Here is a 71523-nt window from a genome sequence, read left to right on the forward strand (position 1 = left end):
CCCATTACTGCCTGTGAATTGACCTGGGCTACTCACTGGAGAAGGGAAGGAGAGTTGGAGTGGGAAGTAGCTGTTTGGGAGTGTGAATGATGCAAGGATAATTCCAAATAATGTGAGCACAAAGGCATTTGCAAATGGGTCTTCCATTTAAAAAAAAAAAAAATTTATTTATTTGGTTGTGCCAGGTCTTAGTTGCGGCAGGTGGGCTCCTTAGTTGCAGCTCATGGGCTCCTTAGTTGTGGCATATGAACTCTTAGTTGCGGCATGCATGTGGGATTTAGTTCCCTGACCAGGGATGGAACCCAGGCCCCCTGCATTGGGAGCACAGTGCCTTAACCACTGTGCCACCAGAGACGTCCCGGGTCTTCCATTTTTTTATGTTAGCTGAACAGACCAGCTAGCTCATAACGTACAAGTAGCAGAAAGAAGCAGATTAACAAAACCAGTGTCTCTGTTCCCCTTATTGGGCTAGCATGTGTCTTCTTGGGGGTTGTTTGAACTTGTTGGTCTGTCTCCCCTTAATAGAAAGTAAGCTCCATGAGGGCAGGGAATTGTCTGTTTCATTCTCTGATGTATCCACAACCCCTAAATTAGCATCTGGCCCACAATAAATATTTATTGAATGAATGAATGAATGAATATTCACATTGTGCTTTGGCTGTTATTCTCAGCCACCTGCTCTCAACCCTGCAGCAATATCCCTCCCACTCTAGAACTTAATCATCACCTGCTCCATCATGATGCTGGCTAGGTACAACTTCTTGTGATTCTGGACTCCATAGGGAGCAGATTTTGACTAACTGCTTTCTTGAATTGCCCTTGGTAGTATCACAGTCCTGAGCACATAAGAAAGAATGAATTAAATGTTGACTTTATTCATTCAAAAAATATTGGCTGAGCAGAGCTGGTTCCAGGTGCTGCGCCAGGCCCTATTGATAACACGTTAAACAAGATCCAGTTCTTCACCTCACGAGTTTACCAGAGAGGAGACAGACCTAGAGGCAAATAATAACCAAACCAGTGAGAAGTTCTACAGTGGGGTCTGATGATGGGGCACTTCCCTCTGCCTGGGGGCCAGGGTGTGGGTGGTTGGAAGGTGCATCAGGGAAGGCTCCTCAGAGGAGGTTCCGCTTGAGTTGGGAGATGGGAGGACATGTGGGGTGGCAGGCATGTCTGAGTCAGGAAATGGGGGAGGATGGAAGCGGTGTGAGGAGAAGCGTACTAGGCAGAGAGCAGAGTGTAGACCATAAAAACAAGGAGACATGAGAAAGCGGGGGTGTGTTCAGGGCTGGGAACGTCTGTCATGACATGGAAAATAAATCAATGATTGATTATAATCAGAACCTGGGACTCAAACTTAACTATGGCACCTTAAGGTGGAGAGAGTAGAGTTCTTTCTGCTCCTGGATGGAGGGAAGCCCGTCCCAGTGCACAGATCCCACTAAATAAGATCTCCACGCTGAAGCGTGGGCTCTGCTTTCTCTGTTCTTTGTAATTAATTACTGTGGTTGATAAGATCTCACCTTTTTCCACTCTAAATCCTGCGTTTTGTGTCTGATACTGATCTATGTGATTACACCCTTCTCTTAATATTGACCTGGTTTTATGGCATAAGATACACTTTCAAATGATAAAACTTATTTTCTTTGAGATAAAAAAGGGTTGGAAAAGAAATTGACTATAGTGTCTGTAGAATGAGAAAGAAAATAAACATTTTGGGATAAACATGGACATTTTAAGCCCCAAACTGTGATCTATTAGGAACATTTATATCCAAAGGCAACCCTGTAGACAGCAAATGTTTGGCCTGCAAATACTAACTGCTTCAAGGAAAACACTCCTCTTTTAAAATAATCAAATACAATGGAAAGAGAATTGAAACTAAATCCCACCCCTAATTTGTGTCAAAATCCATGTAGTCAAAATGTATGATTTATAAATGAAATTATCCTTGGCCTCTTGAACTGACGTGATTGGCTTCCTCCATGAAACGAAAAAAGAGAAGCAAGAATTTCCTCTCTGAGTGGGGCTCCTATTTAATTGGTTTGGGTCTGATTTTTCTGTGAGTAGGAATGGAGAAGAGGTTGCAGGGTAGACCAGTCAAGGCACAGCCCCCAGACTCCTGTGTCTTCAAACAGAAGAGACAAAGTAGAAAGTATTTTGACATTTTGTTTTTATTTTTCTGACTTGGCTCAAGTCGCTTACCTTTCTTCAGGATGCTGTTTACACCAGAGAAACACATAGTCTGTAATTCTTGTCAGGGACAAAAAGATAAAAAATTCTCCAACTGCTTGACAATGCAGTGGGCTGGAAGTATGCAGACATATGTGGTATGAATTGAATGGCTCCATGAAACTTCCTCTATAACCATAATACAAGTAGTTTCCATTATTCTACCACTGTGCGTAGAATTCCTATTTGATTCATTCCTTTAGGGGAAGATATGTCAATATTTCAGATTACTGTCATCAAATGGTGATACCCAACTAGACTGTTAGCTGTTGGATGGCTGTTGATTGAAGCTGTTGATGCTTCCTTAGTATGCCCGCTTGGTTCAAGTACAATCTATACACATGGTAGGTGTTCAATAAATACATGTGAGGGCCCCAACGTATGACTATGCTAGGCCATAGTCAACCCTTAGCACCATATGGTGCATTTATAAAATAATTCTCCAACTAAGAACACTGAAACCTGTGCTTATCGAGAAGAAGAAAAGTTAGATTGGTTTGGGTACTTTAGAAGATCAGGAGTAAGACAAGGTGCAGTGAGATGCTCAGGGCCCAGGGCACTAGATCTGTATTAGAAATATGTGAATCACATAAGTAATTAAAAAATTTCTAGGGCTTCCCTGGTGGCACAGTGGTTAAGAATCCCCTGCCAATGCAGGGGGCATGGGTTCGAGCCCTGGGCCGGGAAGATCCCACATGCCTTGGAGCACCTAAGCCAGTGTGCCACAACTACTGAGCCTGCTCTCTAGAGCCCGTGAACCACAACTACTGAGCCCACGGGCCACAACTACTGAAGCCTGCATGCCTAGAGACTGTGCTCCGCAACAAGAGAAGCCACCACAATGAGAAGCCCATGCACCACAACGAAGAGTAGCCCCCGCTCGCCGCAACTAGAGAAAGCCCTCGCGCAGCAATGAAGACCCAACACAGCCAAAAATAAATAAATTACAAAAAAATTTTCTAGTAGCCACATTGAAAAAGGTAGAGGAAACAGATGAAATTAATTTGAATATATTATATCTAACCAATACATCAAAAATATTATTTCAATATATAATCAAAATAATTAGTGACATATTTTACATATTTTTTCATGCTGTCTTCAAAATCCAGCATGTATTTTAATCTTATCACAAATCTCAATTCAGAGGAGCCACACTTCAAGTGTCTAGTAGCCACATGTGGTTACCATATTGGACAGTACAGATCTGTGCCTGTTGTCACAGAGGGAGGCAAAGAGGAAGGGGAGGGAAACAGGGAGGAGGTACCACATTTGGCGGAGCCTTGGGGAGCCAGGAGCCAGTAGAAAGTGGCCAGAAACAGGAGAATGGGGAGGAGAGTTGGAAAGCAGGAAAGCATAAGACAAAATATGCTTTGAAAGTTTGCTGGGGCATCTTTGGTACAATGGCTGGAGCAGTACTATTCAGGCATGTTTGCCTCAGCCTGGGCCAAAAAGATTCTCAGAGGTTCTTGTAAGTGGGGTTCCTTCAAGTGAAAGATGTGTGATTCCTTTGGTGTCTTTGAAGTGAATTAATGCAACCCAAAGTCTCTTAGTTTAATAATTCTAACAACTTAATAAGACACCTAAAATGATCAGTTACTTTCTTCTAGAGAAAATTACCATCTTCTAGAGGAACATAATCAAATGTCCATCTTCTAGCACAGGTATCCCTGCCTGGCCAAATTCTATCTCCATCACTCTATATTTAGCATCCTGAAGATCATAATAAAGGCTGTGAGAAAGAGGATAGACAGGAAAACTTTCGGTTTCACCTTTTTCAGAATGCCATCCAGTTTATCCAGGGCACTTTTCCATAATCTATGAACTTAAACTATGAACCTATGAACTTAAACTCAGTTGGGAGACAACTTTCATAAAGAGGTTACTTATGGCACTCGTTTAACATACTTGGGGTGGGTGGGCAGGTGGAAGGGAAATCCACATGAAAATGCCACTGCCTTCATTAGAGACTGGACGTTCCTTTCTTGCCAAGTTCAGAAATTTATAGCAGTGACAGCCCCAGTCACCAAACCTAATTCAAGGTCTATTTCTCTCCCATGAAGCAAATTAAAATTTAGAAACTTTAGGATTGTTTTTCTATTTCTATTTCTAGATTTTTCTCTTGAGGGTACCTCATACTGAGAGCTAAGAAATCAAAGATTTCTGGATCTTTCCAGCATCCATTGTTCACAAAGAGGTTTTCCATCTTCATCTCATGAGTGGGATAATCCAACCTAAGGGGTGTAGTTCCATTAAACCAATATGTAACCTGAGGTCTGCACCTGATCTTCCTTTGTCTTGCTTGCCTTCTTTTTAAAAGGTCTCATTTTTCACTGTGCTTTTCTTTGTGTGAATTCCATGGATTTCTTGGGCATTTCTTTCAGGTCATAGGTATTATCTGCATCTTCACTTATGATAACAGTTCCACCTTGAAACTAACCCAGTATTTCTTCTGAATATTTTAGATGGATCCTCCCTTCTCAAATCTAAGATTTCTGTAACCACTGCTGCCGCAGTCCCCTGCATGTGGTTTCTGATTGCTCTCATTATGGACTCTCTTCCTGTAGCTGTAAGGGCATGCCTCTCTCAACGGTTTCCTAAACTTGGGATCCCTTTGCAGGTGGGGATGGGGGAGGGGTCGTTCTGGCTGGCTCTGTTAGATTTCATCACTTTTCTTCCTAATCTTCTCTTTATGAATAGTTGGAGCTGGGTATGTTTCCTGATCCCCTTTATATCCATCTACCTTGTCTCTAAAACCCTAAACCTTCTAAGGAAATCTTTCTCTTCCTCCTGTTTAATCAGCCCATCTGCTTTTATTTGTCTTTCATTCTCTCCCTGCTCCTATTGAGATAATAAGGCAGAAGTACATTTTGACAGCCAATCCAGTTCCTCCCTGAGTTTCTGAGCAAACCTGCTTCCAGATACGCTGTTTTAGGCTCAGGCCTCCTAAATTGCCTTCTTAGCTTTGGGGCTGATAATAATTTCACTGAGCTTTTTTAGGGGGAGGGGTTGTTTTGTTTTCCCAAGAAGATGGGATATTCTTTATAAAAACAGTGGCTCCTGTTCCTTCTTTGATGTATTCATTAGTGAAATCTACCATCTTTTGGGAGTGTCAGTGCCCCTGGGATGTAAAGCTAGGGCCAGAATTTACATAATGAACAAACTCAGGATAAACTTGAGGTCTGGTGGTTGGGGGTGACTTGAGTCTGTGGATCATCCCCCTACTTCCACACTTCTCTTCCTTGTCCCTGAATGCAGTTCCTAACAATGCAGAAAGGAACAGAACATTGAGTAGTTGATCTAGATTAAGGTCTGGCATGAAGCTCACACTGGTGCTCTGCAGCCAGGAAGAACTTAGCTGCCTCTGTAGTTTAAACACCTGGCCTCTAGAAATGTTGGAAAGACATAATCCAAGTAGAAAAAAATTTCCCAAATCCAATGCATAAAAAGCACATATGCTACTGCCAATTTTAGGATTAGTTTTAACTAGGTCTAAAACGTTCTATTTTTCCTAGAATGAAATTTATGTCACAGCCGTGCCTGCTCAGGCATGAAGGGCTCCTGCAAGGCCAGATCAAGTTCAGCCTCAAAGGCCATCACAGCCATTGTTTACGAGTAGGAAGAATGAGAAGATTCTCCACCCCCAGTTCCTGCCCCCTGGCAGAGTGCATCCTCTGTGGGAAGGAAGATCAGAATCAGAGATTCCAGCAGTGGCTGATCCCAAACACTCAACTCCTTCTCCTAGACTCACCAATTAGACACAGATCCTCTCCAAAGGGTAGGGAAAATAATCAGGAGGGTCACTCAGATCAAGTTCCTTCACCTGAAAACCCAAATGCAGGACAGCGTTCTCAGCTTGATCACCTGAAGGGCATGCTGAAACACAGATCACTGGGTCACCCCCAGAATCTGAGGAGGTCTGGGGATTTGCCTGAGAGTCTGCACTTCTACCGAGTTCCTAGGTGACGTTGATGCTGCTGGCCCAGGAACCTCACTGAGAACCTCTGATCTATGAGAATGTAGGTCTCCTCCAAGAGGTAGAGCAGTCATTCTTTGCCTGGATGAGCAAACTGCTTGTGGTTTGAGTGACGTGGAGATGTGTGAGTGACAGAACGGGGAATGCAGTCCCAATGGCTTTGTTTTCACAACAGACCAGGGAGAGAAGAGGTGACTGACAAAAAGGATTTTTACCACTCTGACACTCAGTCCTTCTTTACAAGGGGCATTGGATTGATCTGTTAATATTACTGGGTTGGCCAAAAAGTTTGTTCGGGTTTTTCCATAACATCTTACAGAAAAACCCGAACAAACTTTTTGGTCAACCCAATATTACAGAACCATGGTGAGAGGTATTTTTTCATTACATCAAACTAAAAAACCCATTATTTCATTAAACTAAAAACATTCATTTGAAAAAAAAATTGATTTGCTGGTCCCTTAGAAACAGCCTGAAATTGGTGGAAAGCAAAACCTAAACTAAGATTGGTAAACCTTGGGTTGTTTTCCTTCACTCTCAAACAAAAACCCAGCATTTGGAAATCTTTGGGACACATTTTCAATAATTCAATTTCTTTTTATTTTTCATGGTCATCGATCAACATCAGCATTGTCAGAGAGCAGTTATTAAACACGATAATTATACTGGACCCAATGCTAGGAGCTGTACAGAGCAAGATACAGCTCTGTACACTGTATGGGCACTAACCTTTATCAAACTTGGACCATCAGAGGTTGGACTAAATGGTCTGGCTTCTTGGTACTCAAAGTACGGCCATGGACCAGCTGCAATGATTAGAACTGCGGAATCTCGGCTCCACCCCAGGCCTCCTGCAAATAAGAATTTGCATTTTCGCAAGATCACCAGGTGATCAGACTCACTGAAACATTCCAGAAGCACTGAGCTAGTTATGCCCCCTCCTCCCCATCCTTTATGTGGCTCCCAGAATGCTCTTTGAAGATCTAAGTCTAAACACTCTTTGCTTAAAATTCTTCAATGAGGGCTTCCCTGGTGGTGCAGTGGTTGAGAGTCTGCCTGCCAATGCAGGGGACACGGGTTCGAGCCCTGGTCTGGGAGGATCCCACGTGTCGCGGAGCAACTAGGCCCGTGCGCCACAACTGCTGAGCCTGCGCGTCTGGAGCCTGTGCTCCGCAACAAGAGACGCCGCGATGGTGAGTGGCCCGCGCACCGCGATGAAGAGTGGCCCCCGCTTGCCGCAACTAGAGAAAGCCCTAGCACAGAGACGAAGACCCAACACAGCCAAAAATAAATATAAATATAAATAAATAAAATAAATAAATAAAAATGCAATAAAATTTAAAACAAAATTCTTCAATGATATCCATTCATCTAAAGAATTAAATTTAAATATCATAGCTTTTGGGGAGACAAGGGGTAAATAATAAACATGATTCCAATAGAGGAGTTGTAGGTAGGTAGGAAGGGTTAGTAGCTAGATAGTTTTACGGGTTGAATGGTGTTTTTCTGGCTTTCCATCATTCAGAGAGGCATCAGAGAAGCCCAGCTCAGCCTAACCTTTCACACCTACCCACCCCCAAAAGCAATGCTTTGAAAAGGGCAAAACCTTGTGTGCCTATGACACTGCCCTTTTCCGTAATGGTGGGTTTATACGTCTGAGATCTTTGTGAGACAGGAAGATGTAACCCCTGTGATTGGCAAATCTAGACATACCAACAAGGGGAGAAATTCTGTTTCTACGTGTTAGTAGTTAGGCAGTGGAAGGGGGAGTGTGTGTTGAATTTGAAGGGGTTCGTGGAGCAGTAGAAAACCACCAAGGGGCTCCCGGATGAAAACCCTCATTTATTGAGTGCTCCCTGTGCCATACAATGTGCTAAGAGTTTTACTGATACTCTTTCATTTAATTTCCACAACAGCCATTGAAGTAAGTATTAATAATATCCACAGTTAACAGAGAAAAAAAGTAAGAATTGGAAAGGTTAAGCAACTAACCCATGTTACTTAGCTAATAGGAGGTGAAAGTAGGATTAAAATTCAGATCTGATTCTAAAGTCAGTGCTGTCAGTTTGTGTACTACGTGGTCTGCCCGTTACAAGGGCGGTCACCGTCCATCCCTGCCTTTTCATTTAAATCCATATTCCTCGGACATGAATCTCAGGAAATTGTTGACTGCCCTTTCCCACAATGCTTCCAGAAAGCGTTTCCTTGCAAGTGATGAAGTGGAAATGGCACCAATGAGTAAGAATGAATGGATGGATGCGGAGTTCCAGATGGAGGTGGCAAATGAAACAATGGGTCGTGTCCATAAATCAGCAGATGTGGCATGGTTCTTGGTGACAGACACCCATTTTCCCCGCAGCCAAACTGTCTGCTTTGGCTTCTCTGAGCTGCAGTGGAAGCCGAATTGTCTACCACTGAATCAGTGACCCAACAAAAGGGGCTGAAATTATGAAAAAATGAAGCCAAATAAAAATCCACCCCCATTCATTGCTGCAGTGGAAGAAGAGATGTCACGTGTGTGTTTCTGAATATTTCAGAGATTATCGTTGCCTGGGAATGGAATTCCAATGACTGGAAAGGCAGAGGGGTGATTGCCTTAATGCATTGTCGGTAAAGCCTTTTTGTCTCCTTGCCTAGAAATGAATGAAGCTAGGTCAGAAGGAATTGTTGGATGACCTAATGTCTACCATTTAAGCTAAAAATAAAGCAGAAGAGGAAGGTCCCCAAAGTCATAAAGGATAATAGGTTAAGCTACAGAGGGAAATCTAAGTCAGGTTGTCGTAAACTTTGATTTTCAACACTGTTACTGATGCAGGTGGGCCTGTGGATATTTTGAAATTTATTGCTTTTTCATGCAAGTTTGAACCAAGCAAATTTGAAATCATGTAATATGAAAATAATAATAAAGCCTCCCTTTAGGTACAACATTTGAGATAATATAAATCCCCTTGGTTTGCCATGGTCCCAGCAGCAAATAGATGGCACACTTAAACTGGATTAAAGAGCTATTGACAAAGGCATGGGCAGGGTGTAGGGAAACTGCAAGGAACAGTACAAATCTTCCCTCCTGACCTGAAGGCACGAGGGGAATAAGCAATTACTGAACCCCTTTCCGGGGGTAGCTGGGTGGAGAGGGTCACCTGACAGGAGCTGGGGGCTTTGGTAAAGGGACACAGCTGATCTTCTGTGGCCTGGCAGAGGGTTCTGGGAATAGATACCCTAACCTCTCTCCTCCATCACCCTGATTTCAGTGGGTGCTGCCCACTGGTGGGACCTGCCTGGAAGCCAGAGGGCAAGGAGACTCATTGCTGTAGTCCATACAGATTGACTTCCTGGGGGGAACAGGATGGAGAAACATCTGGAGGGCCACCAAACTAAACCAAAAAATGAGCCAAGAATGATATAATTTCAAACCAGCAGAGAAACAAATTGTAAACAGTGTTTCTGCTGTTGCCACATGGCCATGCCATTTCAGCTGGTAAATAGCACTCACGCCCCCCGAGTCCTCCAAACGATCTATTCGTGGTCAGGATTGCTTTTGAATTGTGTGGACTTTGAATTATGAGATGCTTTAGGAAACACGCCTTCCATCAACTCCCGAATTCGTCTTCTTCCCCAAAATAGTACTTTGGTTTGAAGTCTCTTGTAGGAGATTTTAAGCTGCAAATTAATTACCAGGCTATAGAAAGAATTCTGGCTTACCTCCCTTTATGCAGTTTCTGTTTCTTGGAATACCACAAAATTAAGATTTTTCTAAATACAATCCTATTTTTATTTTGAGGCATGGGATACTTCCAGTGCTGTGCAGACTTCTTTTCTCTTACTTTAGAATTGACTGATGCTCTTAAGAAGTTAATTTTGAATACAATGAACAGCTGTGTTTTCACAGTCACAGTGGCTGTAGGAACTCTGGCTGCCCGACTATAAGCTCCCTGAGAACAGGGGCTGTGTCTCATTCAATAACTTATCTTCAGCTTCCAGCATAATGCCTGGTTCTTAGAAAGTGCTCAGTAAATACTTCTTGAATGAATGAACAAAGGTTTCAAAATGATGCATAGATCCATAACTGAATCATACCAACTTCCAACCATATTCCCTAAACATGTGTTATTATGAGCTTTCAGAATCACTATAAATGATATTGTGAAGGTTGACTGGTTTCCTCCCTTCACTGGAATGCTGGGAACCTACAAACTAAGAATCAGCTTCCAAGATTAGTCTTTCTGTTGTGGTTCAATCATTTTGAGAATTCTCCAAAGTGCAATCATTGCCAATTAGAAACTTTGCCAACCAAGACCCAAAGAAAGTCATTTATCCTTTCAGATTCCCTGTGAATGCAGAAAACCTGGAATCTCAACCAAACCAAGTGTAAGAGTTGTCATAGGGTCCATTCTGTTTAGTCATCTGCTTTCCTTAAAAGACGACAAGCCTGCATCTTACAGCCATCAATGTTCAGCACCAAGTAAGTTGGAAGGAGCCTTGGATCCTCTCTAGGATGGTGGGATTTACCTGCTATCACCTGCTACAAGACAAGGATGAAGTGGGAGGGGCTGGACGGATCTAGAAAAGCTTTGCCCTGCGATACTGTGCTTTGCTTAGAAGGCCTGCATTCTGGCATCTCTTGACGATGGCTTCATTTGGGGTATTTTTAATCCAGGAGATTAAATCAAGCCATCATTAAGAAGGTAATCCATGCATTTGATTTCCATTAAGAGAGGAACGGATTGTGTTCCTGTCTCTTCTTTGTGTCCTAATTTTCCCTGTACTCAAACCCCCTCTCCTCTGCTTGGTGATGCCATGGTAGCTTTTAGTCTCTGGTGGGGCTGTGGGTGTGCAGCTCCCTCTGCAGCCATCGCTGATTCATCTCGTTGACTCATCTGCTGGGGCCTCCGGGCTGGGAGACAGTGATGTCACTGTCCCTCCACCCCCACCCATCCTCCGCTTTAATCCTCTGCGCGTTCGCGACAGGCACGTTCAGCTGAGGCTGCCCTGGAGTCTGGGAACTCAGTGAGCTCCCCAAATGCCGATGACCCTGGGAAGGGAGCCCCGGGGTGCTCATCGATGCAGGTCTGAACTCCTTCACCCTGCTCACCACGAGGCCATTTATAGATGCAAATAGCTAGGAGGTGACCAAACCGACACATCCAAGGCAGCCAGACATTCAGGAGTCAAGTTCCCCTGCTCGGTCTCTCTGTTTTGAGGTCAATGATTATAAACTATCATTTTGTAGGAATGCTCTTAATTCAGCTGTGTGTAAACCACAGGTCTGTTTCTCGGCAGTTATAATTCAGAGCCTTCAGACTACAGTCATCGCTGGTTTGATCTTTTCCCCCCGTTTCCATTTCTTTCTTTCTCTCTCTACTTCAACTGCTCCTCCACCTCGCTCCTAACTTAACGGTTTCCAGCTGTGTATCACTTGGCTCTGTTTCCACCCCAGTTTTTTTCTATCATATGCAGCTGGACCCCTTCCAGGTCCCAGATGTGCTATTTATTTACGCCGAAGCATCTGGGCCTCGACACAGTCCTGTCACTGCAACGTGGCAAACTTGCGAAAACTCCGACTGGCAGCCAGCCCCTTAGGCTGCAGCATCCCGACAAGTCAGGGCGGCGTTTCCACGGAGCGTGAGAAGGCCGAGGGAAGGGATGTGGGGGGCAGTGGGGACCCAGGGGGAGCCAGAAGCTCACACTCCCATGCCGTGGCTTTTAGAGGAACCTAGTAACACTAGAAGAATAAGGTTTGGTTCCTTTTGAAGCAGGGGCTTTGCTGCAAAATCCAAATAACTCATTCTCCTCCATCAGTGAATTGGAAGTGAGGTTACCCAGTTAAAGCAAATGGTCATCGCCCCTAAGTGACAGGGCTGTGAGCATCAAAGATGCGCGCCCAGGATTTGAGGAATTTAGGGCTGCCTGGGAGCGACAATGGATTGGGAGCCAAAAATCCTGGTTCTGGTTCTGACTTTCCACTGGTTCTCTCTCTGACCTTGGACAAGCCTTTTTTTTTGTTTGTTTAAAGTTCTAGTTTCTTTTTTTTTTTTTTATTCATTTATTTTATTTATGGCTGTGTTGGGTCTTCGTTTCTGTGCAAGGGCTTTCTCTAGTTGCGGCAAGTGGGGACCACTCTTCATCGCGATGCGCGGGCCTCTCACTGTCGCGGCCTCTCTTGTTGCGGAGCACAGGCTCCAGACGCGCAGGCTCAGTAGTTGTGGCTCACGGGCCTAGTTGCTCCCCGGCATGTGGGATCTTCCCAGACCAGGGCTCGAACCCGTGTCCCCTGCATTGGCAGGCAGATTCTCAACCACTGCGCCACCAGGGAAGCCCCTTGGACAAGCCTTTTAATCTGAGTTCCTATTTCCTTTCCCATGAAGTGAGAAGACTGCATTAAATTGTGGGGTTTTTAAGCTTTTGTTTTAAAAATTCAAACTAAATCTTAAGTGGAAGCCTTTTCTGTGTGTGCGCTCAGTACTACCATGAGATGAAGTGGTCCTAACAGCGTTTTGCTAAGTGGCCTCACTGACAGCCATCCCCGGGCGTGCTGGACCCCACGGAGTTCCGAGGGAGGCGGGGCATCGAGGTGCACCATCCAGCATGCGCCCTTCTGTGCCTTGAGAGCCGTGGGCTCGGCCACCGGGCCACCCTCCTCAGCGGCATGGGGAGCAAACCTTCCCTTTTGACACTCCCTTCCTTGTGCCTCCCCTGGCCCTGTCTCCTTAATGTCCTCCACCGCACCCTCCCCGCTATCACCCTCTTCTCCTGAGCTTCCCGCAGGGATGGTCAGCCGTTCAGTCCCAGCCTCTCTGAATGGGCCACGCGGAGCAGGGGATGGGGCAGAACATTTATAACCTTGGGTGAAACAAATACTGGGCAGACGAATCTTCCAGACTACTAAGATGGAGCCTCGCTTCGCAGATTTTCTGTGAGTTGTTGTATCAAAAGGAACTCTTCTCTCTCTCCATCCACCTCGAGTCTCATTATGAAAGCCACATTTTTTATCCCAGCCCTAGTCTGTGTGGCAAGCCCCAGGAATGAGGGCAAGGACATGTCTGGGTGTGTGTCCCTCTGTCTGGCCATTTCTGAGACAATTTTATCGAACCTCAAGGGCTCCTTGGAGCACAGTTTGAGAGCCACTGCACAAGAAGCAACCATCACTCCTAATCCTTGGGTCCTAAGAACTGTCCTCAGAGAAGAGTATTCTTCTCCACCTGGATTAGAATCCTAGGAAGTCTTTGGACTAGAGAGGACCTTTGGAGACCCGCACTCTTTCTCACCTGATACTTTGAGGGAGGCCTGCATCATCTAGATTCCACCAGTTGGGAGAAAGTTCCCTTGGAGAACAGTTCATAACTCCTAGTACCACACAGCCATCCTCAGGTGGCACAATTCTCTCTCTAATGGTGGAGCATTAGGCACTTTGGGCTGATGGATGAAGGAAAATTTCGGTATCTGAGAATTTCCCTCCGTACAGGTGACTTCTCACATAGACCCAGCAGTCCAGCTGGCTGAGAGACCAGCGCTGTGCCACCAAGGGAGGTCCCACGTCATCTTGACTGTGGATAAACTATTACTTTTCCTCTCATCTTCAATGAGTGGGACATCACCATACTTAAAGCTGTTATAGACTGTATAATTCTTTCCAAATATTTGCTGCACTACTTGGCAATAGATTAAACCTCCTGGTTACATGGATGTTCGGCTGAGCCATTGATTTGCTTTAGCCAATGAAATGTGAGCCGAAGTGATTATGTCACCTCAAGATAACACTCTAAAAGCCTATGGGAGGTTCTACCATCTCTCTCTTTCCTCTCTTCTAACCAAGGGCAATATCCGGGAAGGGTAATATCCCAGATCCGGCTGCTTTTTCATCTTGGGTCTCAGAATGATGAAGATGTGAAGATGCAGCAGACCCAAGACAGACCTGTAATGGGTATGGAGCATGAGAAAGAAATACACCTTTCAGACTTCCCTGGTGGTGCAGTGGTTAAAAATCTGCCTGCCAGTGCAGGGGACACGGGTTCGAGCCCCGGTCGGGGAAGATCCCACACGTCGTGGAGCAACTAAGCCAGTGCGCCACAACTACTGAGTCTGCGCTCTAGAGCCCGCAAGCCACAACTACTGAGCCCGTGTGCCACAACTACAAAAGCCTGCATGCCTATAGCCCATGCTCCAGAATAAGAGAAGCCACTGCAATGTGAAGCCCGCACACCACAACAAAGAGTAGCTCCCGCTCACCGCACCTAGAGAAACCCCGCGTGCAGCAAGAGAGACCTAACGCAGCCATAAATAAATAAATAAATCTTACAGGAAAAAAAAATACACCTTTCTGTTACAAGCCTCAATCTAGTTGAGCTGTTTCTTATGGGTTAGGAGCCAGACAGACCTCGCCTTGAAGTTCAGCTGTTTAATCTTAGACAAATTACTTAATCACTCTAAACCTCAATTTTATCATCCATGAAATGGGGATGATAATGGCACTTATCTCACTGGGCTGTTGTGAGGAGTAAATATGAAAATGAAAGTTCCTTAGCACAGTACCTGGTACTTAGAAAACAATAAATGTTACCTGTTATTATTATTATTATTATAAACTAGATTTAGGACACAGAAATAAAATGATGGGTGTATATGACAGGGATGAACAATTATAAAGCAGGACAAATGATCGTAAGTCTTCCAACACTTAACTTTTAAAAACAATACTCAATACTTATGGCCCTATGTTAGGAAGCATAATGGCCCCCAAAGATGTCCAAATCCTAACCTTCAGAACCTGTCAATATGTTAGCTAACACGGCAAAAGGGACTTTGCAAATATGATTAAGTTAAGGATTCTGATATGGGAATTTATCCTGGGTAAGTCAGGTAGGGCTGTTGTAATCAGGAGGGGCCTTATAAGTGAAAGAGGGAGGCTGGCGGGATGGAGATGTGAGGACAGAGGCAGAGGTAGGAGTGATACAACTGCTGTCTGGAAGAGCCACGGAACACAGACAGCCTCTAGAAGATGGAGAAACATCAGAATGGATTCTCCTCTAGAACCTCTGTCAGGACCACAATCCTGCCAACACCTGGATTTCAGGCCAATTGTGGCCATTTTGAATTTTTGACCTCCAGAACTGGAAAATAATTTATGTTGCATGAAGCCACTAAATTTGTGGTAATTTGTTACAGAAGCAATAGGAAATGAATTCAGGCCTCTTTCTCTTATTTCAGCATTGCTGCTTCTTGTCAACAGGTAGCCTCATTTATCTGAGTTCAAAATCATAAAGATCTGGGTAGGATTTCTTTAGACCCTAACACATGTTGAGTCATAAGTGAGCTACTGCCTGTGGCCGCCCTTTCCTGCCAACTCCCTCCCCCATCCCATGTGACCCCATCCTATCCCATCCCATGTACACAATCTCAAAATCATAAAAGGAGTTTTCTATTTTAATCTTTAAATGACATGTTTCTTTGTTAACTGTGTGTAGTTTTAGGGGGTGGTTTGGAATATTTTCCAGTCGTGACTGAATGATAAAATTTAGGCCAGAGGCCAGGCCCTTAGATACACCTGACTTATGCCAGCATGATTCTTTTTTTTTTTTTAGGAAAGTGAGCTGTACTGTTTTATTTTTAAAATGAGATGCCATAAATGACACACACTTTACAGCAGGCATTCTGTGTACTAACCTCTCCCCTGGTTTCATTTATTTTTTCTACCCTTATTTGCCCTTTGCCCCAATTTCCTTAACTCTTTTTTTTTAATCCTGTATTGCATTTTTTTTTAACATCTTTATTGGAGTAGAATTGCTTTACAATGGTGTGTTAGTTTCTGCTTTATAACAAAGTGAATCAGTTATACATATACATATGTTCCCATATCTCTTCCCTTTTGCGTCTCCCTCCCTCCCACCCTCCCATCCCACCCCTCTAGGTGGTCACAAAGCACCCAGCTGATCTCCCTGTGCTATGCGACTGCTTCCCACTAGCTATTTTACATTTGGTAGTGTATATATGTCCATGCCACTCTCTCACCCTGTCACATATTACCCTTCCCCCTCCCCATATCCCCAAGTCCATTCTCTAGTAGGTCTATGTCTTTATTCCCGTCTTGCCACTAGGTTCTTCATGACTTTTTTTTTTTCTTCTTAGATTCCGTATATATGTGTTAGCATACTGTATTTGTTCTTCTCTTTCTGGCTTACTTCACTCTGTATGACAGACTCTAACTCCATCCACCTCACTACAAATACCTCCATTTCGTTTCTTTTTATGGCTGAGTAATATTCCATTGTATACATGTGCCACATCTTCTTTATCCATTCATCTGATGATGGACACTTAGGTTGCTTCCATGTCCTGCCTATTGTAAGTAGAGTTGCAATGAACATTTTGGTACATGACTCTTTTTGAATTATGGTTTTCTCAGGGTATGTGCCCAGTAGTGGGATTGCTGGGTCATATGGTAGTTCTACTTTTAGTTTTTTAAGGAACCTCCATATTGTTCTCCATAGTGGCTGTATCAATTTACATTCCCACCAGCAGTGCAAGAGTGTTCCCTTTTCTCCACACCCTCTCCAGCATTTATTGTTTCTAGATTTTTTGATGATGGCCATTCTGACCAGTGTGAGATGATATCTCATTGTAATTTTGATTTGCATTTCTCTAATGATTGATTAATGATGTTGAGCATTCTTTCAAGTGTTTGTTGGCAATCTGTATATCTTCTTTGGAGAAATGTCTATTTAGGTCTTCTGCCCGTTTTTGGATTGGGTTGTTTGTTTTTTTGTTATTGAGCTGCATGAGCTGCTTGTAAATCTTGGAGATTAATCCTTTGTCAGTTGCTTCATTTGCAAATATTTTCTCCCATTCTGAGGGTTGTCTTTTGGTCTTGTTTATGGTTTCCTTTGCTGTGCAAAAGCTTTTAAGCTTCATTAGGTCCCATTTGTTTATTTTTGTTTTTATTTCCATTTCTCTAGGAGCTGGGTCATAAAGAATCTTGCCAGCATGATTCTTAACATGACTTTTTCCAGAGTTTTGTTCTAGGAAATAAATTCTTTCATCATCAAGAGAATGTCATATAAACTCTCTTGATGATGAAAGAATTCATTTACTAGAGTAACACATGAGGCATATGGTAGAAAAATTTTTTTTAACAACATTGGTTGCTGAAATCCTGTTTGATTATAAACTGGGAGAATTGATTGCTGTTGTTTGCCTCTTTTTAGGTACTTTTATTCTACTTTTTAATTGGTTTGAGTGATGGAAGACAAGAGGACAAGAGGAATATTTGTCATCTCCTTCCCAGAGGCACTTTTGTCTTGTTTCAGTAGTGGGTGGGCTGCCCAGGTACTTCAGGGGTCTCTCTTATGCTTGCAAACCTTCTGCAAGAAGTCTGCTGGTGCACAATATCGTTTCCAGGACTAACCCTGCTGTGGTGGTTCTTGCTTCCTCCACTGCTCCTGCTTGGGGGTTGGGGGTTGGAGTTAGGAGAACATATCACGTAGGGAAGCATAAATCTCCTGGCCAATAGGTCATATGTTTAGCCTATGTTTAGTAAATATATTTAGTAAATTTTCTCTTTCTGTTCTAAATAAAATAATAATTCTATGTTCAAACTGCTACTTGTTTTGCTTCCCATTGGCTCCCGATTCACAGATTCCATGATGCTGAGAATGGCTGACTTTCCAGAAATCTCAGCTATGACATGCTGTTTAGCTTGTTACTTTCTCTTATTAAAAGAGGGTTGCAGTGTGGGAGCGGTTCCTTCCATAAATCCTGATGCCAGAAAATAGGTCTTTTATCTTTCCTTACACTTGGCCTTGCATTTCTAAGTCCTCCCCCCCTGCTCCATCATTTTAGAGCTCACAGCTGTGAGAATCCCCCAGTCTCCGAACTCCTCCTCTCTGACCCTCGGTCCTAGAGTAGGAGAGTCTACCTACTCTCCAGTGACCAGCAGCTCTCTCTCAGAGTGTAAGATCTTAGTCTACACTGTATACTCACTCTTCTTGAGTTAGAGTTTCACTATCACATTAGATTTTTACTATCACATTTCAGTCTGGATTCTGCAGGGGGAAACTTACTGGCATACAATTCACTTTTAGGCGATATTTTTTCTAAGTGTGGCTGTACTCCTTTTTAGCTAGATATTACATGAATTCGTACTGAATCATACCCACGAGCAGGTGGAGTTGGCTTTTTCTGAGGAAGACAAAGAGTTAGGTTTTCTTGTCTTAGTTATGAAGAATGCCAGCTTGAGCAATGACCTGGCTGCTGTCCTAATTGTCTTAATGTGGGAATCACAGGGGCCATATGGCCTACCTGATCAATTATACGGGTATTGATTAAGAAGGGGAGGAAAAAAACAACAGAGAGGCAGCGTTAGTTACTCAAATCTACCACTTGTGTCAGAACTGCATTAGTTGTTCAGTACAGCTGTCCAGACGTGGTTGCTGGGTGCAGAGAGCAGTATGGATGTGTCTCTGAGCTGATCTTGCAAAGCCTTCATATTGTAGCGAGACGAAAACAGTTTTGGAGTCTAAGTTACACATGTTAAGAAATCAGAGGTAGCACAGATTCTTAACGTCTGAAAAAATAAAACCAATTAAAAATAATGATCATCATCTTTGCAGTTTAAAATGAAAAAGGATAAAAATCTTGACAAAAATATAATCCCTTACTTGGGCTCACCTTGAGTAAAGCTGGCTCCCAGTTGCCATCAATTCCTCACTTGCCCTAACCACGTAAGGTGGAGTCCAGCTTGATCATATTACCTCTCTTTACGTTCATAGGCTTTTCTCGAGTGACAACCACAAAAACTGCTCTCCTTTGGAGGAATTCAAATAATTTCCAGACATTCCTTCATGATTTCACTTAAAAACTGAGTTTAAAAAAAAAAAACAAACCAAGGATGTAGAACAGGGGTAGCAAATTAGAGCCTACAAGCAGAATTGTCTTGTTTGGCTCTCACAGGATTTTTTTTTTTTTCTTTCTCACAGGATTTTTAAAGTGAGAAATTTCACATAAAAATAGATTTCTCCATGGCTACAATCAGCTGGAGTGGAGTGGCAATTGCCAGCCTGAGATGGGGCATAGCTCCCTCTTTAGTTCCCTAAAGGCTTGTACTGGGCCTGCTTCACTCACCTATGCCACGTGCCTGGTCCTGTACCTGAACCCTGACCCCAACTGACACCTCTGACACTGTGGAGACACTGAGGTACAAAGTCACTCTGAGAGGGAAACATGGCTTCATTTCTCAGGGACCTGGCTTAGTCTGCATGTGGATGGGGGACAACCTGGATCAGGAAATAAGTCTTTGAAGCAGCTGGAATGGTTTCTCTAAACACATCAGTGTACGGGGGAAGGAAAGAAAAGAAAGAGAGGGGAGACAGGAAAAAAGATGAAGGAATGGGAGAGGAGGGCACGGCTCTCAGGAAAGGTCTGGGCCCATGTGGTAGCAAGAAGCAGAATGAAATTCACCAGCCCACTCTTCATGTGATGCCTACCAGGCCGTATCCAGGCTCCAGGCACACTGTCAGCCGAGGAGGCCGGACTGCAGAGGCTGACTTCAAGACACACATCCAGCTTCTCCTCCAAATTCTACACACTGTCTCCTTGGATTAAGCCTTCCAGCTCTGGACCTGAACCACCATGGAACTGCATTTACAACATGGCTCTTTGTCTGGTTGCTCACCAGCCTATAAGGCGGTGCTATAGGTACCACGGTGCTGGACTCAGTGTCAGGATACTACTGGGACTTTGAATCCTGATATTCCTCTCTGGATTCAGCATTGAGAATCAGTGTATTTTCTCTGAGAACCTGTTTTGTTGTTGTTTGTTTTTTAATATTACAAACATTACGAACGTTACACCACATCTGATTTCTCTCTTTGCGCTGGTAGATAAAAGGTCAGAATCAAATCTGTGCCCAGCTTCTAGCAAGTGTAGGAAACACGACGGATTGGGACACATTTGGGGACAGTTGACCCCCCATTATGTGCAGGTTCTGCATCTGTGGATTCAACCAACCTCAGATGGAAAGTATTAAAAAAAATTCCAGAAAGTTTCAAAAGCAAACTTGAATTTGTTGCACACCAGCAACTATTTACATAGCATTTACTTGTATTAGATATTATAAGTAATCTGGAGATGATTTAAAGTATATGGGAGGACATGCCTAGGTTATATGCAAATACTACACCATTTTATGTAAGGGACCCAAGCTTCTTTGGATTTTCTTGTCTAAGGTGAGATCACGAAATCAATCCCCCATGATACTGAGGGGTGACTGTATTTCACTCTGTTTTCTTTTCTTAATTTTTGAGTTCTTTATTTTCTTTTACTCTTTTTCTTGACTATTAATTTTGAGTGCTTTTTAAAATATCTTACTGCTGTTAGATATTACACAAACACAGACCGAATAACCGAAGCAGGCATTCCAGAAGACAAGGAGTATCTTCAGTTAAATTAGTCCAGGTAAAAGGAAATGGAACAATGAAACCTCATGCTTATGGGTGCTAGTTGGTTGCAACATACAATTGAACATTTTAACTGCAGAATGTTTGCCTATTAATTTAAAATTCAATTTAATATTCTTTGTTCATTTTCCCCATGTCTTTGATGAAAATTCCTAGCTTCACGAAAACTGATGGCTTGTTTGATAAGGGGAGGGGGGTCTTCTCACCCCTATAGCTACCTGGCTGGTGTGTGAGATGTGCTGGGTGATATAAGAGGATTCACTTCCCCACCCCCATCCTACTTTTTATGGTGAAAATGTTGTAGGGTAAAAAGAAAATGCCAGGAAGGAAGAATACACCTGTCAATATTTTAAAATATTTTACAGCTACTTATATGACGTGAACTGAATAACTTAGGTGCTGTAAAATTTTGGTCTTTGGCGGCGAGTGGGAACTGGGAAGAAGCTAGGCACATTATTCAAAATGTTAAGTTCAAATAGTTTTTGAAATTTACCATTAAGAGGCAGATTTTTCTCTCCCTCCTTGGCTTTGAAAAATATTCCCTATGTCACTCCTTTTCTATGATCCTCCAAATCTGGGAGGGTTAGTTGGCAAAAGGTCTTATAGTAAGCAATACTCACTGTTTGATCTAACAGACTCAAACTATCTCCTTGGGGGAAGAGAAAACCTTTGTGGCTAAAAAATGTCATCTGGGATCTTAAAGCCCTTTGGCAGGGAGACGGTGGGGAATGTTGTTCTCTTGGCTGCGCCGTAGGTTGGATGACTGGAATGTCTTTTCCCAGCCTGTTAATTTCTATGATTGGAGGAAATCAGACCTTAAAAGGAATGGAGGAAGTACAATTTTCAGAGAACAAAAGTGATGACTAGTTATTCTAATATTTTGAAAAGCGTTTTTATGAGTTTTTAATAAATATTTGCTAATGATCAACTATCTAAAAGAATCAATTAAATGCTTATATTACTGTGGATTTAATGCCTAATTTTTGGGAAAAGGTCAAAATGCTTCCAGATTTCTGAGTTCATGAGAGTAAATATGTACTTCCTTCATAATAGTCATAGAATGCTTATGACAAATGCAGTGCAAATGAAGATGCTTTATTCTCAACCTGGACTGTTGAAATGAAACTCACTTCTGTTTAGTATCATCATGCCACATATACACCCCATAGAAAATGATTCATGACTAATTGATATATATAGGTATTAGTTTATCTATATATGAATGTGTATGTACATGTATGTGTACATATAATTATATTAAATATATATATACATATAATTTTTGAAAATTGAAAGGTATTTTTACCCACTAGAGAGAGTTTGATATTTCAATCTATCAAACCATAATTTTACATCATGGAATAGTGGTTAAGAGCGTGGGTGCAGGAGTTCGATTGCCTGGCTAAAACCATTTGTTAGCTGTGTGACCTTGGGCAAGGTACAGAACCTTTTTGTACAGCAGTAACCTCATGTCTAAGATGGGAGAAATAACTGCACCTGTCCCATGGCACGGTTGTAGGGATTCAGTGAATTAGAACATGGTACAGTATAAAGTACAAAATAAATTGTGAACTTTTGTTATAGTTACTAGTATGTGCAAGGGCCATGCTAGGTGCTTTGAGGCATAAAAGAAAGAGACACGGTCCCTACCCTTATACAGTTTACTATCTAACTGGGAACCCAAGATATAGTCTCATATAAATTAAATATCAATACCTCGGAAGAAAACCAACAGTTCAGTTCAGTAGCACAGGCCAGCTTCTCAAGGAGAAGAGGAGTATCTTTATATAAGGTGCTAGTCTCACATTTGTTTCCCTTTACCTGATGCTTATCTCTTTGACATGATGGAAACAGGCTCAAGGAGATTGTACAATAAACACTGTTTGCAGCGGCCAGCCTACGTTAATCCTGCAGTGGTTTAGTCATGGGTGAGCGTTACATGACGCAGATGCTGATGCTGGATTAAGGCTCTTGACAACAGAGGTTGGTCCAACTGTTAATGCTCTGAGAAGTGGGCCAATCTATCAATTTCTGCAGTTTACAGAGGGGTAGTGGCTGCTTCAGCTAATTTTTTTCCCCCTGAGATTACAGAGAATTCCAGACTGTGGTTATCTGGTTTAAGAGGTAATTCTGTACAAGGACTGGCACAAAAACTGCATGTGTGATTGCTAAATGAATATATTACAGTTAACAACTTCTCCGTAAGATCAAGGACAGGGCTGCTTACCATGGTCTGGAGTGATCATGGAAGGCCTTGGGAAGAAGTGATTATGAAAGGGCCCTCAACAAGAGTTTAAGGTAACCCTTGGCTTAATCCCTTTTAAGTCAAATATGAATTCCCCTAATTTAATTTTTAAATGTGTCACTATGTATTTTTTACCTAAGATTGTCCCTGAATGGTGCTCATATCAAAAGATGCTTTTTTAGCTAAATTATGAGGTTAATAGGTTTCCAGACAATCAATTATGGAGTGCTTTTCATGTATCAGACACTGTTGTAGTCACAAGTGAACAAAACAAAGATCCCTGCCCTCACGGAGCTGACATTCTAGCGAGGAGCGACAGTTAAATAATAAACATAATAAATAATTGGTAGTGTGTTAGAAGGTGACAAGTGCTAAGGAATAAAAAAAAGTAGTGCAGAGTTAGAAGGATGGAGCTGGGTGGCAATTTTAAATAGGATGGTCATTGAGAAGGTTACATTTGAGCAAAGTGTGAAGGGAGCCAGCCAAGGTGGTAAACCATATCTGGGGGAAGAGCATTTAAGGCAGAAGGAAGAGCCAGTGCAAAGACCCTGAGGCGGGAGCCTCCCCAGTATTTTGAAGAACAGTAAGTAGGCCAGTGTAGTTGGAAGGGGGTGGGAGAGACAAGAGGATGAGGTCAGAGAGGTAAGTTGGGCAGTGGCAGGGAGGGAACTTGGCAGATCACGGAGAGCCTTGCAAGCTATTGTAGAGCCTTTGGGAAAGTCAGAAGAGTCGTTTGTATCGGGCTGGTTTAAAGTAAGGCCCAACTGTATCAAACAATCCCTCTTTTTCCTTGTCTCCTATACTTCAATTTTTTTTTTAAATAATTTTAATATTCTCTCTACAGCTTTAGTGTGTGTGTGTGTGTGTGTGTTTAATTCTTTTTTTCTTTTTAATTTTTATTTATTTATTTATTTTTGGCTGTGTTGGGTCTTCGTTTCTGTGCGAGGGCTTTCTCTAGCTGCGGCGAGCGGGGGCCACTCTTCATCACGGTGCGCGGGCCTCTCACTGTCGTGGCCTCTCTTGTTGTGGAGCACAAGCTCCAGACGCGCAGGCTCAGTAGTTGTGGCTCACGGGCCTAGATGCTCCACGGCATGTGGGATCTTCCCAGACCAGGGTTCGAACCCGTGTCCCCTGCACTGGCAAGCAGACTCTCAACCACTGCGCCACCAGGGAAGCCCTATACTTCAATTTTAATGCGGATACAAACCAACTGAGATCTTGTTAAAAGTCAAATTCTGATTTAGCTGGTCTGGGGTAGGGCCTGAAATTCTTCATTTTTAACAAGCTTCTAGGTGATGCCAGGCTGCCAGTCTACAACCACACGAGAGTAATAAGTGTGAAGAGGTATTGAGAACCCAGAGATGCTGGGGCTTACCTCTCCATTAGCTGGTTGCAAGGGCCTTCTTGTTCCCTTTGAACTTAAAGAGACAACCTGAAAACTTTCATACTGGTCATAACCTCGTCACTGGCTTCACTATTTCATGGTCCTTTCACCTGGCTAGTAAAAGCATGGTCCAGGGCTCTCTTGTGAACACGAAATAGGTTGTCTGGCTGTTTCTCTGCAGTCTCTAAGAAGTTTCTAGGGCCTCCTCACTGCCACTATGGAGGGTCTGCTTCTGAACTTTAACCTGGGAAGCCCTGCTCCACTCCTTGAATGATAATTAAATAATTCTCTGACCACATTCCCGTCTTACTCCAGTTATAGGAATTGTGACTTGTATCCTTCACTCCTGGCCCTATACCTTGAGTGATAGCCCAGCTCTGTAAATTAGGCCTGAGGCAGCTAGAGGACTCAGGTCATGGTCCCAGGATGAAGAGGTGCCCGGCTGATGCTGGTTTAACAGGCAAGGCTGGCCTTCTTAAGCGCTAACGTAGTCATTTACAGCTGAGCAGGTCTGGAAGGATTAGACACTTGTGAATATAAAATAAAGGTTATGAGTCAGAATTGGGTTAGAATTGTGCTTCCATGCCTTATTGCGTTATCTCAGGAATGTTCCTCGGCATCTCTGAGCCACAGTTTTCTCATCTGGAAAATGAGAATGATAATACCTCCTTCACATATTGAGAAAATGCATATAAAGCACATGGTAAAGTGCCTGACACATAATGATACTCATAAAATAGTAGTTGCTATTTTTTTGTTGTTAAGTAGTTACTACTAACAACCCACCACGTATCACATCGCTTTGTGGCCTGGCATTACGGTACCTACCTTGAAAGTCCCTGGAGTTAAGGTACCCGGGCAAATCCCTCAGCAAAGGCTTTCAAAGATGAGACATAGAGACCAGGAGCAGTTTCATCATGATAGATGTCACAGAAGCTAATTGAAGGAACTTTAGATATTTAGTTTAGAAAGTATATGATAGGGGAACTGACATGATGGCTGTCTTGAGGGTGTCTTATATAAGAGGACCCCGAGGGCACAACTGAGGCCAACGGTTAGAAACTAAACGAAAGCACAGCCCTCTCTAACAGTGAAAGCGAGTTGGGGTGAGATGGGGGTGGGGGCGTCTGTGAGGGTCGGCTGGTGCGCAGCTGCGGCAGTGGAGCCAATCAGCGGGCGCATCCAGTCCTCGCGCTACGGTACAGTCGCGCAGTCGTGACGTCGGCGGTTGCCAAGGAGAGGCCCTCTCGGTAGGGACAGCGAGCTGGCGCCAGGGGCCGCAGGGCCGGAGCGTGCCTTTGAAGTTGAGTCCGTTACCATCATGAGCGGCCGAGGTAGGGGTAGAAAGTCCTCCCGCGCCAAAAGCCGTGGCAAAGGCCGCGCCAAAGGCCGAGTCCGCGCTACTCCTGGCGACGCCCCACGCGACCCGGACCCTCCACAGTGCCAGAGGCTCGGGGAGGAGACCAAGGCGGCACAGGTGCAGGCTGGCGCGGGTTGGGGTGGCCTGGAAACCGCTGCGCCTGCGCCGCCCCGCCGGCCCGGGGAAGAGGGTGCCTGCCGGCTCCCCCTGGACTGTGGCCTCGCGCTCCGGGCCCGGGCTGCGGGGGATCTCGGGCAGGCCGCAACCAGGCCCGGCCCGGGGAAGGCCACAACACTCTCGGAGCGCCTGGCGACAGACACTGTCTTCGTGGGAACCGCGGGGACCGTGGGAAGGCCGAAAAATGTCCCCCGCGTTGGAAATCGGCGCTGCCCCGCTGGGAAGAAGGCCCCTGTTACCTGTAGCGCAGTGGGGAGGGGGTCTCCGGCCGTCGCTGTTGGGAAACCGAAGAAAGGGACCACTGGGGAGTCTGCCTCCGTTCCAGTGGTAGAGGAAAAGAAGGTGGAGAAGGATGCAGGGTCAGGGCCCCCGGCAACAGATGGCAGCATGGATACACTGGAGAACGTCCAGCTGAAGCTGGAGACCATGAACGCCCAGGCGGACAGGGCCTACCTGCGGCTCTCCCGCAAGTTTGGGCAGTTGCGACTGCACCACTTAGAGCGCAGGAACCTCCTTATCCAGAATATCCCGGGCTTCTGGGGGCAGGCTTTTCAGAACCACCCCCAGCTCTCATCCTTTCTGAACAACCAAGATAAAGAGGTACTCAGCTACTTGAACAGCCTGGAGGTGGAAGAGCTTGGTCTCGCCAGATTGGGCTACAAGATCAAGTTCTACTTTGGGCGCAACCCCTATTTCCAAAATAAGGTGCTCATCAAGGAATATGGGTGTGGTCCTTCCGGTCAGGTGGTGTCTCGTTCTACTCCAATCCAGTGGCTCCCAGGGCACGATCTTCAGTCCCTAAGCCAGGGGAACCCAGACAACACCCGGAGCTTCTTTGGGTGGTTTTCAAACCACAGCTCCATTGAGTCTGACAAGATTGTGGAGATAATCAACGAGGAGTTGTGGCCCAATCCCCTGCAGTACTACCTTATGAGTGAAGGGGCCCGAGCAGAGAAAGGAAAGGAGGGCAGGCCATGTCCAGCAAGGCAGCCAGTGGAGACCCCAGAGCCTGGGGTAAACAAGTCCAACTGATTCTGCACAAGTCTCCCTACTACCTCCTGCTGGACCCGTGCCTGGCTGGCTGACCACATGTGTTTGGCTGTCAGCCTTCTCTTCATGTTGACCTCTGTGCACTGTATTCCCTTTGGACTTCAGTTACACGAATATGGTGTTTATGATCATGTTCTTTTGCCTCCCCATGGCATTCTTGCTTTTTTACGTTAGTGTCACATGTTACGTGATCTCACCCCTACTGTTTATATGTTAAACACACATGATTCAGATGTGTGCTGCCTTTATCTACATTGCCTGGACCCTGTTCTTGGCTCCGGCCTTTCCCACCTGTCTTTAACGTGGACACTCATGAGTCATCCAACAAGAGGACCAGTGCATCCTTAAGCTCTGCTACTTCAGGGTCCATGACTTGCTGGGCTGGTTCATGTGACCATGCATGCCATCTATGGCAAGCTTTTCTGTTGCCACTGCAAAATGAAGCTTGTGCACATGGTATTGGCCATCAGCCAAAACTGATTGTTCCGTGGCTCTGGGGTCACCAGCCAAGGTGCCATCTACAAGATCTCTGACTTCGGCCAGGGGCCCATGCTGAACTCCTGGACAGAGATGAGGTTAAGGGTGAGAAGCAGTATGCCGTGTGCTCTGTACCATCATGCGTCTCTTCCTGCCTCTGGGCCTTTCTCCTGGTGAACCTTCGTCAGGGTCTGCACCATGCCCCATCACTATTAGGCCATTGAGTTTTGTCCAGGTTGCTATTGGCCCCAGTTGGCTTCCTGGTCAACAAGGACCTCAAGATCTGCTTGTGGACCCAGGCCCCCTGCCGGTGCATGAGACACACACCTACCCTCCCCAGCCTTCCAGGAACCCTCCTGGCTGCCAGACTGATGGGCGGGCTGGTATGTATGGACATGTGCTCACTGTCATCTAGCTGTGGCTCCAGGTGAGGGTGGGGACTGGACTCGCCGATAATCTAGGTATCTTTATCAGCTCCCCTCATCCCTTCCTCGCACATGACCAGAGTGCTATAGTGGGGTTGCTGGGGAAGAGCTATTAGTAGCCTGTGGCTACTTCATCTCACACCTCCACGCCTCCTTCCTCTCTCCTTCCCTCCCTCTCTTCCTCCTTTCCCTCTCTCCCTTCCCTCTCTCCCTGTCCTGTCTCCCACTCCTCCCCCCCCTTCCTTTTTTTTTGTTTCAGTAGTACCACATCTCAGAAAGAGAAAACAAAACAATTGTAAAACCAGGGTTTTCTACATACAGGTAGCGAGATAGCTGGGGACTTGCTATACACACGCACACACTGGGCTGGAAGAGGAAGCCAGAAGGCCAAGTGGGTCTGGGTTCAGACCCTGCTCCCGACTCCTGGGTTCACGCTATAATTCTGATGTTGAAAATTCTTTTCATGGCTGTGCATCTGCTAGAATGATAACCCCCCAGGCAGCAGTGTTGTGAACCAGGGTTACTCCTGTTACGACCTTTTCCTCTGTCCCTTAAGACCCAGTTGCCTCCTGCTGTTTCCTCCTCTGTGGTAGCCTCTCGCCCTCTGGAACCTCATTCCCCAGCTTTCCCACCCTTAGCAGTCCTTTGCTCTCTTGGCTTCTACCCTCAAATACCCGTAGAAGTAGGCTTTAGTTTCCAGTATGGGGGATCCCAAGGCTCTCTCCTGGGGCATGGGGACAGGGGTGGGCAGAACCTGTTCTGAATCTCCAAGGCTCATTTCCTGTGGGTGTAAAAGCTGATCTGGGCCCTCCCTGCCCAGGCTTACCTGTGCCCTCTTTCCCCCTTAACCCTGAGGGTAGGAAAGTAGGACTGTGTCTACACTTGCCCTCCACCCACTAACTTCCCTTTCCTTATGGAAGACCTTGTTCTGAATTCCCCAAGGGCTAGGGAGGTCTTGACTCAGAGCTGTCGAGAGGGTGTTTTGGACAGGGGAGTTGGGGCAAAAGCACAGAGTGGGAATGAATCTGGTGTGGAGCGGGCCTGGAAGAGCAGATAGAAATGGCTAGAGGAGCCTCAGGGAGAACACGCCTGACTCTCAGTGTTGGAGCGGATGGGGAGGGACCTTCCCCACGGTGGGGACGGGAGAAGTAAAGGGCCGTGGGCAAATGCGATGCCTAGGTGAGGGTATGCCCAAAGTTTTGTCCAATCTGTCTCTCATCATTAGTGGATTTTATAAATCATAGAAACAAACAAACAGAATAATGTTACTTTGGATGCTTTCTCTTTTGTTCTAGGTGTGGCCTTGCGTATGTGGAAGATAAATGTATATGCTGCTTATTTTGTCTCTAAGTAAATCTAACCACTTTCCTCATTTTTTGCCTGATGGGAAAAATAGAGCTGTACAGGTCTGCTTTTTTTTTTTTTTTTTTTTTTTTTAAGCTTTTTCCTCTTTATTATGGACATTTTCAGACATGCACAGACGTGGAGAGGATGATCTCTGGACCCCGTGTGCCCATCACCTAGCTACATCAGTTATCAATTATGATCAACCTGGTTTCATCTGTGTCTCCCTTTGCCTGCCTGTATTGTTTATCAAAAGTCCAAGAGCCTGTGCCAGTTCAACCAGGACTGCTTTGGGAGATTGGGACCCTCTGTTGGTGGTGATAGTGGTGGGGTGCACTATCATTATCACATCAGGTCTGTTTTTTGCTTTTCGTGTTAACTAATGAAGTTCCAGTGGTGGGCCTTAGAATGAAAGTCTTCGGAATTAACAAGAAGTCTCAAAAAGAGATGAAGGGGATGCTGCCATTTCCCTGCATCCACAAAAGGAAAGAGAGACTGTTTGTTGATAAAGACTTACCAGTCTTCGATAAGGTGCTTACTTGAGATCTTTCACCAGAACATCAGTCTTTTTTCCTGTGTAAGATGGAGACTTGCGTGACTATTAGAATTATCAGCTTGTCCTGGTCTCATAATATAACTCTGGGCTTGAAAGTATAATTTGGAAATTGTTGCTGTGTTCTGTGATAATAACCTCCCAAAAGTAATCAGTAACTGGTTGTCTTACTTGGTAATTGACACCCTGGTAATAATGCAATTATTTCTTTGTTCCGAAACAGTATAAATAGTTGTAAGCTTGCATGCATGATGGAAAAAATAAAAGCCTGTATCTCTGTTATATTTTTTTAATCTTTAAAAAAGAATTGGAAGGTTAAGCAGAGGCTGGGTAGTTGAGGGGATGTATACTGTGGCATACATGAGTGATTCCTAAGCCTCAGGCCCTTGTGTGACTAGCTACGTAACAATATCTAAAATTCTGATTCCCAAGCCCATGCCAGAGATTGCGATTCTGTGTTTCTGGGAAGAAGCCAGGCAGTCTTGTTCTTAACAAGCTTTCCAGGTAATTCTAGTGGAAATCCAGTGCTTCTCAAATTTTAGAGTACCTCTGAATTTTGTGGGGAATCCTGTTAAAATTTGAATTTTGATGCAGTAGTCCAGGGTGGAACCTGAGATTCTGCGATTCTAACAAACTTCCAGGTGATGCCGGTGCTGGCAGTTTGCGAACTGTACTCTGAGTAGCAAAGGAGGTGACCTTCAAGGACCTTTCAAACTAGAATAACAATGCTCAGTCTTGGTTGCATATCAGAATTATCTGGGAAGCTTAAAGAAATATACACGTACTGGCAGAGCTCCTCACAAATACCAACTAAGTCAGAGTGGAGGGAGGGATTGATCCAGGTGTAGGTATTTTAAAAACGTCCCAGATGATTCTGGTGTCTAGCCGGAGTTGAGAACTAGGATTTCTGATACTGTTCATAACAGATTCGTAAAAAAGACCATTTTCCATTAATCAGGAGAACCAGCAGCAGACAACCAAATGCCATATGAAGCTGCCCAGCAGAATATGGTTGGGAAAAATCGGAAGTGGCTTGTTAAATGACAAGAAAATAAAATTGGTTTATAAGATACTGGGCTTGAATCAATAAATGTGCAGTGTTCAGGGCATAGTAGGTGCTCAAATGTTGAATGAAAGAATGAATTTAAAACATAGTGTATTTTCAAATGCCTTAGGGCTAGGCTGCTAATTAAATTTGTGAAGCGGCCCATATTTGTTTCATAAGGATGTATGTATTAATTCATTCGGGCTTCCATAACAAAATACCACAGACTGGATGACTTAACAGAAATTTATTTCCGGTTCTGGAGGCTAGAAGTCTGAGATCAAGGTGTCGGCAGGGTTAGTTTCTTCGGAAGGCCTCTCACCTGGGCTTATAGGTGGTTGTCTTCTCTGTGTTTTCACGGCCTTACCTGCGTGTGTGTCTGGGAGCAGTGGGAAGAGGTGGGTATTGTGTGTAAATCGGGGCAGCTGTTCTGCAGTGCCAGATCGTTTACCTGGGGGCCCGCAGGCCTAGTGTCGCTCCATCTTCAAAAAGGCATGGGGGGAATCAGAATATGTAGAATCTCCCAATTTTGAATGTTTTCAACTAAAACATTCAACACCCAGAGCCTCGCTATTAGTCATGGGTGGGGTGCAAAAGGGTATGGAGGGCAGCCTGTCCTTCAGGCGTGAGCGTCCTCTTGAGACCCGTGCAGAGTCCTCTGGGGCTACAAACTGGAGGGGCTCTGCCCGGTTCCTCTCACACACTTGCTTCTTCACAGGTGTGGAGCCTCCACTTCCCAGGCCCCTTTCACACCCCTCCCTTCACTACCTTGCAGAGCCCATCCGATCTGGGGCTGCTCACCGCCCCAGGGGCCCATTCATTCATCATCTCTGTTGTAGACATTAGAGATACAGTGATGGACAAATACAGCTTTGAACTCTGCCCCCGTTCTGGGTTTCAGCTTCCTCTCAGCTTTTGCTTGGAATTGTCAGTCAATCTTTTTTTTTTTTCCCTTTTCCTGCATGGGGCTGGCGAGTGTTTTAGATCCGTATGGGGGGGATCATCCTCTGGCCTCTAGGTCAGATTTCACAAGGCAGTTTAGACTTTTAATAACCTGGAGAGTAAGGGCTTCTTGGAGTAATTCTTGTTAAGAGTCCCTTACCCCTTTCTCACCTGGTTTTATTGCAAAAGGCCTTCTGATTTCTTAACTTGTTACTTGCTGGGCTTTTTTGGAATGTAGTGAGTTTGTGCTATCCCATAGGGGAGGGGGGAGAGAAAAATAAATGGTCTTGCTACCTGTAGCTTACTGAAAGTCTGTCTACTTCTGACTGTCTCTCCTTACACTTTGGGCTTCCCCTTCTGGTCTTACTGCACTGATTTGCTCCAAGGGAAGGAGGCACACTGCCCTGGGGTGGCTTCACCTAGGGAGGGGACTTCACCCCGCTTTGCCCCTCTGAAGATTTTGGAAACCCCTTCTACCTTCTTACCCCTTGAGGTCCTCAGCCTTGGGGAGCGACTGTTAACCGCTGGGTGGGGACATATCCCTCCGGTGCCGAAGCAGTAAAAAAAAAATTTAAAAAAAAGCAGAGATCCCATCTCCAGTCTGTGGTTTCTATCTCTTTGTCCTTAGCATCTTCACTTCTGCTTTTGGCATCTTCTCCAACTATATTTCACCATTTAGGCTCACAACTCACTTTTGCTGATTCACCTTCACCTGAAACTCTGACCTTGTGTTAGTCCTGCTTCTTTACCCCAGATCAGCACCCTCTGGTGAGGTGTCCAAGGCTGGAACCTTGAATTCCTTCCTGCTCTCCCTACCTCCTATCAACCTGGTCCTCAGTTGAGGTTTGACAAATATAAGATGAAATAACTCCCACACATGGCACTTCATGGTTTACAAAGCACATTCACTTTCATTATCTCAGTGATAACAATTATCCCATAAGATGGCTCCAGGAGGTTAAGTGACTTGACCAAAATCACAAAGCCAGTAAGCAATAGAGCCAGGGCTCAAACTCAGGTCTTCTGCTTCCAAACTCCTTCCATACATGCGATGATAAACATGAGACCAGGGCAGGTATCTGGCACAGGAATCTAGGCACTTCTTTGCACAGGACCTGTATTTCACCCTTCACACGGTGCATCAGAACCCTCCGCATAGCACATTAGTCACTGCCAATCAATCAGAGGTGACGTGTGAATGTGAACCTTCCTGACCATCCCCTACTGCAGCTGCTGTTGGAGCTCAACTAGGGGCAGTGACTTGATGGCCTGGGTGACCTAGACTGTGGCCGAGGCTTCCTTTAACTGCTCTGTCCCAGGGTCAGGATTGGTTCTAGACACACATGGCTGCAGATGGAGGCTGAGTGAGGAGGTTTGGGGCTGTAAGTATCAATACTTAAATATGAGTGATTTGAAAAAAAGATAACAAGAAGTTCTCCCATAACAAGAAGTCGGGTGATAGGAAGTTGCAGGCCTGCTTCAGTAGCACAGGAATATTAGGGCTCTGGGTCCCCCTCTCTGCTTCTCTTCTCTTGGGTTTCCCCTCATGGTTCCCTAGCTCCAAGCACCACATCCTCATCCAGCTGCACTTAGAGGCAGAAAGGAGGGGAAGGGGGTCCTCTCTGTCTTTATCAGGGAAGAAAATCTTTGCTGGAAGTCCCTGGTGGATTTCAGGGGACCTGAGTCAGGTCCCTTGGGCCAGAAATGGGTCACACTCCCACACTCTGCTTCAAGGAAATCTAGCACTTTTCAGCATCTCTCCTGGGAGTGGGGTTCCGCCATCAAGGAATAAGAGATCAGAAGTCTAGAATTGCTGGGAGATCTTAGTGACTTGTAGGTTCATCCTTTTTGGGGTGGTGTGGCTGTGCCGCTGACCTGGAACACCACTCAATACCTGGAGGCGCGTGCATCTGCGCTTTCCCCAGCTCTCCCCGTCACCTCTTCTGACAAGGAAGCTCTACCCGCGCTCCGTGTTTTGTGTCTCACCTCTGTTTATGGTAAATGCTTTTCTGGCCAGCAATGCCTTTTTGGTGCTCCTATCTCCCACAGCACCTAGCTCAGGGTTCACTCAACGCTTGGTGTAGGTGGTCAGTAAATGCTAGTTGAGTGAATGCATTAAGCCAATAATTTTTCTAAGGTGTAAATTTGATCCTGTCAATCACCTGTTCAAAGCCTTCAGGAGTAAGGTCCAAAATCCTAACAAGCTCATGACTGGCCCTTCATTATCTGACCCTACATTTTTTTCTTTCGAACTTCTTTATTATGAAAATTCACATAAAAGTTGATAGAAAAGTACAGTGATCACCTATATACCTACCATTTAAGTTCAGTAATTTTTAACTTTTTGCCATATTTGTTTATTCATGTGTCTGTATGTTTATATTTTGCTGAGCCACTTGAAAATAATTTGATGTTTCACCCCTTTTGAGCATGTATCTCAAAAAAAATAAGGATACTCTCCTACACAATCACAAAACCGTGAACAGACTGCAGAAAGTTACCGTTCCCGAATAACGTCTAGTATCCAGTCTGTATTTAGAATTTTCCATTGCTCCCAAGATTATCTTATAGTATTAGTTTTAAAAGCAAGATCTAATAATGTTCAGGCATTGCATTTTGCTGTTTTTCATTCTTTTTAAAACAAGAATAATCCACTCAGTTTTTTTCTCCCATGACATTGAACTTCTAAACAAGTTAGGCCAGTTGTCTTATAGGCTGTTCCACATTCTGGATTTCTCTGATTGCTTCTTCTTGGTGTAATTTAACTGTTTTCTCTGTCTCCTGTACTTCTTGAAAACTGAGGATTTGGATGAAACACCTTTGGCAAGAATACTGCGTAAATGAGGTGTGTACTTAATAAGGCGTCACTTCAGAAGATACATGACAGGTTGTCCCGCTATCATGCTGTTAGTTTGATCTCTTAGTTAAGATGGTGATCACTAGATCTTTCCTTTGTAAAGATAGGTTTTCCCCTTCTAATCAGCAGGTAATCTCTGAGATAGTACTTGGTCACTGTGAGAATATCCTGTTCTCTTAAATTTTCATCCCAAGGTTTTAGCAGCCATTGATGATTTTTGCCCAAATCAGATATTCCTCTGTGGGTTACAAAATAGTGATTTTCTAAATTTGGCACTTCATTTGCATATCTTAGCTGGTATTCTATAAGGAAGACCTTACCCTCATCATCTGGCGATGAACTCTACTTCCTTCTGAAAAGGCAGTATAAATGCTTAACTTGTTCCCTTTAGTTATCAGTTTTCAGAATCAGAAGTTGGCATATAATAATCACCTCTAATGCTTTCAAATAAGGACATGTTTGTCTTTATTTTCTCTTTCCTGTCACTGTGGACTTGTGGAATTTTATTTATTTAATATCTTACAGTCAATTACAGTCATCTTTCACTTGGCTACATAATTGACCCGCATTTTGCTCCAAACTCACTTTCAGCACACCCCTCTCATCTTTGTCCCTGATTTTCTCCCATTGCCCCGTGTGCTGTGCACCAGCCAGCGTGAACCACTGTGGGTTCTCTGGACACCATGGTGCTGCTTCACGCCCTGCACATTTGCACACACCATTTGCTAGGGGGAACACCCTCGTGGACCCTCTCGGGTGCTTAGATACGGCTCAGATATTTTTGTCTGGGCTGTAGTTTTTAATCTTTCGAGGCTGAATTAGTCCCTCCCTTCTCTTTATTTCCACAATATTTTGCTCATACTTTGATTCATAGTACCTAATGGAGTGACTTGTTCTTGTCTGTTTCCCTGTCTGCTCCCACCAGAGACTATGAGATCCTTGAGACCACAGAGTAGTAATTAACAGTGTGTCTTAATCATTTTTGCATTCCCATAGGTCAAGGGCTTACACATAGTAGGTGCTCATGAAGTACTGAACAAGTGAGCAAATGAATGGTCCTTAATGATTCATGAAGGCATTGGTGACAAATTACAGAGAGGTTGGAAGTGCCCAGGAGCAGAGACTGGGAATAATTTCAAGTGAAGGAGAAGCATGAACCTAATACAAATGGACTAAAGGATAGTGGGGGAAGGAAGCTATTACCTGCACAAAGCCTCAGGCAAAAAGTGCACTAAATTACTCTCACAACATACTGGAAATAAAGTAGGAAAATGGAAGTGAGCTGGAAAGCAAGTGAAGAATGTTAGAAATGTACTAGGTATGCTCTGCTTTAGTAATATTCCACAGCACACAGGTCTATAATAGAAAACAAAAAGCCAAGCCGATGTTATTCTGGTAATGACTTTCCTGGGATCTTTCTCTCTCTTTATACATGAATGTGTATAATAGTCTGAGATCTCCTAAGAGGTCCCTTGAATTCAAATGACTTCAAAAAATTGGGTTAGAACAAAGTCAGTCTCTAAAAGAATGATGTCACTGAGAAGAAGCTGGACAAGAGAGTGACCTGCAGAATGGAATCCAAGGGGCGGATCTAGGGGAGGGGTGCCGTGAGCTTCAGTGTTAAGTAGCCTAAATTCTAAGATTCTAGGACACATATGATCATCAAAGCCCGCTCCTGCATTGCCTAAGTCATATCATAGTGCCTGCTATGGCACCGGATACCTTATGAGAACATTCAGAACATGTAGGGGGAGAGAGGAGCGAGACCGGGCTGACTGTCGCTCAGGAAGTGAGGTTGTAGGGCCTGAGTGTGTCATCATGAGAGCTCTTCATCTTCTGCCCTGAGAACTCATCTTACTATCAGAGCCACCTCTGGGGTAGGGGGCGTTTACTCATCCAACCAGCATTGGAGGGACACTGAGCTCCTCCATGGCCACGTGTCATTCTCTCAGCAGGAGGTCTTATCTGACTTCCTGATGAAATGGTACCCCCACCCCCACGGCTCACTGTGTTCCTTCTTTTCCCTCATAGTACTTACCACAATTCAAGGCTATGAGTTTGTCTTTGAGTTTGTTTCTTCCTTTGGACTGTAAGCTTTCAAGGATCTTTGTTCACTGTTGAATCCCAAGTGCGTACACGTAGGAGGTGTTTGACAAGTAGTTTGGGCTGGTGGACGTGTTAGTCTGGTGAGCTCTGGCCTGTTAAGGTGGCAGGTTGGATGGGCTGTACCTTGGAGTGGTCCTCTGGTGGAAGGAGCTTTCTCTTCCTAAGTATGCTTTGGGACTTAGTCTATTTTGCTGAGCACATGCCACATGCCAAACACAACGCTAGGACATTTAAACACGTCATCACAACAATTCTATTATTATCTGCATTTTCCAGATGAGATAAAAGAGCCCAAGAAAGTTTGGATAACTGGTTCAATGTCACGTAAGTTGTAATTCCTGGAGCTGGGGGTAGAGCCCCTTAACCACCATTCTGCCCTGCCTCTCAGGCTGGGGTTTGCAGGTGAGTTGGTGAGTTAGACTAACATTGCCTCCCAACTTCAGGAGGGAGGGAAGAGGGTGTGTGGTCCCAGATAGGCTTCCAGCCCTCCAGAGGGTGACTGTCACTGTGCCTACTCCCCAGGGTTGGGGAGTGGGTGTGTGTTGGTGTGTACGTGTGTGGGGGGCCATATCTGGGTGTGTGTCCAGGGAGGGCATGTGTCCTGGGTGTGTCCAGGTGTGTGTCCGAAGTCGGCTTTGGAACACGGCCTGCAGACTGCCTGCTGCTTGTCTGCAGGCCCGTGGCACTCCGAGGCTGCCAGGCACGCACGCTCACTCAGGATCACTGCCAAGCGAGCAGTGGAGTCCACACTTCAGAGGCTCCCAGCTGTGGGCAGTTTGGGGAACAGTCTCTCCTGGCCTGAAGCCGCTCAGAAGAGGGGCCCTCTATTGAGGCCTTGAGCAGATGTTTTACAGGGAAGCTGAGTCGCAGGAGGCACCAGACTCAACAAAAGGGTGTTGCAGCTACGAAATTTGGGGATTTGTTTGTGTGCGGGCAGCATAGATCGGCCTGCTTGTCATAAGCTGTTCTTTGAGCTGCAGCCTCTCTCCCACACAGACAGCCGTCCCTATCCCTGCTCTTGTCTTCAAATGAGAAAGACAGTGAGAAATCATTCCTTCTTGACATTTCCATAGGGGTGTGCTTCCCTCTGTACACAAACTTCACTGAATCTTCTACTCCACACAGGGATCACATGGAGGGAAAGGAAGCAAGGCAGTTAGCATTTATTGAGCACCTACTGCGTGCCAGACTGAGTAACTTATGTGCAAATTATTTTTTACTTTCTATAATAGTAAGCTTATGAAATCTGCATTACTATCTGCATTTTACAGTTAATGATGCAACTGAAACTCTGAAAGTTAAAAAACTTGCTCAGGGTTACTCAGCTGGAATTCTGACTGACAAATTGGAATTCTGACAAATTGGAATTCTCAAACTGGAATTCTGACAAAGCCAAAATGGTCTTTGGCTCCAAAACAGAGGTTCTCTCCATTATATCATACGGCCCTTCCTGGAAGAAGAGAGGAGACATAATTACTTCTAATTTTCATGAGAGTAATATGAATCAGATAGAATGCTTTCAGGTGCAAGTAACAGCGACTCTGACCAAAGAGGTCCAAGAGTAAGGGCAGTTTCTGTTTTTATAATAAGGAATGTGGAGGCAAGTGATCCCACGCTTGGCTTAGCTGCTCAGTTATTTTATCAAGTCCCCAGACTCTTTCCATCCTCCTAACATCCTTGGCATAGACTCAGCAAGGACTTTTTGTCTTCAAACTTGTCTCATGGTCTCAAGATGGCTGCTTCAGTTCCAAACATCATATTCTCAAAGACAGTGTCTAAAATAGAAAAGTAACCAAGGGGGCAAACAGGGGCTTCCCCTGTAGAACCGTCTCTTTTACAGGGGAGGAAAATCTATCCTAAAATCTCTAGTGCACTTTCCCTTAACACCTCATTCATCTCATTGGCCCGACATAAGTCTCATATACATATATATCCCCTCTTAGACCAATTCCTAGGCAAGAGGAATGTTACTGCCATGACTGGCTTAGACCAAGCAGGATTAGTTCCCAGGCGCTAGGCACACAGCCTGCAGGGAAGAAGGGAGTATGGCTGTTGGGTGTGCACTTGCCACGTGATACTAAAGGCAAGGGCTCATCAGGCTCTGTGATTGGCATAGCCAGAATGGAATAATTGAGAGGACTGAGGACATTCACTATTTATTCATAGATTTGGACAGCATGCTCGTTTAGTACCCTCTCTGATCTCAGGCATGAGCGAGGCACCCTGGTGTGTTGAAAGAACCGTAGGATATAGACCTGCAACATGCTTTATAATCTAAACGAGGGAGGAGTTAAGTATCAGTGAACAGTTAAATAAAAGCATGAAACAAATATTTAGCAAAAGCCAACATAGGATCAAATGGTCTCTGGGTCAGAGGGCAATTCAGCATATTGTTCTTGAAAGTATTTTGTGATTTCTTTGTCTTACTCATTACTGGATGGAAGCACTTTATTTTAATTTTATTTTATTTTCAACATCTTTATTGGAGTATAATTGCTTTACAATGTTGTGTTAGTTTCTGCTGTATAATAAAGTGAATCAGCTATATGTATACATATATCCCCATATCCCCTCCCTCTTGCATCTCCACTCACCCTCCCTATCCCACCCCTCTAGGTGGTCACAAAGCACCGAGCTGGTCTCCCTGTGCTATGCGGCTGCTTCCCACTAACTATCTCTTTCACATTTGGTCGTGTATATATGTCACTGCCACACTATCACTTAGTCCCAGCTTACCCTTTCCCCTCCCCGTGTCCTCAAGTCCATTCTCTACATCTGCGTCTTTATTCCTGTCCTGCCCTTAGGTTCTTCAGAACCATATTTTTTCTTTAGATTCCATATATATGTGTTAGCATACAGTATTTGTTTTTCTTTCTGACTTACTTCACTCTGTATGACAGACTCCAGGTCCATCCACCTCACTACAAGTAACTCAATTTCGTTTCTTTTTATGGCTGAGTAATATTCCATTGTACATATGTGCCGCATCTTCTTTATCCATTCATCTGTGGATGGACACTTAGGTTGCTTCCATGTCCTAGCTATTGTAAATAGAGCTGCAATGAACATTGTGGTACATGACTCTTTTTGAATTATGGTTTTCTCAGGGTAGATGCCCAGTAGTGGGATTGCTGGGTTGTATGGTAGTTCTATTTTTAGTTTTTTAAGGAACCTCCATACTGTTCTCCATACTGGCTGTATCAATTTACATTCCCACCAACAGTGCAAGAGGGTTCCCTATTCTCCACACCCTCTCCAGTATTTATTGTTTGTAGATTTTTTGATGATGGCCATTCTGACCAATGTGAGTTGATACCTCATTGTAGTTTTTTTTTTTTATTTATTTAATTTTAGTTCACTTTAATTTTATTTTTTTTAATTTTATTTATTTATTTATGGCTGTGTTGGGTCTTCGTTTCTGTGCGAGGGCTTTCTCTAGTTGTGGCGAGCGGGGGCCACTCTTCATCACGGTGCACGGGCCTCTCACTATCACGGCCTCTCTTGTTGCGGAGTACAGGCTCCAGACGCGCAGGCTCAGTAGTTGTGGCTCATGGACATAGTTGCTCCGCGGCATGTGGGATCTTCCCAGACCAGGGCTCGAACCCGTATCCCCTGCATTGGCAGGCAGATTCTCAACCACTGCGCCACCAGGGAAGCCCCCTCATTGTAGTTTTGATTTGCAGTTCTCTGATGATTAGTGATGTTGAGCATCCTTTCATGTGTTTGTTGGCAATCTGTATATCTTCTTTGGAGAAATGTCTATTTAGATCTTCTGCCCATTTTTGGATTGGGTTGTTTGTTTTTCTGATATTGAGCTGCATGAGCTGCTTGTAAATTTTGGAGATGAATCCTTTGTCAGTTGCTTCATTTGCAAATATTTTCTCCCATCTGGGAGTTGTCTTTTCATCTTGTTTATGGTTTCCTTTGCTGTGCAAAAGCTTTTAAGTTTCATTAGGTCCCATTTGTTTATTTTTGTTTTTATTTCTGTTTCTCTAGGTGGTGGGTCAAAACGGATCTTGCTGTGATTTATGTCATAGACTGTTCTGCCTATGTTTTCCTCTAAGAGTTTAATAGTGTCTGGCCTTACATTTAGGTCTTTAATCCATTTTGAGTTTATTTTTGTGTATGGTGTTACAGAGTGTTCTAATTTCATTCTTTTACATGTAGCTGTCCAGTTTTCCCAGCACCACTTATTGAAGAAGATGACTTGTCTCCATTGTATATTCTTACCTCCTTTATCAAAGATAAGGTGACCATATGTATGTGGGTTTATCTCTGGGCTTTCTATCCTGTTCCGTTGACATATATTTCTGCTTTTGTGTCAGTAGCATACTGTCTTGATTACTGTAGCTTTGTAGTATAGTCTGAAGTCAGGGAGCCTGATTCCTCCAGCTCTGTTTTTCTTTCTCAAGATTGCTTTGGCTATTCGGGGTCTTTTGTGTTTCCATACAAATTGTGAAATTTTTTGTTCTAGTTCTGTGAAAAATGCCATTGGAAGTTTGATAGGGATTGCATTGAATCTGTAGATTGCTTTGGGTAGTATAGTCATTTTCACAATGTTGATTCTTCCGGTCCAAGAACATGGTATATCTCTCCATCTGTTTATATCATCTTTAATTTCTTTCATCAGTGTCTTATAGTTTTCTGCATACAGGTCTTTTGTCTCCTTAGGTAGGTTTATCCCTAGGTATTTTGTTGTTTTTGTTGCAATGGTAAATGGGAGTGTTTCCTTAATTTCTCTTTCAGATTTTTCATCATTAGTGTATAGGAATGCAAGAGATTTCTGTGCATTAATTTTGTATCCTGCTACTTTACCAAATTCATGGATTAGCTCTAGTAGTTTTCTGGTAGCATCTTTAGGATTCTCTATGGATAGTATCATGTCATCTGCAAACAGTGACAGCTTTACTTCTTCTTTTCCGATTTGGATTCATTTTATTTCTTTTTCTTCTCTGATTGCTGTGGCTAAAACTTCCAAAACTATGTTGAATAATAGTGGTGAGAGTGGACAACCTTGTCTTGTTCCTGATCTTAGAGGAAATGGTTTCAGTTTTTCACCATTGAGAACGATGTTTTCTGTGGGTTTGTCATATATGGCCTTTATTATGTTGGGGTAAGTTTCCTCTATGCCTACTTTCTAGAGGGCTTTTTGTAAATGGGTGTTGAAATTTGTAGAAAGCTCTTTCTGCATCTACTGAGATTATCATATGGTTTTTATCCTTCAATTTGTTATTATGATGTATCACATTGATTGATTTGCATATATTGAAGGATCCTTGCATTCCTGGGATAAACCCCACTTGATCATGGTGTATGATACTTTTAATGTGCTATTGGATTCTGTTTGCTAGTATTTTGTTGAGGATTTTTGCATCTATGTTCATCAGTGATATTGGTCTATAATTTTCTTTTTTTGTGATATCTTTTTCTGGTCTTGGTATCAGGGTTATGGTGGCTTCGTAGAATGAATTTGGGAGTGTTTCTCCTCTACAATTTTTCGGAAGAGTTTGAGAAGGATAGGTGTTAGCTCTTCTCTAAATAGAGATAGATAGAATTTAATAGCTGTCAAATATCTCCAAACAAATACCGTTTGATAGAATTCGCCTGTGAAGTCATCTGGTCCTGGACTTTTGTTTGTTTGAAGATTTTTATTTACGGTTTCAATTTCATTACTTGTGATAGGTCTGTTTATATTTTCTAATTCTTCCTGGTTCAGTCTCAGAAGGTTGTGCTTTTCTAAGAATTTGTCCATTTCTTCCAGGTTGTCCATTTTATTGGCTTATAGTTGCTTGCAGTAATCTCTCATGATTCTTTGTATTTCTGCAGTGTCCGTTATTACTTCTCCTTTTTCATTTCTAATTCTGTTGATTTGAGTCTTCCCTTTTTTTCTTGATGAGTCTGGCTAATGGTTTATCAATTTTGTTTATCTTCTCAAAGAACCAGCTTTTAGTTTTATTGATCTTTGCTATTGTTTCCTTCATTTATTTTTCATTTATTTCTGATCTGGTCTTTATGATTTCTTGCCTTCTGCTAACTTTGGGTTTTTTTTGTTCTTCTTTCTCTAATTGCTTCAGGTGTAAGGTTAGGTTGTTTATTTGAAATGTTTCTTGTTTCTTGAGGTAGGATTGTATTGCTATAAACTTCCATCTTAGAACTGCTTTTGCTGCATCCCATAGGTTTTGGGTCATCATGTTTTCATTGTCCTTTGTTTCTAGGTATTTTTTGATTTCCTTTTTGATTTCTTCTGTGATCTCTTGGTTATTTAGTAGTGTATTGTTTAGCCTCCATGCATTTGTATTTTTTACAGTTTTTTTTTTCCTGTAATTGATATCTAGTCTCATAGCATTGTGTTCGGAAAAGATACTTGATACGATTTCAATTTTCTTAAATTTATCAAGGCTTGATTTGTGACCCAAGATATGATCTATCCTAGGGCATGTTCCATGAGGACTTGAGAAGAAAGTGTATTCTGTTGTTTTGGGGTGGAATGGTGTATAGATATCAATTAAGTCCATCTTGTTTAATGCGTCATTTAAAGCTTGCATTTCCTTATTTATTTTCATTTTGGATGATCTGTCCATTGGTGAAAATGGGGTGTTAAAATCCCCTACTATGATTGTGTTATTGTCAATTTCCCCTTTTATGGTTGTTAGCATTTGCCTTATGTACTGAGGTGCTCCTATGTTGGGTGCATAAATATTTACAATTGTTATATCTTCCTCTTGGATTGATCCCTTGATCATTATGTAGTGTCCTTCTTTGGCTCTTGTAATAGTCTTTATTTTAGGGTCTATTTTTTCTGATATGAGAATTGCTACTCCAGCTTTCTTTTGATTTCCATTTGCATGGAATATCTTTTTCCATCCCCTCACTTTCAGTCCATATGTGTCCCTGAAGTGGGTTTCTTGTAGACGGCATATATATGGGTCTTGTTTATGTATCCATTCAGCCAGTCTATGTCTTTTGGTTGAAGCATAATCCATTTACATTTAAGGTAATTATCGATACGTATGTTCCTATTACCCTTTTCTTAATTATTTTGGGTTTGTTATTGTAGGTCTTTTCCTTCTCTTGTGTTTCCTGCCTAGAGAAGTTCCTTTAGCATTTGTTGTAAAGCTGGTTTGGTGGTGCTGAATTCTCTTAGCTTTTGCTTGTCTCTAAAGGTTTTAATTTCTACGTCAAATCTGAATGAGATCTTTGCTGGGTAGAGTCATCTTGGTTGTAGGTTTTTCCCTTTCATCACTTTAAATATGTCCTGCCACTGCCTTTTGGCTTGCAGTGTTTCTGCTGAAGATCAGCTGTTAACCTTATGGGGATTCCTTTGTATGTTATTTGTTGTTTTTCCCTTTCTGCTTTTAATATTTTTTCTGTGTATTTAATTTTTAATAGTTTGATTAATATGTGTCTTGGCGTGTTTCTCCTTGGATTTATCCTGTATGGGACTCTTTGCACTTCCAGGACTTGATTGACTATTTCCTTTACCGTATTAGGGAAGTTTTCAACTATAATCTCTTCAAATATTTTCTCAGTCCCTTTCTTTTTCTCTTCTTCTTCTGGGACCCCTATAATTCGAATGTTGGTGCATTTAATGTTGTCTGAGAGGTCTCTGAGACTGTCCTCAATTATTTTCATTCTTTTTTCTTTATCCTGCTCTGCAGTAGTTATTTCCAGTATTTTATCTTCCAAGTCACTTATCCGTTCTTCTGCCTCAGTTATTCTGCTATTGATTCCTTCCAGAGAATTTTTAATCACACTTATTGTGTTGTTCATCATTGTTTGTTTGCTCTTTAGTTCTTCTAGGTCCTTGTTAAACATTTCTTGTATTTTCTCCATTCTATTTCCAAGATTTTGGATCATCTTTAGTATTATTACTCTGAATTCTTTTTCAGGTAGACTGCCTGTTTCCTCTTCATTTGTTTGGTCTGGTGAGTTTTTACTTTGCTCCTTCATCTGCTGTGTATTTCTTTGTCTTCTCATTTTGCTTAATTTACTATGTTTGGGGTCTCCTTTTTGAAGGCTGCAGGTTCGTAGTTCTCATTTTTTTTTTGGTCTGTGCCCCCAGTGGGTAAGGTTGGTTCAGTGGCTTGTGTAGGCTTCCTGGTGGAGGGTCTGGTTCCTGTGTTCTGGTGGATGAGGCTGGATCTTCTCTTTCTGGTGGTCAGGACCATGTCCGGTGGTGTGTTTTGGGGTCTCTGTGAACTTACGATTTTAGGCAGCCTCTCCACTAATGGGTGGGATTGTGTTCCTGTCTTGCTAGTTGTTTGGCAAGGGGTGTCCAGCATTGGATCTTGCTGGTCATTGAGTGGAGCTGCGTCTTAGTGTTGAGACGGAGATCTCTGGGAGAGCTCTCACTGATTAATACGTGGAGCTGGGAGGTCTCTGGTGGTCCAATGTCCTGAACTCGGAGGCTCAGAGTTCTCCCACCTCAGAGGCTCAGGCCTGACATCCAGCCGGAGCACCAAGACACTGTCAGACACATGGCTCAGAAAAAAAGGGAGAAAAAGAAGAAAGAGAGAAAAAATAAAGTAAAATAAAATAACATGTTATTAAAATAAAAACATATTCAAATAAAAAAATTTTAAAAGTAATAAAAAAAAAGAAGAGAGCAACCAAACCAATAAACAAACCTCCAGTGATAACAAGTGCTATAAACTATACTAAGATAAACATAAAAATCAGAAACTAGTCAGTCGCATACAGCACACCCGAAGGCTACAGTTGCTCCCAAAGTCCACCGCCTCAATTTTGGGATGATTCATGTCTCTTCATGTATTCCACAAATGCAGGGTACATCAAGTTGATTGTGGAGATTTAATCCACTGCTCCTGAGGCTGCTGGGAGAGATTTCCCTTTCTCTTCTTTGTTTGCACAGCTCCTGGGATTCAGCTTTGGATTTGGCCCCATCTCTGCATGTAGGTTGTCCTCTGGCGTCTGTTCCCCACCCAGACAGGACGGGGTTAAAAGTTTGGCTAATTAGGGGGCTCTGGCTCACTCAGGCCAGGGAGAGGGAGGGGTACGGAATGTGGGGTGAGCCTGCAGTGGCAGAGGCCGGCATGATATTGCAACAGCCTGAGGTGCGCCGTGTGTTCTCTCTGGGAAGTTGTCCCTGGATCATGGGACCCTGGCAGTGGCGGGCTGCACAGGCTCCCGGGAGGGGAGGTGTGGATAGTGACCTGTGCTCGCACACAGGTTTCTTGGTGGCGGCAGCAGCAGCCTTAGCATCTCAAGCCTGTCTCTGGTGTCCGCACTGATAGCTGCGGCTCACGCCCATCTCTGGAGCTCACTTAGGCGGTGCTCTGAATCCCCTCTCCTCGCGCACCCCGAAACAGTGGTCTCTTGCCTCTTTGGCAGGTCCAGACTTTTTCCTGGACTCCCTCCCGGCCAGCTGTGGGGCACTAGCCCCCTTTCAGGCTGTGTTCACGCAGCCAACTCCAGTCCTCTCCCTGGGATCTGACCTCCGAAGCCCGAGCCTCAGCTCCCAGCCCTTGCCTGCCCTGGCGAGTGAGCAGACAAGCCTCTCAGGCAGGTGAGTGCTGGTTGGCAGTGATCCTCTGTGCGAGAATCTCTCCGCTTTGCCCTCTGCCTCCCTGTTGCTGCACTCTCCTCCGTGGCTCCAAAGCTTCCCCCCACCCAGCCACCCTGACTCCACCAGTGAAGGGGCTTCCTAGTATGTGGAAACTTTTCCTCCTTCACAGCTCCCTGCCAGATGTACAGGTCCCATCCCTATTCTTTTGTCTCTGTTATTTCTTTTTTCTTTTGCCCTACCCAGGTACGTGGGGAGTTTCTTGCCTTTTGGGAAGTCTGAGGTCTTCTGCCAGCGTTCAGTAGGTGTTCTGTAGGAGTTGTTCCACATGTAGATGTATTTCTGATGTATCTGTGGAGAGAAAGGCGATCTCCACGGCTTACTCCTCTGCCATCTTGAAGGTCCTCCTGGAAGCACTTTAAAAACTATTTTCAATTGGCCCGATTCATTTTTATATCCTCTGCCGGGTTTTTGTTATTTCCATCCAAAGAAAATGCATAAATTTTTCAATGATTTAAGGATATTTGGGCCAAGGAAATTATTTTTAGGTGTTAAACACAATATTGCTGGCTTCCCAGAAAAAATATTTGGTGCTTCAGCAGGAGATCTGAACCACTCTTAAATTTAAGCATCAGCCCTGGTAGCTTTACTGTGTAAGCCTGACATTTTATGATTTTTTTTTTCTTTTTGGGGGTTCCCTGTGGATCTAAGCAGTATTCAAATTAAGCATGAACATTCATATCAACAGTTACGTTAGAGGCATTTGAATAATGCTTTAAAAAATGCCATAGCAGCAGCCAAAACTTTAATTTGGCCTCTGATTAAAGGTAGTCTTCTCAATCTGGCCTCAGTTCCTAGAGTAACCCTTTGAACAGATAAACACAAACACATACTTCGCTGATAATTGTGGTGATCTATAATAAATTGGTTTAGGAATTGTTATCATTTGAAACCCAAAAGGGTGATCCAGAATATGGGCTCTTATTTCTCTAGAGCTCCAGTCGGAGAATCTTCCCTGTAGCCCAGTCACTTTGGTAAGATCACCACCTGGGAGACCTCCGCGCCTTTTTATTTTAGGGCTTTTGTTATGTCACCCCCCCACCCCCCCGCCCCCAGAGATGCTAACCTTATTTTTTCCAGCCTCTTCTTGGTTGGGGGTTGGAGAGAGCAGGGAGGGACATGCCCAGCATGGCATTTCTCATCCCTCTTTTCAGGGACTGTTCTAATTAGAGTGGGGAGTAAGTGCTTTGCTACCTCACCCCACCCTGTTGGCTATTTTAACTGTTCCTCAGCCCTAGCTGAGCTAGAGCAATGGCTAGCTCATTGGCATGGTGACCCATGCCAATCTAACAAGAAACGGTTCTGCCAAACAGTCACAGTAGTTCTGTGCCCTTGAGCACTCCAGTAGCAACGGGGGCCAATGAGCAATTGGGGAAAATGTGGTGGATCTCGTGCTAAAGACAAAGGGTAAGATGCAGGTTGCAGAACGTGCTCACCTTAGAGCTGGCTTCAGGTCTGCGTTTGAAAGCCACGGCCTTCAAACCAAAGCTAGAATGCCAGTTGGAACCAACAAAGAGCAACGGGCATAGACTGTGGTCTAAGTAAAGCTGGCTGGAGCCACTACTCTGGGTACTTGATGGAGATGCCAAATGTTCCAGAATGGTTGACTGCTAAATGTTTACCAGAGTTAGGTCAGGGACCTAGAGAGTGGGGGAAGGAATATAATGGGAGGCTGGAGAGTATGACAGCTAAGGCTTGGAATCAGGCATATCTGGGTTCATATCCAAACTCTGATAGTTACTAATCAGTGTGTGCCAACTTAGTAGGTTATTTAGCATCTCTAAGCCCCAGTTTTCTTCTCTATAGAGACAAAAGTTCTGAGTTAGGTGAAAGTCATTAAAAACCAGACTCAAATTAATGGAATAAAAAAAAATTATTAGTATGTAGAACTGGAAAGTCCAGGGGCAGTCTGGGCTTCAGATAGGGCTTGATCCAGGGGATCAAACCATATCAGCTTTTCTTTGCTCTGTAGTAACTTCATTCTCAGGCAGGTTCTTCTCTTCTGGTGGCAAGCTGGCTGCTTGATGTTCTAGACCCACAAATATTACTCTTTCAGCAACCCTAATGAAGACAAAAAATATTTCTTCCCTTGCAGTCCCCCCGAAAAAAAAGCCCTGAGATTGACTCTCTTGGTTCATGAAGTCATTACATACACTCGAACCAGTTACTAAGAACTGGGTCACTGCCCAGCCCTGGAGCCCAGAATGGGGTCAGCCCCACCCAAGCTGCAAGACTGACAATAGGGAAGGGATAATTTTTTCCAAATGATGGTGTCTGTACCAGAGGAAGCGGGGATGGATGCTGGGCCTGAAAAACAATAGATGCCCACTGAGCAGAAGTCCATTCCTGGTCCATCCTTGTTAATAAGGAAGTGGGAAGGCAGGAACAAAAACACTGCTGTTATTTGTAAGGACCAGGGGCCAACAACTCCCTACCTTTCTTCACAGCATGACAGCCTTTCTACTATGGAAATCTGGTTGCAGCTTGAATGTGGCGTACAACCCGTGTTGCTTTAAGCTCTCAGGGCATCAAGCCTTGCTGTTGCTGCTGCAGCTCTGCACGCCCCACCCCCCCACGTCCTTCTCTTCTCCATTATTATTATTCTCTCCAGGTTTTGGTGCTTTTCCTCTGTGTTTTCTGGTGTGACTCTTGGCTACGGATAATCCAGACCGTGACTGCTGACTGTAGCCACATGAGTCTGGGAAGGCGGTCAGCAGCTACTACTGATAGGTGAGGAGGGCTCCTTCAGAGGGCAGGGGCACGGGGCTTCTCACCTGCGGCACTTTGGAGCCAGATGATACAGGCTGGGGCCTCAGAGAATCTGGCGAGGGATTATGGGACTTCCTGGGACCCTTGGGACTTTCCATATACCTCACAGAGGTTTAGGAGTTTTTCGCTCTCCCTTTCCCAGGCCAGCGGCTTGCCCTTCATCCTTCCTCATGGCTCCCACTCCGGGGCTTCCATTTCTGCAGCTCCCTCTTGTCTCCTCTACACGATGAGGGATAAGCCGTCACAGGTCACCCCTCGGGAATGTGGGTGGTTCAGGGAGACACAGGCAGGTCAGCATCTTCCAACACTGAGCAGGGCCAGTGAAGGGATGGACGGAAGACTAGTCACACAGGTGAAGTCCCTGAGGCCAGAGACATGGCAGGATTTACCTTCGGCCGTAGGGCAGGCCAGAATTAGAATGAGTTTATAATAATGTGAAAAAAACTGTTCACAAGAAATGTTCCACACAAACTGATAACAAGAATCTCAGCTGGGGAAAGATAAACTCTCCCTGGTGGCAGTGGGCTCTGTGCACTTCCCTCCAGGCCGGGCTGCAGGAGGGAGGAGATGGGTGAGAGAACTGAGAGAGTTTTAGATGAGTTGCACAAAATGCGGGAATAAGAGAAGAGAAGGCAGGACACAGAAGGGGCGTGGCTAATTCGGTTGGGGTGGGTGAGTGGCTAGATAAATTCACCCTGGGAGCCAAGCAGGGAAGACATTTCCTCCTTCAGAGATAAAACAGTGCCCAGAGGAGATGCCCAGCCTCGGGCCAAAGTGAGAAATGGGAAGGAGGGAAGCTTTGCTCTGAGGAAGAGGGTTTAGAGTGAAGGGAGCAGGGACCACCCGGAAGGGGGACCCTCTCCTGTCCCAGAGTGGGGGGACCTGGGAGACTGTGCATGGCTATCTCGGACCTTGGAACACCTCTGTTTTCTTCATCTGTGGGTAAGCTGTGCTCTGCGCTTGAGCAGCTGTGTGAGGACAGGCGTGGGAGGACGGGGTGATGAAGTGATGCGGCGGGGGCGGCCTGGGTCTCAGGACTGAGGCGGTGGACAGAGAAGTCTCCTCTTCCTCCTGACGCTGGGGTGGTGGTGGCCACGTCCGGACTGGAGAGGCCTAGCAGTATTACAGGACGCCCTCTGTAGGCCCCTTCAACCTCGGGTGCCTCACCTGCCCTTGGCCGGGCAGGGTTTGTGTCCTGGTTCCCGTCCTGCGTGAGGGCCACTGTGAGGTCAGCCCCCTCTGCTCCCACCCACACTTACAAAGCTCTCCAGGCTCCAGCCCAGCCTAGAGGAACTATTCATTCTCTGAAGCTTTATTTCAATTTCCATAGCATAGAAGAAAAAAGAAGTCTAAAACAAAAAGTAAAACCATTTTAGACAGCTAGGGGCTTAGTTTTGGTTATTTGGGGGCTTGGGGGAGCTGCTTGGGGGCTTTCCATCCCTGGAGAATCCAAACCAATGAAAAGTAAAAATTGGGTCCCAAGATTACATGGAAAAGTCTCAATTCAGCATAAACTCTGAAAGCCGCGTTTTCAGCCTGAAAGATGAGGGCTTTCTGGTGGAAATGTTGGCAGCACCTGGCTCCGTGGCCCTGGACCTGGGCAGTGCTATGATGCTGTTTATTTGAAGGCAGGACGCAGCCCCGGGAGCGGCGGCGCTCTTGGGGAGTGTGGTCCTCAGCTCCCCGCCCTCCCTGCCTCCGGGGAGCGAGCCCCTCCTCCTCCCACCCAGCCCTGCTCTGGCTCCCCTGCTGGAGGGCTCTCCCTGCAGATTGATCCTGGGCATCTGCCACGAGCTCCCTTTGCCTTTGAAAGAAAGCGCTGTTGCTTTCCACCTGCCTCATCTGGGGGGGATTTTCTCTCTGTCTACCTGCAGGGGAGGAAGCGCAGCTGTGGGCAGGGAGGGCGTGGGACCCACTAGAAGCTGAAGTAAAAGGTGAAGCCGCAGCCAGCACCCGAGGGACTTGTCCTCTGGACACCATACCTTATACCTCAGCGGTGGTCTCCTCCAGGCTGGCAGCTCAGCCCCTCAGCTGGACTTGGACCTGAGGGAAAGCCTTGCTTGGCAGGGTTGTGTGTGTGAGTGGTGCGGGGATGAGGTGGACGAGGACAGTAGAGGTAGTGATTGTGAGCACTGGCCTTGCAACAAGACAGGAGTGGATTTGAATCTCAGCCCTGGGACTTACTGGCTGTGTGACTTTGGGCTAGTTGCTTGACCTCTCTGAGGTCCAATTTCTTGATTTTTTTTTTTTTTACAGTGATAATAATGTGTACAGTCGATAAAGGCTTAGGACCTCTCGTGCCCCACAATATATTGCGTGATTTTGAAATCAATGCCTTGGGCTCAGACCTATAGGCTGTGGTTTATGAAAATTCCATCCTTCTCCTGAAATGAGGCTTATGCTCTGGTGGACTTCTCTGCCCCAGCTTCCAGTTGGCACCACAGCCTCTGTCTTGCCTCTCTATCAGCCCCCATTCAACACTCAGGTCCTTCAGCACTTTCCACAAAACCCTCTCCCAGCAAGCACTTTGCACATCTGGCGTACTTTATGGATGATCTGGGGACAAGGACCCAGCGGCTTCCCGTCTTCTTTCTGGTTCTTTCTCCTCACATCTCTCCACTCCTGTCCTCCAAGATTGCTCAGAGTTCCAAATCCTTCTGCCTCTATTTGTAGGGTGTGATGCAGTTTCGTTCAGCATCGGTGGGGATGTTGGGGGCAGCTTCCAGGAGCCCTCCTTAAAGACCGCCGGTGCCCACCCTTTTCTCCCTTTGTCCTTACCCCTCCCTCTGTCCTCCCGTCTGTTATGTGGATGTGGTCTGCACCCCAGGAATGGCCAAGTTGTGAGCCCAAAGGGGCCTGGGCTCCCCAAGAGCATGTGGAGTCACCATACCAGTTGTGGACTGGTTTCCTCCGCATTTTTACGTGTGAGAGAAATAAGCTGCTATGTTGTTTCAGCCTCCGCCACTTTGGGTCCCTGTTTCTCACACTTGAACCTTCTCCTATCTGAGGCAGCAGGTTTCCTGGCTCCGAGTCCCGCTCAGCCTGTCACCGGCTGCGTGCAGGGCAGTAGGGTACATGCTCACTGGGGGGCACTGGGGCGGTTTGCACAAGCCCTCAGAGCATCCCAGGGGGCATTCTGAGTGCAGCCTGCATTCTGCCCTCGGCTTGGCTTCCCGGGGCCTAGAAGGAAGCAGGGAACCGGTCATTTCCAGCGATTGAGGTTCGTCTCGAGTGCCCTCCTCCACCTTCTCTTTCTGCACTCTTCCCCCCACCTCCACGCATTGTGATGCTGGTCAGGCACCTCCCCCCCACCCCCATAGTAGGCCCTGCTACCCACGTGTTTATTTTCTCCTGCTCCCCTCAAAACCTGCTCTCAAGGAAGGCTCTCCAGACCCATTATTTTCATGATGGTCAGAACTACCGAGCAACATCGTGCTTCTGTGGGATATGGAGGTGGTCTGGGGTGACCGTCCTGCTGTGTCTAAACCATTCCCTATACAGCTGGTCACCCATACTCTCTGCAGTGAAATGGGCCTGCCTCTTGCCCAGAGGCGCAATGATTACAAGGCAGTGGGATTTGGTGAAAGGAGCTCAGGCTTTGGCACCAGCAGTTCTGACTTCCAGGTTTTGGATGTTGGGTGTTGAGAGCCTTGAGTTCTTTGTAGCGGGTGGGATTTCTGGAAACAGACGCGGAGATGGAATTTGGCCTCCAGGATGTTTATAATGGATCAACTTGTGTGGAAGGAGTAGAATTGGGCAGGGGGAGGAGTCGATCAGCAGCCCCCATGGGGAGCTCTGGAGCATACACAACGTGTCAGAGTGGTCCTATCGTGGGCTGGAATGCCGGGGCCTTTATGTCCCCACACTGTCAGTTGTGTGTGGGCTGCCTGGAAAGTAAAGGCCTGCCCCCGGATGAAGCAGCTCTCCGCAGCCAGTCATGCCCAGAAGGAGCTGGCAGCTGGAAGCAACTAGTCCTTCCCCGGAGCAGGGTCTGGGCCAGTGTCTCCTGCTCCATCACGTTCTCCATCTGCAAAATGGGGATGGTAACAGTACCAACCGCGCAGGGTTTAAGTTAGATAATGTGTGTGCATGTCCTTTGTAAACTGACATCAGTCACCTCTGTGGGCACTAAGGGCACTCTCCCTGCCAGGCAGCCCTGGACGTGGGAGCCCTTCCTGGCAGAGCTGCCCTGGGAGAAAGGCCTGGGTAAGTCACCCAGCTGACCAGCGCTTCCTGATAGGATTAACCCCCTGTGAATGTCGGGAGTGGTAAATCCAGAGCCTGCAGAGTAGGACGCTGTGAAGATGATCATTTTATTGAATCTCTGCTGCTCCTTCATTCAGATGTTTCACACTGAATGGCAGTCCAGGTTCAGAGCAAGATGGTTTCTGATCAAAACCAGTGAAATTAAAATGTGGAGGAAGTCCAGAAAAGAGGAATGCTGAAGGAAGCTGAGTTCCATTCCATTCTGAGATCTCTGAATATATTTAAGGCTTGCATCTCCCTGTTCTAAAAGCATAAAGCATAAAGCTTTCTATTCTGCATCAGTCAGGATCTGAGTCATTTCAGACCCAAGTCTGAGTTGGGGTAGATAATTAGAAGGATGCCTGTAGAAGACTGTCACAGTGACGGCCCCCAGTGAATCATGCCTCCTGGTATTCACCCCGGTGTGGTTCTCTCCCACATTGGCTCTGAGCTTGGCCATGTGACTTGTTTTGGCCAGTGGGACATCTTTCCTAGCTGAGACTTGGTAGGTGCTGGGGCACTGGGATTTGCTGAGGTTTGGACTCGACTCCTTGAGGATGAAAGACTAGGTGGAAAGAGAGGCCCTGCCCTCCCAGGCAGCCCTCCCGCTGAATGGAACCTAGGTGAAGCCAGCAGAGCCCCCCAGCTGTCCCACAGAATCACAAGAAAGAATAAATTGCTGTTATTACATTATTTTTTAATTGAAGTGAAATTCACATAGCATACAGTTAACCATTTTAAAGTGTACAATCCAGTAGCATTTAGCACATTCACAATGTTGTTCAACCACCGCCTCCTTCTAGTTCCAAAACATTTTCATCACCCCAGAAGCAAGCCCTGTGCCCTTTAAGTAGGCACTCCCCTGTCCCCTTCCCTCTAGCTCCTGGCAGCCACCAATCTGCTTTCTGTCTCTATGGAGACAGACCTTTTGTGACTGGCTTCTTTTCATTTAGCATGATGTTTTCCATATTCATCCATGTTTTAGCAGTTGTCAGTACTTCATTCTTTTTTTGTACTCAAATCATTGTGGATATTCACAGCAGCACTATTCACAATATCCAGAAAGTGAAAACAACCTAAATGTCAGTCAACGGATGAATGGATAAATAAATTGTGGTATATAGATACAATGGAATATTATTTAGCTATAAGTTAGTGTTCTTTTAAGCCATTCAGTTTGGGGTTGCTTGTTACTGTAGTAATAGATAACTGATAGAGTTTTTAAGGTGATTGGAGTAATAACAAGAGCTATCAAGTTTTGGATGGTTTCTGTATGCTGTGTACTATGTGAAACACTTTGAATGCTAATGCTTTAATTTTCACAAGAACCCTGTGATTTAGTTACTAATAATGACCCCATTTTACAAATGGGAAAACTGAGAGATTAAATAATTTGCCCAATTTAACCCAGATGATCTCATTCCAGTGCTTATGCTTTATCCACTCATTGTACACAACCCGGCCCTAAACGATAGGTTTGCTCTGGGAGATGTAGGGGCACCAGCCCACAACAGCCTGTGGCTTTGCCATGAAAGAGACACAGTCTCAGTTTTCTATACAGTTCATTCTGAATATCACTGGAAGAGAGGATCGACAGAAATGAAAGCCAATCATGTTTAAAATCTGTACAATGTAAAATTCTAATCTGTGAAGCCTGACTCGGGAACACTGAACTTTGTAGAAATAACGTCTATAAAGGAACTATTCAAAGGCGGAGATTACAATCATAGTATTTGATATAAACAAAGCACACTTATTGATGGGTCAAAGGTTTACTGTAAAATTTGCGTGGGAAAGAATCCCAGTGAAAATAACTTTTGTGTGGAAAGACTTGGAAGGGATTTAACTGGGCTATTTAAAAACAATTGATCAAGGAATTAAATTGACTGAGTGGAGTTTGTTCCAGAAAATACTTCCGGTACAAAAACGTATCCACAAAGATATAGTTGTGGTTTAAATGGTCGTATTCTTAGGAGTCAAAACATCTTCACGACAGAGCATCTTCCTGAGTCAAAACATCTTTTATCTTTCCATAAGGAATTTTTGAAGAACGTAAAATGCTCTAAAAATGTGAGCATGGGTCACTCTGAGACGCTGCGAGAGACTTCTAAGACCCTTTGGAGAGTAAGCGCACTGGGACGTGGTCAGACTCCCAGATACTGGGGTTGCTCATGGTGCCAGGTAAGGAGGTGAAGGCTGCCCTGGGGAGCCAGGAATTCCCTCTTACGCAGGGCAGAGTCAAGTTCTCGTGTCCCTCTTGAGACACAGGCTCCGGGCAGGGAGGAGAGTGGCCCAGGGAAAAGCCATACGAGTAACCTCGGGGCCCAGTGTTTAGGGAACTTAATATAAACTCTCCATAAGATAGAGACTTACTCCTTAGTAGAGCAGGAAGAACAGCAACTTTGGGGGGTGTGGTCATCTTAGGTAACCACAGGGCCCAGTGCAACAAAGATGAACCCAGCTGCAGCACCTACCCCATGGCCAGGATGTGGGGGTTACCTGGGATCCACTAGAAAAGAATTTGGGCTGATTGGGGCAGTGTGGGGATGGGGACCCGTATGGGACTGTTCATACATTAGTCCCTATATGTAGGCCTACAGCTTTTTCAGGACTTCTGAAAATATTTATTAGCTAAAAATACGTAAAGAGAATTTCAAAGCTAAGGTGAATACATGAATAAGTGTATGTAAAATGTAACACTGGGTCATCTAATAATGGATTATGTATAAGTCTCATATAGTTATACATAAATATAAAAAGTTTGGATCATAAAAGTAAAACAAGGGTTTATTCTTTGCAAACTCAAATTTATGAAAATTAAACCTCCTTTCAAACATTTAGAGCAAAAATATAGAATATAAACATATATTATATATATGACTCTATCTAGTTATTCATCCATGAACACTGTAGGTATGTTGTAATATATTTGACATGATGTAGGAGTGGTCTAGGACCTATAAGGCTTTTCATGTGACATGAGTGGGGTGGGGTCATGACTTGAAAGTGAGGTAAGGGTAGTTAGCCTGGTAGCAAAATTGGGTGGGTGTGGAGCCAGTGACCATGTTAATTAGCCCAAGAGTTTGATTTTTCTTGAGGCTGGTGTGACTTAGGAAACAAGAACTGTATCCGACATTATTAGAATTTGAGCAGAAAAAAATACTGAGTACACAGGTAACAAATCTAGGTTTTAAGATTGAAAATGTAGGTTGTGGTTCAATGACATACCAGGTGCCAAGTGAGGTTACAAATAAAGCCCCCAAACCACACAGTGGTGCCTCTGTGTGAATTGGAGCCCTCAAAGGGTCCACTGTGCAAGGTTGTGCAACATGGTCACCGCCCTGCCATATCTCTTGGACTCATAGAAACATGGAAAGCAGGATAGAACTGTGAGGGTTGTTACCCTGCATTCTGTTCAATGAGATCCTACTCAGGATATAAGGGCTGCGTAGTCATCACAGGGAGAGGGAAAGAGATGCCGTCATGAGAGAGGAGACCCCCGGGCTGAGCCCTACACAAATCATCCTTCCTTCCTTGCAGATTGGGGACTCTGAGCCTCGGGGAAGACACAGCTCTCTCTCTGTTCCTAGAGAAGCTGGACAGATCTGGGCAGCTGACCACGGGCTGAACAGACAGATTGAAACGCGGGAAGCACTAATTTGTTAGGAATCCCTGAAGCCCCTTCTGTCACTGGACATTACTTATGTCCCAAAAGCTTTCTTTGCAGGCGCCTTCTCACTCACGAACACATCCATAAACTTAACGCCTTTGTTTTTTAGGGGGAGAGTGCGTAAGCCAAGGGCTGCCGCGGTAGCTGCTGGCTCTCTGAGCACTGCACTCTGTCACTGTTCATCTTGTTGAATGCCAGCAGGCCGGCCTCTGCCGAGAGGACAGTTAACTACTGCAACTTCACTTTTGGAGAGAACTTGAAAGTTCTCCTGATTCACAGCCTCAGAGCTGATTCCGCTGAAACAGGAAGCTCCCCCCTTGATGCTTTAGAAGCCACAGAGATGATGGAAACACTTCCCTGGTGGATGCTGAGAAACAGGCCCTTCACAAACACCACCCTTCCCAAGTTCAAGGAGAGCTTGGATGGAATGCACTTGGCCGGTGTGTTCTTACGGATATGCTTGCAGTGACTCGTAGGGCATTGGTGGGAATTTGAATAAAAGGCCTTCATCCTCTTTATTCTTGAACCAGGTGACTGTTCCTGCCCATTCTAACCCAGCCCACCCCTCTGCCTCTGCTCCTCCAGATTTAGAATCCTAGAATCTCAGGTCTGACAAAGCATGAGACTGCCTTATCTAACCCCGTATTTATTTCCCCTGAGGAAACAAAGCCCAGAAATATGAAAAAAATAGCCAATAGTTATTCAGCTTAGTATCACAGCTGTGGCTAAGTAGGGCTCATTGAAGGCAGGGCCATTCCCACCGGGGCTCAGGACTTGTGTCCCTTGTTTTTCACCCAGAGGAATGGGGCTGAAGACCCTTTGATGACACCCGGTTAACCCCAGGCTCCTATTTAGAAATGTGTGGGAATAAGCTGCATTCTAACCTCATGAATACAGATTGACTAGGACAAAGCTCCATTGGACACACAACTTTGCTTTGTGGACCAAACGTGGTGCTGAAAGTTGTATATAAAATTTTTTTTGTGTTAACAACTGCATACTACAAACACAAAGACAAGTGGCATGCTTAAGGAAAAGTAAAGGAATCCTTTTGTGAAGCAAGTTAGCATTTCTTAACTTGCCTTTTATGATAAATCTAGATCTTCACAATCCATGAGAATCTCTATATTTGGACATCGGGTGAAACCTTGGATTAAGTAACTGCTCCATGTCTTTGTTTTCTCACCCATAACATAATACTGATACTCCTCATCATCCCCTGACAGGACAATTGCGAGGTGTTAACTTTCTAGGCTGAACAGGAGCTGTTAGGCCCCCTGCCTACTACCGATATTGTCAGCAGTTTCCATTCTGTCTGTGGCCTTTCGCTGATGTTGGCTGGAAGGCTCTTGTCCTGGAACAGTGAGGATAGATTACAGAGTGTGTGAGAGGGCCCAGCAAGCAGTTCTCATGTTAGAGGAACTATTCACAGTGAAGAGAAGCCCAAACTGAGGGTGTGACAATCCGGTCCAGTTTAACTTGTGTACTGAGCACCTACTGTGTACCAGGCGCTGTACTGTGCCCGAGGAATGCAGAACTCAGTGACCTGCCCCTGCCCTCACTCGGTCACTAAAGGAGGGCCCCTGTCAGAGCCCTACTTGGATTCGATAAGGAGTAATTCTCCACCTTCTGACTTGGGCGTGGCCCATCAAGGACAGAGCCATCTTCCACCGATGTATTTTTGTTGTATTGAGGTGGTCCTAGCAGCTAGTCAAACATATCCTGAGGAGCAGGAGAGGCAGGAGACCCACAGAAGAAAGTGTAAAAATTCGTAGTGGCTTCAAGCTGGAATTTTGTCACGCTAAAGTCAAGATGCTTCTTTGGAAGAGTTCTGATCAAGCTCTCACTTTGCAGAGAAACTTCTCCCCAGCTTTCCTCCAGCACTTGAAGCTGCAAGCTCTGAAGGTGAGCTCAGGCTGTCGTATCCCTCCCCTTGGCTCCCTCAACTCCAGTAACCATGACGAGCTGCATCTGGCCATGGCGACGTCTAATTTTTTAGAAAAGCCTATCTGGAACACTCAACATACTTAAAAGGAGCACTGACAGATAAGCAGCCTTCACGATGCCATTTCCAAAAACCCATCTCTAATGAGGCGTAGCTAACAAAATGTATACGGTGATTATTTATTCCACCAGCAAGTCCCAAGGTGATAGAATCAGTTGCATGTGAAATGTGCTTTGACAAACCATCCCTGATTATGTAAGCCTCCCTCTGTGCTCTGGACCACGGAGCTTCCCCTATTGACTGGAGCTTCTGATCAACTCTTCCTGCAAATGGCAGAATATAGATGGACGTCATGGTCAGGTCTTGAGTCAGGCACCATCTCCTGGAGCTGCACTCAGAGAAACAGGCTGCTGAATAGTGGGCAGTTTAAGGGGTTGCAAGATACAGGGCAAAATGCTGTTGCTTCCCTGGGGACATGCCGGTTGCTGCTTTTATGGGAGACCAAGAAAGGGTGATGTGGCCATTGTAGTGAGGCCAGTGTTTCAGGGACCCCTGTCAGATCAGGGCTTTTTCTCTCAGCAGGTGCCCAGTTTCCACAGTTTCAAAAGGTAAGAACTTATACCTGCCCTGAAAATTCTGAAACCTCAGGCTGCTGGCAGTTTATCTGACATTTTCTGTTGTGTTTAGACTTGATGGGTTCAATTTTATAGCATAGAGATGCGTCAGTATTTTTCAGGACAGAGGGCCTGGGACAAGTGGGTAGTTTACTTTGATTCAAGATAGTAAAGTCGTTCTTAAAAGAACTCATAAATATCATACAGTCTGTATCTGTTAGGATTAGGACCAGCTGCTAGAAACAGACAAAGGAAATAAAAGTGGCTTCAGTAATATAGACGTTTATTTTCTCTCGTATAAACTAAGTCCAAATACCTAGAATAAGTTCAAAGCTCTAGCTTCCATGGCCCACGATGGCTTCTGGAGCACCAGCCATCACATCTGTATTCTAAGCAGGAGAAGGAAGAGGGAAGGGCAAAAAGAACGCCTTCTGATGGAATCCATTTTTTAAAGGAGCCCCACTTTTATTGGCCGTCCTTAGTTGCAGGGGAAGCTGAGCTATATATTATTTTAGCTGGGTACATGGCTGCTCAGAATATATCGGGCAGGCAACAGGCAGGCTCTGTCATATCATCTTTCAAGGGCAGCCTCTGAAGTTTAGGTAAAAAGAATACTGCTTTAGAACCTAGACATAACTGTGTGATAAGGGGTAATTTACTTTGATTTTCTGGATCAGTTTCTTTAGCCATAACAATGAAGATATTAATCCTACCTGATGGGACTGCTATAAGGAGTGGATGAGATGGCTTATGAAAGCACTCAGCACAGTGCCTGACACTTGAGTAGTAGGTGTTCAATAAATGTTGCCGCCCTTTTCTTTCCTGTGCATTAGAATGTACTTTCTACATGCATGGAGGCTTTGACCACCAGCTCCTTGGCTGAGGCCCATGACACATTCCCTGGCGGAATGCCTAAGGGGATGACAATCACAGTTTCGTAATTACAACCACAGAGGCACCGGCAACAATAAGAGGGGGCGTGGACCCTGCCACTCTTCTGCACAGGCACTGTGCGAGGTGTTTTTCACAAGTCCTCTCATTCAGCCCTAGCGGCGTTAGATGCCATTCGTCCTGTGCCAGATCCTGGGGGGCTCTTTTACCATAACGATGCTTCCAGGGCTTGCACCTGTGAATCTCATCAGAGGTCTGACTAAGGGCTGCTGAGGCCGGTTTGCCCACAGGGCAGAGTGCCCAAGCCTGGAATGTATCTCCTGCATGCTCTCAGCCCCTGAATGACCAGTGCAGGTACATGAAACCCACACTTCCTTGTGAGTGGGACAGTCTGACGTATAGCATCCTTGCAAGTGCCTGGGAAGATCAGGCTGGGAAACCATACCTTACTTTGACTTTTCTCCGTCCCCGCCTGCTTCCTCAAGTCCTGTGGTGGCAGCATGTTCTAAATAAACCACTGCACGTGAATCCTCCTCTCGGGGTCTGCTTCTGGGGAGTCTGACCTAAGATATACCTCAAACCCCATGAGGCAGACCTATTTTTAAATGCTTTACTATTTTATAGAGGGAAAATCGAAGTTTAGACAGGTCAAGTAATTTGCCTGAGGTCATACAGCTAGTAAGGTGGTAGAATTGTGATGTGGACACAGGTCCGCCTAGCAGCACCTGAGATCTTGCTTTCTGGCTGCACATCTCTGAATGCTGGCCCAGAACTGTAGGGGTAATGTACCAAGGACTCTGGCATGTTGAGTTCCTCAATCAGCCTGCTTGTAAGGTGGAGGCTTATTGTTTCCAAGGGTACTGATGAGCGCATCTAAGTTAAGTCCTCAGTGAGGGGTCATCAGGGGTGTCCTGGAAACCTGACTCTTTTGACTGAGGTTTGAGGAGGGAGCAGTGGAGCCAGTGGAGAAGATGTAGGAGCACCTGCTTGGCCAGCTGGAGTAGCCGAGTCCAGCCTGGTGGTCCAAGGGGTACAGAGGCCATTGGCGTTCATGCCTCACAGCCGGTCCCTGCCACATCCTCTCCCAGTGCGCTCTGCACCCAGCCTGGCATGCCAGCGTCAATTCTGCCCAGAAAATTGGGCTCACTTCTCACTGTATTGGTTCCAAGACATTTTGGCTTTATCTCTGAAAGAGGGACACGCTGGGCCTTTCCACTTCCAAAGGGCTGGAAGCTTGTTCCTTTCCCTCCCTTGGGCTTGAGGAAACTGTCAACATCATTTCCATTGAGGGAGACTGGGAAATAATGAAATTAGCAAATTTCATTTCAATAATTATAAAAAGTCCTCATTATCTGAGAATGAGTGATATCAGTAAAAAAAAAAAAAAACGCTACTTGAAAGTGAATCCAAAATATCATAGTAAAATAATTTTAAAAAAATCAAAAAACAAAATCCTTGAATGTGATTTTTGCCTAGAAAATGAAACATTTTATAAAAACGTTTATAAAAATTAGTTTATTTTCTATCAAACAAATTTAGGGTCATAATACCAACTATTAATTAATTCTTAAAGAATGAATAAAATAAACATTTTTTACATGTGAAAATTTTCCAGCAAAATTACATGATTGTCTGATACTAAATTCTTCACATTTAAGTTTTGTAGCACAATCCAAAAAAGAGTAATTTTTACAAAATACTTGAGTTTTTATCATTTCCCCAAGAGTCCCTTAAAAAGCTTTGCTACTCAAATGGTTTTCTCTGATGCATCACTAACCTTGCGCTTTTTCTCTCTTTGTTGGTAACTGCCTATACGCCTTGGTCAGTGGCTTAGCTAACTGAACTGAGCGGTCTCCAACATCACTTTCATTGACTCCACGAAATCCCTCATTCATTGCAAGATTTGCAATTTCATTTTGCTACCTATTTGCATTGAATTTGCAAATATGGTCAGCTGTTGTGGGCATCAGACCCTCAGGAAGGGGCAGACCTTCCCCTTTTGGCAGGAAGGAGTGCTTATATTAATTGTAAGGTGGTTTGGAGTGGGGATGGATTTTTTAAGTCCTATACCTCAACAGTGGATAGTTTTGGGGTATGAAACCTTTCACTTTCTGGTGCCACTCCCCGTTTCAGGCACTTGCCTGATGAATATCATGCAAGGCCTCCTCTGTGTATGTGTAGAGCATTTCAAAGTTTATGAAGCACTTTGACATTTCATTTGAGCCTCACAACTGCCCAGAGAGGAACCATTATTTTCTGGATGACCTTTCTGAGAGCCATAAAAATTACGTGACTTGCCCAAGGTCCCACAGGTGCTAGAGAAGCAGTGCCAGGGCTGGAACTCAGGGCTGTTGGTTGTCAGTCCTGGCTCTTTCTCTCGCTCATTCACAGTGCTGGTTTACCCAAGAGGGGAAATTTGATATTTCTAAAAGATGCATTGAAGTTATAGTAGAAAAAAATCAGAACATCTTTAAAATTCCTTGAATTAATTTTAAGGTTTACTACTACATATATTTTAAATTATGTATTGTGGAGGGCTGTATGTTTTTGGTGCTGACATTCTCTGGAAGTTCTTCATCTGGCCCTGCTCACTTGGGCACCCAGCAGAGCAACAGCAGATCCTGAAAGGAGGCCTAGAATGCACAGACCCCTGATTCTGTCCTGGTCCCTTCTGCTTAGCCAGGAGGCCTGTACAAGGCAGAATCTGACACCTAGCACTCTTCAGATCTAGCTCCACACCCAGGTTAAAAAGCTCCATTAACAAAGCTCATTTCTAAACTTTGCCAAAATCAAAGTTAGGTCCTCTGCTTGCAGAAGAGTCTACTGTGAGCAAGAAAGTCTCTCTCTGGTCCAGAATTGCTATTTGGTTCACCTTGGCAACATCATTTAAATTAGGGTCAACAACCCTCTTAATTATGCAACAAGGTAAAGCTGCATTCATCAGAATTTTATCTCCTAGCTATGACACTAAGAGACCCTTTGGTCTACTCCATTCAAACTATCAACAAGAATAAATCCGAGAGTTCAATATGACTGCAGAGCTGGCCATTCATTAGGGCTCGTTTTATTAGTCTCCTGCAGTTTGGAGCTGCCAGGAAGTGGGCAGTCTGCTGCCAGCCAAGGCTGACCTGTTACAACTAGCCACAGAGGCACAGTGGCCAGGTCGGCTTCGAGGCAGGCCAGGGATGGGGAGGTGGCCCTTGGGAGGGTTCTGGGGGAATCAGAGGGGGAAGGAACCAGTCTCTCTTCCTCAAATCACTGCTAGAGGGCGAAGCACTCTTTTTCCCATTTCTTTCCAAGGATGTGACCAGAGAGGTCAAGGACTCCCGAGAATCATCCGGCTTGTTCTTCTTCCTCTGAAACACTGGCTCCCGTGTGCTGGCCTTGGACTTGGGAGAACTGAGGGGTCATTGCAGTAGGTCTGGGCAGATATAAGTGCATCCAGCACTGTATTGCACTGCAATTTTTCCAATGTTTTCAGATGCCTCTGGGATGAATAAAATAAATTATATCAGCAGCTTTATGGGGGGCACCTTTTCAGCCTCCAAAGACTCTTTTTCTCTGAGAACTAATTTCCTTCTCCCAACAGAAAATGGCCCCTGGCCCATGTTCGCATCACCCTTGCCCCCTTCCCAGTCACAGCTAACTGGACCCGGGCTGGTGCCTTGTCTATGCGTAGCTGACCACAGTCTCCCTTCTAGAAATTGAACTTGAACTTGAGATTTAATTAATTTGGGGTGCAGGTGTCTGGCACAGAGGTAACCCGTAACTGGCAACTGTGGGCCAGCATCATCTTCTTGTTTTAAGCGTGGAAAAAGGGGGCGTTGGGCGAGAAGTGCTGCAAACACATGGAGAGAAGCAGAAATCGAGGCAGCCACAGCGAATACCGAACACTCTCCAGATACTGCCTTTCTCTTCCCAGAGGCTTGGATGCTACTGGCTGTCCCAGGAATCTTTCCAATACATTAAAAATTGATTAAGGTAACCTCAACCAAAGAAACACTGACAAAATAGTGATTTCTTGATATTATATATTTCCTCATACAGTAGATACTAAATAAAACTGTTATTATGTGGGGATCCTGATTTTTATATATTATAAAGGTGCCTGAATTTTTTTCCCAGTTTATATATATATATATATTTAATTGAAGTATAGTTGATTTACAATGTGTTAATTTCTGCTGTAAGGCAAAGTGATTCAGTTATACATATATATACATTCTTTTTTTTCATATTCTCTTCCATTGTGGTTTATCATATGATACTGAATATACCTCTCTGTGCTATACAGTAGGACCTTGTTTATACATTTTATATATAAAATGTTACATCTGCTCACCCCAACCTCCCACTCCATCCCTTTCCCAATCCCCTCCCCCTTGGTAACCACCAGTCTGTTCTCTATGTCCATGATTCTGTTTCTGTTTCATAGATAGGTTCATTTGTATCATATTTCAGATTCCACATATAAGTGATAGCATATGTTATCTGTCTTTCTCTTTCTGACTTACTTCACTTAGTATGATAATCTCTAGTTGCATCGATGTTGCTCTGAATTCTTAATACGAATGTTTTAGAAGGATGGTGGTCTCTGCTTTGCCTGAAAATTCTCTGCAAAGGAGATGCATCACTTACAGGAGAAAATTTATGTGAAGCACTCAGCATCCTTCACAGATTTCATGCTCAACAAGGGTTATCAATTATCTTCATAGACTCCTGACCAGTACTCACAGTGACCAGGTTCAGAAATACCCTTCTGAAATCTATTGTGCATCCATGATTTGAGTATGTCTCCCTCACCTTGAAGACCTTTGCAGACACGATGTACTCCCTCGCTTTCAGGAGTGGGAAGAACAGACGCTGGGATTGGTTGTGGGCTGAGGTGGTCTTACAAGCATCACCTGGAGAATGTGTTGGAGTAAAATTTCTCAGGCTCCATCCCAGACCCATTGAATAGAAGCTTCAGGGGAGGAACCTGAGGACTGCATCTTTAATAAGTGCCCAAGGTGATCCTCATCACCAGGGATCGTGGACCTGTCTGTAAGTGGACAAGCCACAGGTCTGAGCAGATGTCTTACATGCAGAAAATCATATCATGCTTTTGAATCTTGGGAGGGGGAAGGTTGTTTTCACAATGACCCAGCATCCAATTGCCCACCCTAACAGTACTCAGATTTTCAGTCCATTTTCTTCTTCTTCCCCACAAATCACAAGTGCTTCTAGGAAGCTGACACCGCACCCACCCCACACCTGCCACCCCCAGGTCCAGAGGTGGGCCCTGATTAAATCAAGCCAATCACTACATTCAACTTCCCGGTTTAAGTGTGGACTCATGATCCAGGCTGATATCATCTAAGGGGATTTCAGGCCTGTGGCTTTGAAGGGATGGTGTGCTGTAAGAATATGAGGGCTGGAGCTGCTGCAGCTATTTTGCCACAATGAGGGGGAAAGTCTTTCAAATGACTGACCCTGTGGAAATCAGAGTAGAAAAGAGAAAAGAAACCAAGCCCTTACTGACATTATTAAGGTGCCAAAGCTCAACTTACCTCTGTACTTACCATTTGTGGGGATCGAGAGCCTCAGCTCCATCTCCTTCACTCTCCCAGTGCTTTGCTCATGATTCTCATGTCCTAGTTAGCTGTTTACGGGACCCAATTTCTAGACAGTGCATCCTCAGCTTAAAGGATCTTTATTTAGCCACTGAGTTTGGTATTTGGAACTTGCTAATAGATATACTTCACATCTTAAAAACATTAATTTTATTTCATGTATTGATGCAAATTGATCAAGGCATTAAATTCTTGGTTGATCCCTAAGCAAAAGGGAAGGAATTTGAATTTCAGCAAGAGGGATTTAGGTTAGAAAGAAGGAAAACTTTCTTCCCATGAAGGTTGTGAGGTATTTAAAGGGGTTATCCAGAGAGGTTTCAAGAGTTTCCTGTTCTGCAGATTGAAGAAGAAACATAGAGAATTTGGTAGGATAATTTTGGTGTTGTCCTGCAGAGCAGTGGAGGGATAGATTAATTATTCTCACTTAGGATCTCTTCTGCTCCATGATTTCATAAAACCATCCAAACTTTATTCTGGACAAGATTTCTGATTTCAGTTATGAAATTCATCATCCCAGCTCTCCTGGAGTTACTGGAGTGACACTTCGCAAACATTCTCAAGGTAGACCTGCCCAGATGCCTCCTCCCAGGCTGCCAAGGAATGAAAGAGCTCGTTCTCTCCCTCGTCACGACTGACCAGATGTGTCACTTGGCTGGCCAGGAATATTTTTATTGAGAATGATGCTGTTTCCACTGACCACAATTCCAAAGCCGTTAAGACAAAAACAGAATAAAAGATCATATTCTGGTTTGTTTGATTTTCTGATGTGGACTTGATGAGGCAGACGTTATTCCAGGGTCCTGGGTGCAACTCGGACCAGGGTGCTCTTAGCGTGTGGGTAAGACAGCACCAAGGGCCATCCCCAAGTTCATTGGTTTGTTTATTAGTTATTATTCATTTATGACGTTAGGCAGAGGGTAGTCAGAGTTGAACCAGACACTGTCCCTGCCATTGACACTCTCACAGGCCAGGGACAGAGGACCCCAACCTGCTTACGAGGATGTGAGAAGTGTGAGCAAAGCGTGGGGGCGGGAGGGATGGAGGGAGGTGAGGATCTGCCGGGTGAGGCTCCCAAGAGGTAGGGGGCCAGCCTGGCCAGCCTGCTCGGCTCCCAGAGGACTGTTAGCTGAAGAGAACTGAAAATAACTCTTATCTGGGAGTTAAGGCTCTGGCTGTTTAGTCCCAACTCTGTTGTTTTTTTTAACCTTAAGCCAGTCACTAAATTTTCCTGAGCTGGTTTCCTCAACAGTCCAGCAGAGCTTATAAAACTATATACTTGCCCTTGGCGTGCAAGTCCTTTAAAAACCACCACGTGTCACTGCGGGTGAGGTACCCTGTGAGGCTGGGAGGGGCCGGATCAGGATCCGCCTTCTGTGAAGAGGGCAGTGAGCTCAGGGGAGGCCGTAGGAATATGGGCCATTGCTGGTTTCTCCTTTCAGCCTAAAATAGCAGAAAATGCAGGCTCTCCCAGATGATGGTGTCAACCGTTTCCAGGGATGGGAGTCAAGACTCAAAATTCCAATCCCACTTCCCTGGCCTAGCAAAAAGCCCAATTTGTCCACTTGGTGGTTTGTTTTGTTTTTTGTTTTTGTCCCCGACTCTCTGAAAGCTCAGGAATATTTGACAAGCCAGGCTGCGTCACCATGGAGATGTGAACCTGCCGGTGCTTCCTGGAGCAGGACAACCCAGGCATCGAGGATGCCCGGCTCCGTGGGCCGATTTCAGACACCAGGAAGGCCCCCATTTCTTACTTTCTTCAAGGCTTTTGGGGCTTGCCTTTCCCATTTTGGGGGTCTGTTCACTGGTGTGTACATTTCCTTTAATGAAGATAAAGGCTTTTGTCCTCTAATTTGCTATAAGGGCTAAGATTCCGTTGTCCCCAGGAGAAGAGGAGGGTGACTTTCCCGCAGAGACATAAACAATGCGAGAGCATCCTTTGAGAAGGATGTTGGGAGCTGGAGGAGGGTGAGAAGAGGGCCCAACTGTACTTATTGTTTGGAAACCCAGGGAAGGGCCCCCTGGCAAAAGAGAAAGGGAGCAGAAAGGCTGCTGTTAAAATGCTACTCTCTTCCAGTTTCCTCTAGGGCTGGTCCTATTAACGGTGCCTGAGATTCATGGGTGTCTTCTGTCAGAAGATTGGCTTGACGGGGATAATATCTTGGTTTCCCAAAACAGGAAGAAAAAAGTGAATTTGAGGAAATACTGGGTTTACTGTTGATCCTCACCTGAATTCTGGAATAGATTATTTCGTAGAGGTTTGTGAGCCCCTTTCAAAAGAAAGTAGTGCTCGTGAGTTACAAGCAAAGGCTCAGCTAGGAGTTTATAGCCTGTAGCATCTCCTCCCGTCAAGTGCTACGTGCAAGGGAATCAATAAAAACGTTTGTTAAGTAACTGAAGGCAGACTGGAGGTGACCCTATAATAACAAAAATGTATCCTAAAATGGGTAATTGGAGATATGAAAGAAAAAATAGTAGAGAAACAGAAAAAATAGATTAAAAAAAAGAAAGACAAAACAGAAATAAATATTTTAGTATCTGAGCTAATTGAAACACTGCAAATAACCATAAGATTTAGCTCCAAGATTCCTGGAAACCAAAGCAAAAGAGTAATTGTTAGGTTCTCTTATTCTTTCGATGTTTGGCAAAAAAAAAAAAAAAAAAAAAAGGAAACAGGATCGCACCTGAATAGATGTTTTTCATTTTTTTTTCGGCACTAGATTGTATATGAAATTTATTGCATGAAAATTGTATTTTACAAGGAGCAGCAAGCAACACAATAATGCTTCCAAAAATCCAGAAACGTTCTTCAAACAGACCTTTTAATACTGATTCTCTGTAAAACCTGAGGACTTCATATTGAATCATAACTCAGTTAAGACATATCTGCAGGAAAATATTCAAATACAGGCAGGATGAATTTCTTTAGAGAAATAAATAAATAAATAACATGTCCTTTGTTTCAGTCCTCTCCAATATTAGATCTATGGATGGACTTCTAGATCATAGAACACTAACAAATGCCAGAAATGTCCATACTCTGTACTTGTGATGAGGGAGAGAGCTAAATGCTTTAGATACCAGACATGCAGAAGCAAATTTGATACAATGTTATAAAAACCTTAAGAATTTGATAAAAATTCTCACCCAGACAAGCAATGTAGTATACAAAAATAAGAGCCTGGATACTCTTCAGATAGACTGGGTCTCAAAACTTGGCTCAACAATTACTATGTGACCATGTTGGCTAAGCTACTTAATGTCTCTCAGCCTTGGGATTCTCTTTGCCAAAATGTGGATAATATGCCTTACTTTAAAGGTTGAGTGAAAATTAGCTGACATAGTGTATTTGTTACCATTAGTTTTATCTACAAGCAGCAAAAAACAAACAAACAAAAAAAAACCCAAATAGCAGTGGCTCAAATAAGATAGAAATTAATTTCTTGTTTTTGTTCTAGACCAAGGACCTTCTTCTTGTTGCAGACAGGTCTCGTAGCTTTTTGTTCTACCATGAGTGGCTTCCGTTTCTCAGATCACCTCATAGTCCAAAATGGCTGCTGGAGCTCCAGCATTACCTTTACATTCCAGCAGGTGGGCAGAAAGGAGAAAGAGAGAGGGGCACACCATTTCTTTTTTTTTATTGAGCATTTATTATGTGCTTAGCTATTGTTTTAAGATGCAGGAAAGAATTTTTTAAATCTAGGGTTCTTAGGAGACAAAAAATGAATATATAAAACATGAAACTCATAAAGTTTGTAGTACTAACCATAAATGAAATAGAATCCTTAGAAAAGAAATCTTTATGAAGTAAGATCTTGGCTAAATTTCCAAGGAGTGGTTAGGATGACCAGAAGGGAAGAGAATTATTCTTGATTCAGAAGTGTCACAGTATGTGAGTGTATGCAAGGAAGAGAGTTTCTAGAAAGCAGACAGCTTGGTCAAATTCCAGACCCTGCATCTGTTATCTGTGTGAATGGTGAGCTAGATGATGTACTAGGACTCTTACATACCTTCTTTCAATTGACCCTTACAAGAGCTTTAGAAGGCTGACGTTATTAGCCTCATTTTAAAGAAGGAGAAAATAAATGAAAGAAACCAAGATCAAATCCCTGATTATATGGTAGAGCTATGATTTGAATCCTGATCCCTCTGGTTCTAAAATTATGCTTTTCCCACTATAGCGAGCTCTCTTCTTTGCACACACATAGATTGTGACATTTATTTCTGCATATATAGCTGTAATCTTATTTGTATCCCTTTGGCCAGAATTTTGTCACATAGTCTCACCTAACTTCAGGGAAATTGAGAAATGTCATCTTTATTCAGGGTAGCCTGAATTAAGTGCCAGATTTAACAAAAACAACAAAAATACAGGACATCCAGTTAAATTAGAATTTTGGATAAATACTGAATTTTTTTTTTTAGCTAAGTATCCCCAATGCAGTATTTGAGACATACTTTTAATAAGAAAATTTCCATTGTTTATCTGGAATTCAAATTTAACTGAGAGTCCTGTATTTCATCCGGCAACTCTAGGCCGGTTAAAAATCAAGGGTCCCAGGACTTCCCTGGTGGCTCAGTGGTTAAGAATCCACCTGCCAATGCAGAGGACACGGGTTCGAGCCCTGGTCCGGGAAGATCTCACATGCCTTGGAGCAACAAAGCCCATGCGTCACAACTACTGAGCCCACGTGCCACAGCTACTGAAGCCCACGCGCCTCAAGCCTGTGCTCCGCAGCAAGAGAAACCACTGCAATGAGAAGCCCGCGCACCGCAACGAAGAGTTGCCCCTGCTCGCTACAACTAGAGAAAGCCCGCTTGCAGCAACGAAGACCCAAAGCAGCCAAAAATAAATAAATAAATGAATAAATAAATAAATTTATTAAAAAAAAACAAGGGTCCCATTACTGAGGTGGGGGGGGAAAGAATGAATTTTGGTGGTCTCAGGCCACAGGAGCAAGTGTGAAAGTGTGTTTCACAGAGTGGGTCTCCAATAAATGCTGGTCCTCCCTCCCTTTTCCCTATGAGGCAAAGCAAGGCCAGACGGCAGTCACAAGGGTAGCTGCTAGTAGAGCCAAAATTTATGTCTGAAATAGAACTTTGAGGCCAGTTTAAGCACATGCAAGCATGCGGACCTGGTTAAGACCTGAGAGATCTGTGCATTATGCATGAAAGAGACAATTTTGGCCTGGAAGTTGACAAAGTTCTGCGCTTTTTTATAAAAAACAAAAAGAAGGCTGTCTCATCTTTGCATAAAGCCTATTTCTGAGCATGGCTGTAAGTTAGTGGCCTCACCAACTGCGTTGGCTGCAAGGGATGAGGGAGAGGCCCGCGGGGAAGGGTGGCGGCAGGGGAGGAACTCCGTCTGTGGATTACCTTCTTGCCCTCCATGGCAAGTATTTTCCCTTCAGCATAGCTGATGTGAGATTGTTCTTTCTGACCGTAGTTAACAAATGTTTCTGCTTCTTCTCAAGGCCACTCTGAGTTCCAGGCCATAAAACCATGTCAACAGTATAATGGAGAACATCCCCAAATGCTGTGGCAGAGAGAGCATGAGTTCTTTTCAGCTAATAGTGA

At 44.5% G+C, this 71523-nt stretch overlaps 1 protein-coding gene and 1 long non-coding RNA gene across 5 annotated transcripts; one reads left to right on the plus strand and one right to left on the minus strand.

The window, feature by feature from the left end:
- Positions 1-17100: 17100 nt before the first annotated feature.
- LOC118883480 lies at positions 17101-25404 on the minus strand. The gene is made up of 3 exons (XR_005017031.1): positions 25113-25404; positions 18869-19058; positions 17101-18764 (listed from the first exon to the last, which is right to left on the minus strand). It is a non-coding gene; the product is annotated as an uncharacterized LOC118883480 (long non-coding RNA).
- Positions 25405-25523: 119 nt separating this feature from the next.
- On the plus strand, positions 25524-57073 carry TSPYL5 (TSPY like 5). Of its 4 annotated transcripts, XM_036830899.1 has the most exons (3): positions 25524-27731; positions 55255-55341; positions 56997-57073. In XM_036830899.1, exon 1 carries the CDS (start codon positions 25606-25608, stop codon positions 26851-26853), a length of 1248 nt encoding a protein of 415 aa, XP_036686794.1. In that variant the 5' UTR covers positions 25524-25605; the 3' UTR covers positions 26854-27731; positions 55255-55341; positions 56997-57073. The 4 variants fall into 4 exon arrangements, with proteins under 4 accessions (XP_036686794.1, XP_036686792.1, XP_036686793.1 ...); XM_036830897.1 differs by lacking the exons at positions 55255-55341; positions 56997-57073 and adding an exon at positions 29069-29952 and having other exon boundaries at positions 25524-27775; XM_036830898.1 differs by lacking the exons at positions 55255-55341; positions 56997-57073 and adding an exon at positions 29069-29952.
- Positions 57074-71523: the final 14450 nt, after the last annotated feature.

Source organism: Balaenoptera musculus, chromosome 17 (assembly GCF_009873245.2).
Source record: "Balaenoptera musculus isolate JJ_BM4_2016_0621 chromosome 17, mBalMus1.pri.v3, whole genome shotgun sequence".
NCBI classification, from domain to species: domain Eukaryota; kingdom Metazoa; phylum Chordata; class Mammalia; order Artiodactyla; family Balaenopteridae; genus Balaenoptera; species Balaenoptera musculus.

Excerpts from the sequence above, each read along its gene's own strand:
- TSPYL5 (XM_036830899.1), top strand. The coding sequence starts at position 25,606 with ATGAGCGGCCGAGGTAGGGGTAGAAAGTCCTCCCGCGCCAAAAGCCGT.